The following is a 72,089-nucleotide window of genomic DNA, read 5'->3' as shown; positions in this document are numbered from 1 at the left end:
AAGCAATACTACTAAAATCAGTGACTAGACAAGGCTGCCCCCTCTCTTCCTACCTATTCAATATAGTACTCAAAGTCCTACCCAGAGCAATCAGACAATGAAAGAAAGTCAAGGGGATACAAGTTGGAAAGTAAGAAGTCAAAATGTCACTAATTGCAAATGTTATGATAATATACTTAAGTGATCCCAATAGTTCCACCAGAGAACTCCTACAGCTGATAAACAACTTCAACAAAGTGACTGAATATAAAATTAACACAGACAAATCAGTAGCCTTTGTCTATGCAAAGGATAAATAGGATGAGAAGAAAATTAGGGAAAGACACCCTTCACAACAGTCACAAATAATATAAAATACCTTGGTGTGACTCTAACCAGGCAAGTGAAAGATATCTGTATGACAAGAACTTCAAGTCTCAATTTCTTTCAAGAAGAAAGAAATCGAAGAAGATCTCAGAAGTTAGAAGGATCTCCCATGCTCATGAATTGGCAGGATTAATATTTTAAAAATGGCTGCCTTCCTGAAAGCAATCTACATATTCAACTCAAATCACATAAAAATTCCAACTCAATTCTTTATAGAGTTAGAAAGAGCAATTTGCAAATTTATTTGGAATAATAAAAAACCCAGGATATCAAAAACTATCCAAAACAATAAAAGAATTTATGGCAGAATCATCATGCCTGACCTCAAGCTTATCACAGAACAATAGTGATAAACACTGTATGGTTTTGGTACAGAGACAGTCAGGTAGATCAATGGAATGGAATTGAAGTTCCAGAAATGAACTCACACACCTATGGTCACTTGATCTTTGACAAAGGAGATAAAACCATACAGTGGAAGAAAGATAGCATTTTCAACAAATGGTGCTGGTTCAACTGGAGGTCAGCATGTAGAAGAATGCAAATCGATCCATGCTTATCACCCTGTACAAAGCTCAAGTCGAAGTTGATCAAGGACCTTCACATCAAACCAGATACACTCAAACTAATAGAAGGAAAGTGGGGAAGATTCTTAAACACATGGGCACTGGGGAAAATTTCCTCAACAGAACACCAATGGCTTATGCTCTAATATCAAGTATCGACAAATGGGACTTTATAAAGTTGCAAAGCTTCTGTAAGTCAAAGAACACTGTCATTAGGAGAAAATGGCAACCTGCAGATTGGGAAAAGTTCTTTACCAAATCTACATCTGATACAGGACTAATATCCAATATATACAAAGAACTCAAGAAGTTAGACTCTCGAGAATCAAATAATCCTATTAAACGTGGCACAGGGCTAAGCAAAGAATTTTCAAATGAGGAATATCTTATGGTTGAGAAGCACCTAACGAGGGAATACCCTTACTCAAGAAGGGGGAGGCAGATGGGATAGGGGCTTATGGATGGGACACTGGGAAAGGGAATAGCATTTGAAATGTAAATAAAAAATACTCAATAAAAAATGTTCAACATCCTTAGTCATCTGGGAAATGCAAATGAAAACAAAGGTGAGATTCCACCTCACACCAGTCAGAATGGCTAAGATAAAAAACTCAGGTGATATTAGATGTTGGTGAGGATGTGGAGAAAGAGGAACACTCCTCCATTGTTGGTGGGATTGCAAGCTGGTACAACCACTCTGGGAATCAGTCTGGAGGTTCCTCAGAAAATTGAACATAGTACTATCTGAAGATCCAGCTATATCTCTTCTGGGAATATACCAAAAGATGCTCAAATATATTACAAGGACACGTGCTCCACTTTGTTTATAGCAGCCTTATTTATAATAGCCAGATGGTAGAAAGAACCCAGATGCCCATCAACAGAGGAATGGATACAGAAAATGTACATTTACACAATTGAGCACTACTCAGCTATTACCAACAATTACTATGTGAAATTCTTAGGCAAGTGGATAGAACTAGAAAATATCATTCTAAATGACATAAACCAGTCACCAAAGAACACAACTCATATGTACTCACTGTAAGTGAATATTCACCCAAAAGCTTGGAATACCTTAGAAAATATTCACAGATTATATAAAGCCCACAAAGAAGCAAGATCAGAATGTGATTGCTTCATTCCTTCTTAGAAGGGAGAATAAAATACTCAGGGGAGGAAATACAAGGACAAAGAGTGGAGAAGGTACTGAAGAAAAAGTCATCCAGAGATTGCCCCACCTGGTGATCCTTCCCATATGCAGCCACCAAACCCAGTCACTATTGCTGGTGCCAAGATGTGCTTGCTGACAGGAGCCAGATATCGGTGTCTCTTGAGAGATTCTATTAGAGCCCTATTGATACAGGTGAGGATGGTTGCAGCTAACCGTTGGGCTGAACAAAGGGACTCCAATGGAGGAGTTGGAGAAAAGACTGAAGGAGCTGAAGTTGTTTGCAACACCATAGGAAGAACAACAATATCAACTAACAAGACCCCTCCAGAGCTCCTAGGGACTAAACCACCAACCAATGAGTACACATGGAGGAATTCATGACTCCACCCACATTTGTAGCAGAAGATGGCATTGTCCAGCATCAATGGGAGGAAAAGCCCTTGGTCCTGTGAAGGCTTTTCCCCCAATGTAGGGTACTGCCATGGCGTTTAGGTTGGAGTGGGTGGGTGGGAGGGAGTGGGAGCATCCTCATAGAAGTAGGGTAAGTGGAGAGGGGATACGTGAGGGGGGGGGGAATAACATTTGAAATGTAAATACATAAATTAGCCAAGAAAAATAAAATAAAAAAAAACCAAACTTCTCACCCCCACTCCTGCAAGGAATCCCAATAAATCAGCTGTTTTGTCAAGTTGAACTTTGGTGTAATTTTTATTTTGGTGTGCCATCAGTTCCTTTTATGGGGTTAATAGGTGTTTTTTTTTTTTTTGCTTATGTTCCATATCCTCAAAAAAAAAAAAAACAAACCTGTCACACAACAAGGCTGCTTTGTGTGAGCACGCTGCCTTGAAGCTCTCGAAGCAATCTTTCGAATGACTTTAGATTTTATACCATGGAGCCTGTCTTGATGGGCGAGGCTCATGCCTGCTTGCAACTACAGTTCTAGGTACCCAGTGTGTTCTTCTGTCCTCAGCAGGTACCTATATATGGATGTGAAAGACACTCACCTCCAAGGTGACTGAAAATAAAGTAAAACCTAGAAAGAATCGATTTGCAATGTTTGTCTTTCTGAACCTGATTTATTTTACTTAATGTGGTGATCTCTGGTTCCATCCATTTTCCTCACAATGACAGGAATACAGGAAAGGATGTGTCAACAATCCTGTGCAGCCATACCTGATGTAGGAGAACAGCAGATAAGACATTTCCAGAGGCGTTAAGATTGACACATGAAGAAACCAATGATAGAAGGATGGAACCCCCTCATTCTTAGTTGCTGCCCAACTACTGTGAAGAGACACCATGGCCAAGGTAACTTATAAAAGAAAAGAAAATATTTAATTGGGAGCTTGCTTACAGTTTCAGAGAATGAGTCCATGGCCATCAGGTAGTCATGGCACTGGGGCAGTAGCTCAGATTTTCCATCTGATCCAAAGTCAAGAGAAAGACAAGTGGCAAGGGGGGAGAGAGAGAGAGAGAGAGAGAGAGAGAGAGAGAGAGAGAGAGAGAGAGAGAGAGAGAGAGAGAGAGAGAGAGAGAGAGAGAGAACTTGTAGTTGTGTAGGTTTTAGGCACCCTAAACTCCACTCTCTTGGCAAACCTCCTCTAATAAGGATATATACCTCCCAATCCTTCCCAAATAGTTTCAACTGTGGAATAAGCATTCAAACAGATGAGTCTACAGGGACCATTCTCATCTAAATCACCACATCCTTTGACCATGGGCTGCGTGCAACAAAACAGAATGTGAACACACACACACACACACACACACACACACACACACACACACACACGCACACCTCTACAAAAACCCAGAAAGCACCATGTAAATAATCTGTAAAGGAGGAGGACTTTAATGTCCCAGGGCCTTTGAGCCTTTGGCCCTTCCTTCCCAGCTCTCTGGGCCATTTTCATTCTTGACAGTCTTTTCCTTTCTTATCACACTGTCTATATTTTTTATCAGTACCTATGTGCCTGTAATCCAATTCCAGAACATAACAACCTGAAACTCTTGGAGAGTGCCCTTTGCTCTTTGATTCAAGCATATGACACACCCTCTGGTTTATGATAAAGGTGACAATAAAATTCACACTGAAGAATAGACAACCTTTTTAGTAAATGACGTTAGGAAAGAGTGAAAGGTTTTTTTTTTTCTGTTATTGTGGGATTTTTTTGGGGGGCAAATTTAATGCTTTAAAGTGTTTGCTATGAACATTTGTTATAAATAATACAGGGTCACACAAACATTCTAATATAAGTATATTATATTTTGAGTCCATCCCATCCCCTATTTCTACTTCTGTGCCGCCATCATTCCTATTAGTTCCCACTGTTCGTTTAGTTTGGCTTTCCACTTTGATGGGAAAGACTTGATCTTTGTCTCTTGTACAAAAATTAAAAAAAAAATGAACTGAAATTTCAGTTTCTAAATTAAGTATCTTTTTTTCTAATGAAAATTTTATCATAGAGAACTGGCAAATAAAAAATAATCCACACAGCCAAAATTAAACAGACCCAAAGTTTACATATCTAAGTGAACTTTTATATGGTTAGAAAAGCCATTCTGAAGCCCTGGAGTTTCACATTAGATTTTATACCATTGCTATAAAATATATTGTTATGTACATATCCACCCCCAAACCCTGGAAGATCAGTGACAGAGTTGAGATTAGAAAAACAACTAGCTTTTAATCTTCTTTCATGGTCTGAGGGTTCTGTACCTGTGTTCAGTCCTTATCCACCACTCAGTTCCTTCCTTACCACCTAGCATTCACCTTTTCTTGTTATACTTTCTATCCATGGTACCCACATCTACATTTGTTTACATACATATGTATTAGGATAGGATCTGTATATAAAGGAGAATATGTGGTTTATTATTCCCTCTGAAAGAATGTGTCCTCCCTACATTTTTTAAAGATTTATTTATTTATTTTTAACTTTTTTCTTTTTTTCTTTATTAACTTGAGTATTTCTTATTTACATTTCGATTGTTATTCCTTTTCCCGGTTTCCGGGTAAACATCCCCCTAACCCTTCCCCCTCCCCTTCTGTATGGGTGTTCCCCTCCCCATCCTCCCCACATTACCACCCTCCCCCCAACAATCATGTTCACTGCGGGTTCAGTCTTAGCAGGAACAAGGGCTTCCCCTTTCCCTGGTGCTCTTACTAGGCTATTCATTGCTACCTATCAGGTTGGAGCCCAGATCAGTCCATGTATAGTCTTTGGGTAGTGCCTTAGTCCCTGGAAGCTCTGGTTGGTTGGCATTGTTGTTCATATGGGGTCTCAAGCCCCTTCAACTCTTTCAGTCCTTTCTCTGATTCCTTCAACGGGGGTCCCATTCTCAATTCAGTGGTTTGCTGCTGGCATTTGCCTATGTATTTGCTGTATTCTGGGTGTGTCTCTCAGGAGAGATCTACATCCGGTTCCTGTCAGCCTGCACTTCTTTGCTTCATCCATCTTGTCTAATTGGGTGGCTGTATATGTATGGGCCACATGTGGGGCAGGCTCTGAATGGGTGTTCCTTCTGCCTCTGTTTTAAACTTTGCCTCCCTATTCCCTGCCAAGGGTATTCTTGTTCCCCTTTTAAAGAAGGAGTGCAGCATTCGCATTTTGATCATCCTTCTTGAGTTTCATGTGTTCTGTGCATCTAGGGCAATTCAAGCATTTGGGCTAATATCCACTTATCAATGAGTGCATACCATGTGTGTTTTTCTGTGATTGGGTTACCTCACTCAGGATGATATTTTCCAGTTCCCTCCATTTGCCTATGAATTTCATAAAGTCATTGTTTTTGATAGCTGAGTAATATTCCATTGTGTAGATGTACCACATTTTCTGTATCCATTCCTCTGTTGAAGGGCATCTGGGTTCTTTCCAGCTTCTGGCTACTATAAATAAGGTTGCTGTGAACATAGTGGAGCATGTGTCTTTGCTATATGTTGGGGCATCTTTTGGGTATATGCCCAAGAGAGGTATAGCTAGGTCCTCAGGTAGTTCAATGTCCAATTTTCTGAGGAACCTCCAGACTGATTTCTAGAATGGTTGTACCAGTCTGCAATCCCACCAACAATGGAGGAGTGTTCCTCTTTCTCAACATCCTCACCAGTATTTGCTGTCACCTGAGTTTTTGATGTTAGCTATTCTCACTGGTGTGAGGTGCAATCTCTGGGTTGTTTTGATTTGCATTTCCCTTATGACTAAAGATGTTGAACATTTCTTTAGGTGTTTCTCAGCCATTCGGCATTCCTCAGCTGTGAATTCTTTGTTTAGCTCTGAACCCCAGTTTTTAATAGCATTATTTGTCTCCCTGCAGTCTAACTTCGTGAGTTCTTTGTATATTTTGGATATAAGCCCTCTATCTGTTGTAGGATTGGTTAAGATCTTTTCCCAATCTGTTGGTTGTCGTTGTGTCCTAACAACAGTGTCCTTTGCCTTACAGAAGCTTTGCAGTTTTATGAGATCCCATTTGTTGATTCTTGATCTTAGAGCATAACCCACTGGTGTTTTGTTCAGGAAATGTGTTTGAGACTCTTCCCTAGTTTTTCTTCTATTAGTTTGAGTGTATCTGGTTTGATGTGGAGGTCCTTGATCACTTGGACTTAAGCTTTGTACAGGGTGATAAGAATGGATCGATCTGCATTCTTCTACATGCTGACCTCCAATTGAACAAGCACCATTTGCTGAAAATGCTATCTTTTTTTCCATTGGATGGTTTTGGCTCCTTTGTCAAAAATCAAGTGATCATAGGTGTGTGGGTTCTTTTCTGGGTCTTTAATTCTATTCCACTGATCTATCTGCCTGTCTCTGTACCAATACCATGCAGTTTTTATCACTATTGCTTTGTAATACTGCTTGAGTTCAGGGATAGTGATTCCACTGGAAGTTCTTTTATTGTTGAGGATAGTTTTAGCTATCCTGGGTTTTTTATTATTCCAGATGAATTTGCAAGTTGTTCTGTCTAACTCTCTGAAGAATTGGATTGGTATTTTGATGGGGATTGCATTGAATCTGTAGGTCACTTTTGGTAAAATGGCCATTTTTACTATATTAATCCTGCCAATCCATGAGCATGGGAGATCTTTCTATCTTCTGAGATCTTCTTCAATTTCTTTCTTCAGAGGCTTGAAGTTCTTACCGTACAGATCTTTTACTTGCTTCGTTAAAGTCACACCGAGGTATTTTATATTTTTGGGGACTATTATGAAGGGTGTCGTTTCCCTAATTTCTTTCTCAGCTTGTTTCTCTTTTGTGTAGAGGAAGGGTACTGATTTATCTAAGTTAATTTTATACCCAGCCACTTTGCAGAAGTGTTTATCAGCTTTAGTAGTTCTCTGGTGGAACTTTTGGGATCACTTAAATATACTATCATATCATCTGCAAATAGTGATATTTTCAATCTGTATCCCTTTGATCTCCTTTTGTTGTTTGATTGCTCTGGCTAGGACTTCGAGAACCATATTGAATAAGTAGGGAGAGAGTGGGCAGCCTTGTCTAGTCCCTGATTTTAGTGGGATTGCTTCCCATTTCTCTCCATTTAGTTTAATGTTAGCTACTTGTTTGCTGTATATGGCTTTTACTGTGTTTAGGTATGGGCCTTGTATTCCTGTTCTGTCCAGGACTTTTATCATGAAGGGGTGTTGACTTTTGTCAAATGCTTTCTCAGCATCTAATGAAATGATCATGTGGTTTTTATCTTTCAGTTTGTTTATATAGTGGATTACGTTGATGGTTTTCCACATACTAACCTTTCCTGCATCCCTGGAATGAAGCCTACTTGATTGTTATGGATAATTGTTTTGATGTGCTCTTGGATTCGGTTTGCAAGAATTTTAATGAGTATCTTTACGTCAATATTCATAAGGGAAATTGGTCTGAAGTTCTCATTCTTTGTTGGGTCTTTGTGTGGTTTAGGTATAAGAGTAATTGTGGCTTTATAGAAGGAATTCGGTAGTGCTCCATCTGTTTCAATTTTGTGGAATAGTTTGGATAGTATTAGCATGAGGTCTTCTATGAAAGTCTGATAGAATTCTGCACTGAACCCGTCTGGACCTGGGCTCTTTTTGGGTGGTAGACTTTTAATGACTGCTTCTATTTCTTTAGGAGTTATGGAGTTGTTTAAATGGCTTATGTGTTCCTGATTTAACTTCGGTACCTGGTATCTGTCTAGGAAATTGTCCATTTCCTGCAGATTTTCAAGTTTTGTTGAATATAGGCTTTTGTAGTAGGATCTGATAATTTTTTGAATTTCCTCTGATTTTGTAGTTATGTCTCCCTTTTCATTTCTGATTTTGTTAATTTGGACATACTCTCTGTGTCCTCTTGTTAGTCTGGCTAAGGGTTTATCTATCTTGTTGATTTTCTCAAAGAACCAACTTCTGGTTCTGTTGATTCTTTGTATAGTCCTTTTTGTTTCTACTTGGTTGATTTCAGCTCTGAGTTTGATTATTTCCTGCCTTCTACTCCTCCTGGTTGTATATGCTTCTTTTTGTTCTAGAGCTTTTAGGTGTGCTGTCAAGCTGCTGATGTATGCTCTCTCCTGTTTCTTTCTGTGGGCACTCAGAGCTTATGAGTTTACCTCTTATCACAGCTTTCACTGTGTCCCATAAGTTTGGGTATGCTGTATCTTCATTTTCATTAAATACTAAGAAGTGTATAATTTCTTTCTTTATTTCTTCCTTGACCAGGTTATCATTGTGTAGAGCATTGTTCAATTTCCATGTATATGTGGGCTTTCTTTCCTTATTGTTATTGAAGACCAGCTTTAGCCCATGGTGGTCTGATAGGATGCATGGCATTATTTCTATCTTTCTGTATGTGTTGAGGCCTGTTTTATGACCTATTATATGGTCAATTTTGGACAAAGTACCATGAGGTGGTGAGAAGAGGAATATCCTTTTGTTTTAGGAGAGAATGTTCTATAAATATCTGTTAAGTCCATTTGGTTCATAACTTCTGTTAGTCTGTCTATGTCTCTGTTTAATTTCTGTTTCCATGATCTGTCCATTGATGAGAGTGAGGTGTTGAAATCTCCTACTATTATTATGTGAGGTGCAATGTGTGCTTTGAACTTTTGTAAGGTTTCTTTTATGTATGTAGGTGCCCTTGTATTTGGAGCATAGATATTTAGGATTGAAAGTTCATCTTGGTGGATTTTTCCTCTGATGAATAAGAATTGACATTCCTTATCTTTTCTGATGACTTTTGATTGAAAACCGAATTTATTCGATATTAGAATGGCTACTCCAGCTTGCTTCTTCTGACCATTTGCTTGGAAAGTTGTTTTCCAGCCTTTTGCTCTGAAGTAATGTCTGTCTTTGTCTCTGAGGTGTGTTTCCTGTAGGCAGCAAAATGCTGGATCCTCATTACGTATCCAGTTTGTTAATCTGTATCTTTTTATTGGGGAATTGAGTCCATTGATGTTGAGAGATATTAAGGAATAGTGATTGTTGCTTCCTGTTATATTCGTATTTGGATGTGAGATTATGTTTGTGTGCTTGTCTTCTCTTTGTTTTATTGTATAAGGATTAGTTTCTTGCTTTTTCTAGGGTGTAGCTTGCCTCTTTGTGTTGGTCTTTACCATTTATTGTCCTTTGTAGGGCTGGATTTTTAGAAAGATATTGTGTAAATTTGGTTTTGTCATGAAATATCTTGGTCTCTCCATCTATTTTATTTGATTGTTTTGCTGGATACAGTACCCTGGGCTGGTGTTTGTGTTCTCTTAGGGTCTGTATGACATCTGTCCAGGAACTTCTGGCTTTCATAGTCTCTGGCGAGAAGTCTGGTGTAATTCTGATAGGTCTGCCTTTATATGTTACTTGACCTTTTCCCTTTATGCTTTTAATATTTTTCTTTGTTTTGTCCATTTGGTGTTTTGACTATTATGTGACGGGAGGAGTTTCTTTTCTGGTCCAATCTATTTGGAGTCCTGTAGGCTTCTTGTATATTTATGGGCATCTCTTCCTTCAGGTTTGTTTTCTTCTATGATTTTGTTGAAGATATTTACTGGTCCTTTCAGCCGGGAGTCTTCTCTCTCTTCTATACCTATTATCCTTAGGTTTGATATTCTCATTGAGTCCTGGATTTCCTGTAGGTTTTGGGCCAGTAGCCTTTTCCATTTTCCATTATCTTTAACAGTTGTGTCGATAATTTCTATGGAATCTTCTGCTCATGAGATTCTCTCTTCTATCTCTTGTATTCTGTTGGTGATGCTTGTATCTACAGCTCCTTGTCTCTTCCTTTGGGTTTCTATATCCAGGGTTATCTCCCTTTTTACTTTCTTTATTGCTTCTATTTCCTTTTTTAATTCCTTCAGCTGTTTGATTGTGTTTTCTTGTAATTCTTTCAGGGATTTTTGTGATTCCTCTTTATAGGCTTCTAATTTTTTTTATTATGTTTTCCTGAATTTCTCTAAGGGAGTTCTTTATGTCTTTCTTGAAGTCCTCCATCATCATGATCAAATGTGATTTAAAATCTAGATCTTGCTTTTCTGGTGTGTTTGGATATTCAGTGTTTGCTTTGGTGGTAGAATTGGGCTCCGATGATGCCATGTAGTCTTGGTTTATGTTGCTTGGGTTCCTGTGCTTGTTTCTCACCGTCAGGTTGTCTCTAGTGTTATCTTTTTCTGCTATTTCTGACAGTGGCTAGACTGTCCTATAGGCCTGTGTGTCAGGAGTGTTGTAGACCTGTTTTCCTGTTTCCTTTCAGCCAGTTATGGGAACATATTATTCTGCTTTCAGGTGTGTAGTCTTTCCTGTCTACTGCTCTTCAGCTGTTCTTGTGGGCGTGTGTCCTGAGTCCACCAGGCAGGTCACTTGGAGCACAGAAGTTGGTCTTACCTCTGGTCTCTGGCCTGAAGTCGATCCTTGGGGGACTGTGTTTCAGCTCTCTGTGAGGGCAGTAACCAGAAGGGCCTGCTCCGCCTTTTCTCGGGTCCCTGTTCACAGGGGGCCCAGATGGCGCTAGGCATTTTCCTCTAGAGTCAGAAATGTGGGCAGAGTGTAGTCTCTTCTGGCTTCCCAGTCGTGTCTGCCCCTCTGAAGGTTTAGCTCTCCCTCCCCCAGGATATAGGTGCAGGGAGCTGTTTGAACGTGTCCCTTCAGATCCAGGTGGTGTCTGGACCGCAGGGAACCTGCAGCTTGAGTGCCCCTATCTTCCTGTTCCCAGAGGCCCTATATAGTTTCCTTTTGGGTCAGGGATATGGGTAAGGGTGGGTATTACTGGTGGTCTCTCCTGTGATGGCAGGATTTTGCCATTTCATGGCTTGTAATGTATCTGGTGGATGATATCCATTAGAAATCCTTTTATTTCTTCTGGGTTATCCAGATTTTCTGAGTACAGTTTTTCCACTGCAATCCCCAATGAACTTTGGATTTCTTTGGTTTTGTCAGATTGCCTAAGGATTTCTCAATTTTATTTTATTTTATTTATTTATTTATTTATTTATTTATTTATTTATTTAAGAATCAGTTCCTTTTTGTTGATTTTGTGTGCTCATTTGGGTAGATTTCAAGATTTTCGGAATTGAAGCAGCTTGGGACAAAAGGACCAAAGGTCGCTTTTTTCAATTTGACACAAACCTAGTTATATCCAGGAAGAGGGAATCAGAGTTAAGAAATTGTTTCCACCAGAATGGCCTGTAGGTACCTCAGTGGGGGAATACTCTTGATTAATGATAAATGTGGGAGGGCCCAGACCACAGTGGATAGTGTTACCTCTAGGAAGGTACTTTTGGGTTTGATAAGAAAGGAAGCTGAAAGACTGCCGAGAAAGCTCAGTGGTTAAGAGAGAATGCTGCTCTTCCAGAGGACTTGAGTTAGTTCCAGGAAAAGAAAAGAAAGAAAAAGAAGAAAGAAGGCTGACAAAGCCTCAGTGTGGAAGAAGGAAACAATATTCAGCCAAGGGGTCTGCTTCAGTTTCTGTCTTCAGATACGTACCTTGACTTTCTGTCCTAACTTTCCTCCATGATGGACCAACTCTTAAGTTGTAATACAAATTGAACTTTCTCCCAAGTTGTTTTTGTTCACAGTGTTTTTTTTTTCTCCACAACGACAGAGAGAAAACTAGGACAGAAATGCACTAGGAGAGTTACAGTCAATGGTTTCCCCTGAGTTTCTGATAACAAGCAATACCTTTGTACTTCGTGAAAGTGATAACACTGGCCCCTTTTTACTCAATGTTTCTTACCAAATGAATTCAGAGATCAAAGTGGGTACGTCCATGATCCTTTGCCAACTGCTAGGTTAGAGAGTACACTTGACTCAGAACTGTAGGTGTTTCCATTGGCTACAAGTTCAGCCCCACCTCCTTTCCCTGTTCTTAAGCACTACAGGGTGGTTTCCTTGAGTCACACACAGCTGGGCAGGGAAGGGAGCTCAGCACGTTCAGCCCTGCAAAGGGCAGTACACAAAATTGAGAGTAAAGCTCGAAGAGAGACTTGTTTAAAGAAAACGGCAATGGATTTGATCCCAAACTTTTCCATGGAAACCTGGCTGCTCCTGGTTATCAGCCTGGTGCTCCTCTACCTGTGAGTAAACTGCCCAGGCTCTTCTCCTCAGTGATCAGGATTTGGGGCCTTTGAATCAGATAATTCTTCCCTTTACTGGCTTGGAAAATCCAAAGAGAAAATGAAGGGGACATTGTTTGAGCCTGGGATGTGCAAAGACTTAAGGTGTTGCTTTTGATCTTATGCAAATCCCTCCTCTTCTACTAAACTCCACCTTTTGGGTATAGGAGGATGGAGGTGACCTCAATTAGATCTGGGTTATCCCCAAAATGAGTCTCAGATTTTCCCCCAAATTAACCAGCCAGGGCTCAGTGTGCATATTATAAAAGGATAGTCATTGTGTTTGATGGGAGGCCTCTTCTGCATGGTCTCAGGATTGTGGGTATTGTGAGGACAGGAAGAACTTTTGTGTTGTCTTAACCTCTGTTTTCTCTGATGCTGGAGATGTGGAGTGTTGCCCCATGTATACATGCCTAGATTCTGCTTCCTTGTTCCACTTCTAGGACCATTTATACAACGTCCCTAGTATATTACATTTGATCATTTTATTTTTGTGAGTGTTTTGCCTGCATATATGCATGTATGTGCACTATCTGAGTGCTTTGTGCCCATGGATGTCAGCAGAGGACATTGTATGCCTTGGAACTGGAGTTACACATGGCTGTGAGCCACCATGTGGGCACTGGGAATTGAACCCTGGTCCTCTGAAGAGCAGGAAGTGCTCTTAACCACAGAGCCACCTCTCTAGCTCCCATAAATGATGAATCTTTAGAGAAAAGAAGACCTGACTTTGATTCTTTCCCTTCATCATTTTCTGTCAAATTCCCTACCAGCAGTAGAGGGAATTCCTCCTTCCTATGAAATCTACTGGCATCCACAAAGGGCAGAACTCTGAAACAGTTAGGATGTTAAATATTTTTTTTCTACGTTCCACTGGGAGCATCAGTGAATATGTTCATCTCAGGACTGCCTTTCAATAAATAGATTACTGTAATAGTACAGTGAGGGGAGGAGAAAGGTTATCTTGAGTTCCAGAATTAAAAGCATATGTAGCCACCCCACCCATTCTGTCACAGTGGTTCTCAACCTGTGAGGTCTTAATCCTTTGGGTCAACAGAGCCTTTCACAGGAGTCACATATCTGACATCCTGCATATTAAATTTTTACATCATGATTCATAACTGTAGCAACATTACGACTATGAAATAGCAATGAAATAATTTATGGTTGTAGATCATAACAACAGGACTAAAGGGTCATAACATTAGAAATGTTGAGAACCACTGTTCTAATCACCCCTACATGAGTGTGTGTGTGTGTGTGTGTGTGTGTGTGTGTGTGTGTGTGTGTGTACCTATGAATCTGTGGGTGGTAGATGCTCTCCCTTCACACATACATACCTCATATTTGACTTCTTTTATCATTAGGCTTTAAGAAAAGGTACACACTCACAGTAATGTGAAAATGTAAAATTTAATTTTGGTTTTATTTTTAAAGGAATAGTAAGTATTTAACGTATTATGGTAATACCTTTTCCATCTTATGATATTTTATAATTAACTGAAATCTTTCATTTCTTTCTATTCAGCATTAGAATTTCTTTAAGATAATCCCAGGACCTTCTTTTAAAAGGTTAAAGTGGGTCTGTTGCTTTCAATATTTGTGACAGTTTTACAATAACTTCATCTGTTTATAATAGTGTCAAGAGTATGAGCATAATGCATAAACAGATACATGGCATGGATTGCATGCATGCTTTGAAATAAACTTGGTTATCAGGTTTTAAAAAATTCACCATTGTTTGATATACCAGTTTGTCAGGTCATTCAAATCCCTTAATAGAGGTGGGTAAGGAAGAGGATGAGTCAGTGACGAAATAGAATACCTTCAGGTATGAGTTGGCAGGAAGTGGAGAATACACATCTTCTCTCAGGAGAGACCTCTCAAAAACACTTGTGGGGTGTGGCTTCTACTGGAGATCACTAGGACAGATGAATCACATCCAATCAATTTCCTAAATAAAAGCAAGTGAAAGAGACGACAGAAAAGAATTCATATGACCACCACACTCAAGTTACAAGCACTTATTAATGATTAACTTTAGGATTTAGAGCACAAATGTTTTACTCGCCTATTAAGATAGCCTTTGTGGTCTTTGGGAGTCCCACAGAGAACTCAAGAGAAGTAAAGACCAAAAATAGTAATTGCTGTTGGAGATTTTATTGTTATTTGTTGGTTACACGTGGCCTCCTCTGCTTGAATTTTATAGTGCCTGTATCCACGATTGGTGAGCCTCTACAATAAGCAATCCCAACATACTAGCTTTCTCTTTTGCTTCACAGATATGGAACTCATTCACATGGAATTTTTAAAAAGTTGGGAATTCCTGGGCCCAAACCTTTGCCTTTCTTGGGGACGATTCTTGCTTACAGGAAGGTGAGTGGATTTTCCTTGAGCTCCCTAGCTTGCTTCTTGTGGTTGCCAAGACTGGCTTAGTTCCATCAATAAAAAGGCAAGCTCTTGAGTAGAAGCAGGTGGAATTTCAGAAACCATTATTTGGCTTCCACCTGAAGCAAGATCAATTTCCTCAAAGCTTTGCTGCTGGTCTTTGGAAAAAGTTGTTTGGCACAGTTGATCAGCTCAGCTCTCTGAAATGCCAATGCTTACGTTGAGGACTTGATGTTCAGATTTGTGACCTGTTAAAGGCAATATACTTTTATTCCATTCTTCCAATTTTCTCCTATGTGGACCCCTTTCATAATATACAGTAAGTCACTTGAGACTTTTAACATGTGTCTATATGTGCCTCATATTGATTTATTCACACTAGCAAGGGGGAAACTATGCTTTGGGAATTTTTATTCACATTTTTAAAATTTATGACTAAAACTTAGCAGGAGTTTTCTTTTTAAGTGTCAGAAATGACAACTTGAAGCAAGTGTCTAATTTCCAGTTATGTGTACAGGAGAAATATTATTCTTTGCTGCATTGCGTGTAGAGGTGGCATCTCCCTATCTTTCCGTGTTGACAGTGAGCCACGAAGGCAAATTCTTTTTTATTAAATTTTAAAAATATTCTTAACATGTATGGCCTGCATACATGTTTGTATATGAGTACCTGGTGCCCACAAAGGTGTCCCTCTGGAACTGGAATTACAGAGAGCTGCCATGTAGGTACTAGGATTTGAACCCTGGACCCCTGGAATAGGAGGCGGTGCTCTTCAACCCTGAGCCCCCTTTCTATCTTCCTTCTTGTCATTCTTATTCACTGGCCCTCTCACTCAGCAACTTACCCGAGACTAAATGCTCTAAATGAAAAGAGGCCAGTGGTTTCTTCAGTGTCTTAATGCTATTTATTAGTCTTCTAGGGATAGGTCATGAGATAAATGAAAAAGCGGCTGAATATGGAGTTACATGGATCTTATTGGCTTTCCCTCAGCTTCTGTTCCACCCTGTGCCTATGGAAGGAACAATTCAGAGAGTTGGAGGGTTTTAAGGTCAATGTGTAAAGAAGTAAGAGCTTTGGAGAGAGACAGGGTGCTAGCTTTTATTCATAATGAAGAGTAAGTGGCTGAGAATGTGCAATGCAGTTAGCAATTATCCACAAACAAGGGTGAGGGTTTTGTGCATGTGCTGTGTTGGGAGGAAATTCAGGAAACTTTAATAACTCCATTTCAAATGCCTCTAGAACTTAACCTCCCTTCTACTGAAACACTTATGTATAAGAATGTCTCACTGCCATTGAGGGATAGTAAGCCTGATTTTGTAAAAGTCAAACCATTTGTACTCCAATTAGAACAAGAACACTATATTTAAACTATTCATGGATTTTCATTTTCTTTACAGGGCTTCTGGGAATTTGACAAATACTGCCATAAAAAATATGGGAAATTATGGGGGTAAGTATTATAGCAAATTCCGCTGAGTAGATTTGAAACATTTACAAAAGTCCACAGGATGTTGAGTAGAAGTGATGTATTATAAAGATTCATGGAGGCTTTTCCTATCAAAGGCCCCATATAACTTCCAGCGTCATGATTCACAGTTGGAATTTGGTTAAAGAAGTTGTATGTTTTGATTTTCTCAGGACTTGATGACTCAGGAATGGTTCATCTGAGTTTTAGTTCAATATCTGGATATTCTACTCTTCCAATGTTCTACTCTGTGTACCTCTCAAATAACATATAATGATTCCCCTGAGACCTTTAAAGATGTGTATCTCTCTGTATTTCATATTTATTTATTTATTTATTTACAATTTGAATCTAGTTTATGCTTTCAAGAAAGACTGTGAGTAATCACAAAACATTGAAAACACATCTAGGTTTTAAGAATCCATCTTCTTAAAGATTTTTTTCACTTATTCAAAACCTTCATGATGGGAAGGCTGCTCAATAGAAATATGTATGATATGTATGAATATGTTCTCTGCTGATTCTTGCTGTCTTATTTGGAGTCAGATGTCCTATCTAACACAAGACAGTCTTGCTAGATCTTAGCTGCTTAAATATATTCTGGGGGTGGAGGGAAGATAATCTTTCTATATAGTTGAAGCTGGCCTTGAACTCCTAATCTTTCTGCCTCTACTCCTTGAATGCTAGACTTTTAATAGGCAAGCATACACCATCATGTTCAGCTCATGATACTGACTTTAAAATTTTATTTATTTTTATTTTATGTGTATGAGTATTTTACCTGCATGCATATACATTCACACACACATTGCCATAGAGGCCAAGTGTCAGATCCATTGGAACTGGAGTGACAGACAATTGTGAACCACCATGTGGGCTCTGGGAATCAAACCCAGGACCTCTGGAAGCACAACCATGATCTTAACCATTGAGTCATCTCCTCAGCCCCCTCATGATTTTTTACAGTAAGTGTGGGATATGGTCACAGCACCATGTTCCCTGCAGACTAATGAAGTTTTTGATCTTGGAACTTGGCTAGCACTTCTTTCTTCATCCATCTTATCTAGTTTGGTGGCTGTATATGTATGGGCCACATGTGGGGCAGGCTCTGAATGGGTGTTCCTTCTGCCTCTGTTCTACACTTTGCCTCCCTATTTCCTCCCAAGGGTATTCTTGTTCCCCTTTTAAAGGAGTGAAGCATTCGCATTTTGGTCATCCTTCTTGAGTTTCATGTGTTCTGTGCATCTAGGGTAATTTGAGCATTTGGGCTAATATCCACTTATCAATGAGTGCATACCATGTGTGTTTTTCTGTGATTGGGTTACCTCACTCAGGATGATATTTTCCAGTTCCATCCATTTGCCTATGAATTTCATAAAGTCATTGTTTTTGATAGCGGAACAGTATTAATTATTAATAGGAGACATTTAAGCTGTGCTATGTGACTACCTTCTTCTATTTTCTTTGCCTATCCTTCTAGAGAAACTGTTGTTCATACTTTACCAACGGGTTCTAATGAATTCTAATGAATTATTCCATTTCAGGGCCACTGGAGGTTGGTTGAGAACATTGCAAGAGGTGCCAGGCGCATTGTGCTCCGTGTTACACACAAGTGAGGAGGTGTAGCCTCTTCATACCTCTTTAACTTCTCTCACACACCTTCAGACAACTAAGGGCTGGCCACAGGGTCTGCTGAGTAAACACAGCCCATACAGACCTTGTGATCCTGCTCAGAGCACACTAACACTGGATACCCTCTGGATCATCCATTTGCACTTAAATTTCTCACCTTTGGTTTTCCACTGAATCAATATCCTTTCCGATGATATAATATTTTGATCACACAAGGTTATGAAAATCAGTGTGTATAGGCAATATTCATGTACGCACCATCCAAACTTAACAAATGTTCAAATTTAGTGCTAATTATCATCTCTTTGTAGAGCTATTTTGTGTTTGCCTCTTCCCAGCATAGGCTATATTACACTTCATTTCACGAGATGCCAGTGATCTAGGTGTTCACGCTGCTGTGTAACTAGGCATATTGTTGTGTAACTAAGGTGTGTATTATGTAATGTCTGGATCAGATTCTGTGTTTCTGGGCATGCCTCCAGCTATAAAATCCACCTGGCTGGGTTTAATCCTCTCTGCTTTGCCAATGCAGGTTGTACGATGGTCGACAGCCTGTGCTAGCGATCACGGATCCAGACATAATCAAAACAGTGCTGGTGAAGGAATGTTACTCTACCTTCACAAACCGACGGGTAGGCATCTTTGTAAAATACCTTAATCTCTGTTTGTTTATGTATTAGAGCCTTTTTGATGTGTGTTTACATGCATGTGGTGTATGCGCACATGCACACACACATACCTACACACATACAGGCCAGAGGAGAACGTTGACTGTCCTACTCTATCACTCTCTATATTGCCTTGAGACAGGGTCTGGACCTGGAGCTAAGATGTTAGTCAGCAAGTACTACCACTTTTCCTGTTTCTGCTCCTCAGAGAGCTGGGGTTACAGGTGCTCAGAGCCACATCAGCTTTCTTAAGGATGTGTTTTATATTAGAACTCAGGTCCTTATGTTTATACAGCAAGTATTCTTTCTTATTGAGCCATCCTTTCAGAGCCCCGTTTATGTTAGTTTTTCTTTTGCTATCGAATAATTATAATTTCATAGGGCATTGGCCCAAATGTACTACAAGCACCCATGGATCTTCATCTTCTTTGACTCAATGGTGATGTTCTACATAACTAAATTTAGTATGTTTCTATGACAGAAAATGTACCTAGCCCATATAGTTTATTCAGTATTAATTTTACATGCATGGATTTGGTAGTATGTGCATATAGGTGTGCAACTCCATGCATAGTTGTGCAACTATGTAAACCACAAAATTGTTCCTTCGCCACAGTCTATTTGACTGTGTGTAGGTGCTCAAAGAGGACAGAAGAGGGTGCAGGATCCCTTAGAGCTGTAGCTACTGGTGTTATGAGCTGAGGACCAAACTTCATTTCTCTGCAAGAAGAGAAAGTCTTCTTAATTGCGGAGCATTGTCTTCAATTCTTATAACGTTTTGTTATATGTATATAGTACAAATCTATTATCAATACTGATAGGTGATACTAGTGTTTCTGAATTTGTCTTCCTTTAACATGACGATTTCCAGTTCCATCTGTTTTCCTATAAATGATGTAATGATATAATTTTGTTCTTTATGGCTGAAACAACCCCCCTAGTGTGTGTGTGTGTGTGTGTGTGTGTGTGTGTGTGTGTGTGTGTATGTGTGTGTGTGTGTGTGTGTATGTGTGTGTGTGAGAGAGAGAATGTATGTGTGTATCACACATGTTTTTAGTATTTGGAGACTTGTGTTTGTGAGACTTATATATATATGTCTGTACATGTGTGTGCCTGTGTAAACCTGAGGGGCCAGAGGAGGATGTTAGATATCCGACTCTATTACTCTGCTGTTTGGCTAGTCTGGAGGGCCAGTGAGCTATTGGTATCTGCCCATCTCTGCTCCCCAACAGGGACTTATAGGTACCTATGGCCATGTTCCAAAATGTGGCTGTTGAAGATTCAAACCCAGGTTCTCATGTTTGGGTCTTACCTTGTGAGCCACCTCCCCAGTAGAAGGATTTGATCTGAGAATGCTTTGTGTTTCTTCATTCCTTCAAATTTCCGTTGACTTATCTTATGAGCATTTTTATTGCTTTTGTCAGATTCATACCTAAAATATTTAGTTTTCTTTGGTGTGATTGTGAAAGTCATTGTGCATTTAATGTGGTTTTGTATATTTTTCACATACTTTACTAGTATGCCTGAATTTTTGTGAATCGACTCATTTGTAAATTCCAGATGTTTGCTTGTTCACGGTGCTTTATGAATTCTCTAACTTGACATTATTTTAATGAAGATAAGGAGTTTTTTTTCTTTCTGATCTATATACATTTTATTTTATCTTTCTTAGCTTATTGTGCTAGCTGGGGCCTCTAATACAATGTTGAACTTTAAAGCATATAAACTTTAATTTTCCATACAATTCGACACAATTTTTTATTTTATTAAAGATTTTTAAAAATTTATTTATAAATCTACCCATTGCCCCCTTCATGGTCCCCCCTCCCACAGTTCCTCATCCCATTTCTCCTACCCTTTCCTTGAGAGGATGATCCCCCACTACAAGGCCTCCCCCTCCCTGGGACCTCCAGCCTTTCAAGGATTAAGCACATCTTCTTCCACTGAGGCTAGACCAGGCAGTCTTCTGCTATATATTTGTCTAGGGCCTCAGACCAGCTTGTGTATGCTGCTCGGTTGGGGCTCAGTGTCTGGGAGCTCCCAAGGGTCTGGGTTAGTTGAGTCTGCTGGTCTTCTCATGGGATTGCCCTCCTCCTCAGTTTCTTCCATTCTTCCTCTAATTCAACCATAAGGGTCCCCGACTTTAGTCCAATGGTTGGGTATAAGTATCCACATCTGTCTCAGTCAGCTGCTGGTTGGACCTCTCAGAGGACATCCCTACTAGGCTCCTGTCTGTAAGTACATCATAGCATCAATAATAGTGTCAGGCCTTGAGGTCTCCCCATGAGGTAGATCCCCAGTTCGGTGGGTAACTGGACTGCCTTTCCCTCAGTCTCTTCTCCAATTTTGTCCCTGTAGTTCTTTTATACAGTAACGATTCTGGGTCAAAGTTTGTGACTGTGGGTTGGTAACACCATTCCTCCTATTGAGGCCCTGTCTTTCTACTGGTGGTGGACTCTTCGAGGTTCCTCTACCCACCATTGAGCATATCATCCAAGGTCCCTCCCTTTGAGTCGTGAGAGTCTCTCACCTCCCAGGTCCCTGGTACTTTCTAGAGAGTTTCCCTATCTCCTCCCTTCTGAGGCTGTATATTTCCATTCATTCTGCTGTCCCTCTGGGCTTCTCTCTTGCTCCCCTCCATACCTGATCATGTTTCCCTTTTACCATCCCACCCCCTTCTTCCACCAAGATACCTCCCTCCCTTCCCCTTGCATGATCTTTCCCCTTCTTAGTGGGATTGAAGCATCCTTACTTGGCCTTTTTGCTTTTTAAATTCTTTTTTTTCGGAGCTGGGGACCAAACCCAGAGCCTTGCACTTGCTAGGCAGGCGCTCTACCACTGAGCTAAATCCCCAACCCCTGCTTTTTAAATTCTTAATTTCTGTGTATTGTATCCTAGGTATTCTGTACTTTTTGGCTAATATCCACTTATAAGTGAGTACATACCATGTACATCTTTTTGGGTCTAGGCTACCTCACCCAGGATGATATTTTCTAGTTCCATACGTTTACCTGCAAAATTCATGATGTCTTTGCTTTAAAAATAGCTGAATAGTATTCCATTGTGTAAGCGAACTACATTTTCTGTATCCATTCTTCCATTGTGGGACATCTGGGTTGTTTTCAGCTGTTGGCTATTACAAATAAGGTCACTATGACCATCAAGGACCATGTGTCCATCTGGTATGGTGGGGCATGTTTTAGGTATGTACCCATGAGTTGTATAGCTGGGTCTTCAGGTAGGTCTATTTACACTTTTCTGAGGAACTGCCAGATTGATTTCCAGAGTGGTTGTACCAGTTCTCCACATCCTCGCCAAAATGTGCTGCCACTTGAGTTTTCGATCTTAGTCATTCTGATTGGTGCAACGTGGAATCTCAAGGTGGATCCTCAGGGTCATTTTGATTTGCATGTACCTCCCTGATGACTAAGGACTTTGAACAATTTTAACTTCTGCTCCTAAGTTTTCGTAACTTTCTGTGCAACACACACACACACACACACACACACACACACACACACACTTCAAATTTTTCATTGAAAAATGTATTCTATTTCAATAGCATTGAACATACTAGCGGAGTTAGGCAGTATATTGAAATGCATGCATATTGATACATTGATCAACTCAAGCCAACTTTTATCAAACCTCCACAACTGAAACCACCCCCTTTATCTCCAGCCTTCTAGGGAGTGAGACATTTGAAACATACATTTTTTTTATCTGGGCCATTCAATGACATTATAATTCTAAATAATTTGTAAGCCACGCCTGTCAATATATATATATTTTCACAACTGTAGAGTTCTCCGAATCTATATATGGCAACATCTCTTTTTCTTTGAATTCTAGAACTTTGGTCCAGTGGGTATTTTGAAAAAAGCCATCTCCATCTCTGAGGATGAAGAATGGAAGAGAATTCGAGCCCTGCTGTCTCCAACCTTCACCAGTGGGAAGCTCAAGGAGGTAATGAAGTAGTAAGCTTTTCATTGGAGACATGAAGAACAGATCTGGAGGAGAATGGAGGATCACAGCCCTTTTCCAGTCCTAGTTCTCTGAGACAAAACCTTCTAACAGTGGTCTTTTGTGTTGATGCGACTTGTTGATTCATCCTTGGGAAGGCTGTGTCCACTGGGAATCGAGTCCCTCACTCACTGTACGTGGATTTTGTTTTGTGTGCAGATGTTCCCCATCATTAACCAGTATACAGATATGTTGGTGAGAAACATGAGGCAGGGATCGGAGGAAGGCAAGCCCACCAGCATGAAAGAGTAAGTACTAACACAGTTGTTGGGTGCTTGGTTGTTAAATTACTTTCCTGTTGCTGTGACAAAATAACAAAAGCAACTGAAGGAAGAAATATTTCGTTTTGGCTACAGTTCCAGGGAGATGCAGCGCATTATGACAAGAAGACTTGCAGCAGGAGTGGGAGGCTATCTGATCATACCGTATCTAGTCAGAAAGAAGAAAGAAAGGCCAGGCTATATCAAAACCTGTCGAAAGGGACCTGCTTCCAATGAGTCTCTACCTCCAAAAGTTGCCACACTTTCCCCAGACAGTGGCACTAGCTTGGGACTAAGGGTTCACATACACAGTCCTCTGGTGTGCAATCCTCTGCACATTCAAATCATATCAGTCGTGATAGAAGACTGGGGAGCTGAAGTTCCCATTGTTAAGTTGTTAATTGAAGTCACACCAGGACTAGTCAAAAGTGGGTGGTATGGTGTTACCACTGATTACAACAGCTCAGACTAGGAATGGAGTTGAGACCAGAGGAAATTGGAGACATCTTTGCAGTAGCATAAGGACTGTAATAGGCCACCCTTGAAAGGAATGTCTCCTATGAGAAAGTAGGGTGCCTGATAGAGAATGAGTTTCACCTCTGTATTCAGGATTCATTATTAACTTGTCTATTCCATTACCATTGTTGAAATTCTAGAAAAAAAAGATTGTTTAGAAAGAAGGAACATTATCTAAACAGTTGTTAGTGTAGATTCAAGAGAAAAGAGTGAAGAAAGTACTTGGCACATATTAGGATGCTGTCTGTATACCAGGAAAGTTAAAACATCAAACAACTTATATTCTGTCATAGACTTTTTGAGACTATCAGTGAAATAGTAAATACTTCTTTGGGTTGAAAAGATAGTTCTGTGCGTTAGGGCCAGCTGAATTGGATCTCTGGGAGTGGGAGAGAATTGATGTCTACAATGAAGAACAAAATAAAATGAGTACACACATGCTTAGAATTTAGCTTATCTTTCCCATACTTACACAGTGCAGAACCAAACCCAGGGAATGCTACCGCCCATAGTGGTGGATCATGTCTTTCCACATCAATTAACACATCAGTGTAACTCCTCACAGGCCTGTCCACCTTGGTAGAAACAATTTCTCTTTGAGACTTTTCCCCCAGGTGATTCTAGATTATGTCATTTCGATAATTAAAGCTAACAGTCATAGATAGAATCCCACAGCACAAAGACAGGCACAGCACTGCCATCTGACAGACATCTCACAAATGAGTGTGACAGAAGCAAGGGCACGGTAGACAGTTTCTGTATGATGCTGTGACTGTCTTGTCTGGACATAATGAATTTACTCCTGCTTCACACGGTGTGAAACTTAGCTGGACTAAGAAGATGCTTAATTGCTACTTTCTATCTCTCTTCAGCATCTTTGGGGCCTACAGCATGGATGTGATCACAGCCACCTCATTTGGAGTGAATGTTGATTCCCTTAACAACCCACAGGACCCTTTTGTGGAAAAAGTCAAGAAGCTCTTAAAATTTGATATCTTTGATCCATTGTTCCTCTCAGTGAGTACGTAACCTCATGTTTCATTCTGCCTTTTTAAGCAACAGTGTAGTGAAAGACAATCCACATACATTGTAAGTAGCCCACCTAAACAGGCCAGTATTTGGTTTTAAGTATATTTACAGTATTTTCCTGTCATTACTCTTGACAGCTGTGGAACATCTTTGTCATCCTAGAAACTCTGTACTTTTTAATGACCAATTCCTTACCTCCCTCATGCATAAGCAGTAAGTCTACTTCCTAACTGTATAGATTTGCATATTCTTAACACTTTATATGAAAAAAATGTACAAGCTCTCCCCTTTTGTGTCTGTCTTCCAAATTAGTATGATTTAAAAATTAGTGCATCTGGAAATGTGCATTAGTACTTATTTTTTTCCCTATGGCAGAATCTCATTTCATTGTAAGGACAAAACATGTTCTATTTATTTGTGACATTTCTATATTTGGAATGTTTTGACTTTTTGGCTGTTGGGAACAGTGCTGCTATGAATACTCATACAGGCACAAGTTTGGGTCTGAACATGTTTTAAGTTGTTTTGGATGTATACTTGAGAAGTGCTGAGTTGTACAGTAATGTCTAATACAGAGTGTTGAAGGAACTGTTTTGTCACAAAGGGTGTTGTCTATTCTCAAAAATTGTTTGCATCTATTCATTTATTTTGTTCATTTTTCATTTTTTCCTCCATCTTTATTAAATTGGGTATTTCTTATTTACATTTCAATTGTTATTCCCTTTCCCGGTTTTCAGGCCAACATCCCCCTTAACCCCTCCCCCTCCCTTTCTAAATGAGTGTTCCCCTCCCCATCTTCTCCCATTACCGCCCTCCCCCCAACAGTCACGTTCACTGGGGGTTCAGCCTTAGCAGGACCAAGGGCTTTCTCTTCCCCTGGTGCTCTTACTAGGATATTCATTGCTACCTATGAGGTCAGAGTCCAGGGTCAGTCCATGTATAGTCTTTAGGTAGTGGTTTAGTCCCTGGAAGCTCTGGTTGCTTGGCATTGTTGTACATATGGCGTCTCGAGCCCCTTCAAGCTCTTCCAGTTCTTTCTCTGATTCCTTCAACGGGGGTCCTATTCTCAGTTCAGTGGTTTCCTGCTGGCATTCGCCTCTGTGTTTGCTGTATTCTGGCTGTGTCTCTCAGGATCATTTTTCATTTTCATTTGCACTGATATGCTCAGTTGTACAGCAAAGCATCTTTGAGGTAGATCCTACCTAATTAGAGTAAGATAGCTTTTATAGTCACTTGGTTCAGTACACTCATACTGTGTTGAAAATCTTCTCTTGCCATATTTACAAGCGTTCTTTATTTGTAGTTTTCATGTGGGACTTCTGTCTGGTCGTAATACCAGGGCACAGCTTTTCTCGTGGAGAATTTTGGAGACGCTTTCATTCATGTCTTTCTATAATGTGGAAGTGGTTGGGAAGAAATGGCATATGCTTTTTTTAGACATTTGGTAAAATTCAGCATTGAAACCTTCTGGTCTTAGGTTTTTCTTGTGGACAGCATGTTTTTTTTTTTTTAAACCAGGGATACTTTTAAATCTGTACATAAGACAAGGTAGTAGGAGGTAAAGATTCAAAATGACCTAGGAACACATTTATAAGATAACCTTCTTTTATCATAGTTCTCCATTTACTCTAGACTGTGAGAGATGTTAGGAGTCTCTGGGTATTTGCTCTTCAACATATACTCTCTCACGCCACAGGTCCATTATGCATGGCATGCATGTCTTTTTGAGTCAGCTTCTATGGTTTGTGAACTTCTAGGAATCCGTTCATTTTAGCTAAGTTACATAATTGAGGCCATTGTTCCAGCCCTCCACTTATTAATGTAATTCCTTTATATGCCCTTATGTTTTCCATAAGATCATTCCCCTCCCACTTCACTGTGCATGCTAGTAATCTGAGTCATCATCCTATTTCTAGAACAATTCCAGCGAACACTTTGCTAACTCTGAAGATATTTCACAGAAGCATCCTTGTTTTCGTCGATTTCCTTCATCCTTTTTATTTCATTAGTTTTCGCTTTGGTTTGAAGTATCCACTCTCTCTGTCTAATTGTGTTTTCTCTTTTCTTTTAGTGGCACAGGCTAGAAAGTCTTGTTATGTGAAAGACCAGCTTTTCTTTTCAACCATAAACTCCTGTCTGACTATTGTTTGGCCTCCATCTTAAAAATCTTTGTTTTTGTGTTTTTGGTTAAAGTTATCATCATTATTGTCATTATTATCATTTTTGTGTGTATATATTCATGGGTGGGTAGGTTAAAGTTATCATCATTATTGTCATTACTATCATTTTTGTGTGTATATATTCATGGGTGGGTAGGTACTTGTATATATAGGTGCACATAAGTATACAGAGGTAAACCTCAGAAGAAAACCTCAGGCATCTGCCACCTTTTGTTTGAGGCAGGCTCTCTCACTGGCCTGGAACTTCTCCAGGTAGGCTGGCCGAAGCGGGCATCAAACTTCCTACCTCTCATGGTGCCATTCTGAGCCACTGCACTCACCCTTAACATGGGTTGTAGGAACTGAACACAGATTCTCACGTTTGCAAGGCAAGTACATTACCCACTGAGCCATCTCTCGCATGCCCAAAGCTCTTTTTTGATCACCTTGATTAGCTGCGGCACTGGGTAAAGCCTGATTTATCAAAAAAAAAAAAAAAAAAAAAAACAAAAACAAAAAAACCCAAACCAAACCAACAACAAAATTCACAACTCCAAAACCCTCTTAGTCTGACACATAAAAGGTGAGAAGCAAAGAAATTTAACCCTGAAACTATGCAGCAAGCGTGATTTATATCACTTGTATGTTGATTTCAGCAAGTGGTCTGGAACCTGAGCAAGAGGGAATAAGTCTCAGTGGAGATCCTGATGACTTACTCTTCTGATTGGCAGAATATGTGTAACTTCTCCAGGTAGATTTTTGTATTTTCACCATGGTTTCTCTTTTTTCCCTCTAGCACTTTTTCCATTCCTTACCCCACTATTTGAAGCACTAAATGTCTCCATGTTTCCAAGAGATGTCATTGACTTTTTTAAAACTTCAGTAGAACGAATGAAAGAGAATCGCATGAAAGAGAAAGAAAAGGTAATAACTGATCACATGAGGATCAATGTGTTTCCAATTCTCTTAATAAAACAAGTATGCAGGTACACACACACACACCACACACACACACACCACACACACACATACACACACACCACACACACCACACACACACACCACACACACACACCACACACACACCACACACACACACACACCACACACACCACACACACACACATACCACACACACATATATACACACCACACACACACACCACACACATACACACACATCACACACACCACACACATACACACCACACACACACATACATACACACCACACACACACACACACCACGCACACACACCACACACACACATACACACATCACACACACCACACACACACATACACACCACACACACATACACACACACCACACACACACATACACACCACACACACATGCACACACACCACACACACACCACACACACACACCACACACACACCACATACACACACACCACACACACACCACACACACACACCACACACACACACCACACACACATACACACACACACCACACACACATACACACCACACACACATACACACACACCACACACACACCACACACACACACCACACACACACACCACACACACACACCACACACACACACAAACACACACACACACACACACATGCTTCCTCTGTACTTTCAAAAGTTAGATGGAGGAGTGCAGTTTAAGGATAGGAAATTTGGATATTCTAAAAAGAATGAAGATTGTAGAGATTGGGAATTGAGAAATAAAATGAGCCAAAGAAAGCATTTACAATTAAATGATATGCCTGACATGAAATAAATATTTTTAAGGCAAGAACTTTACCATATGACAGAAAAAAGAGATTTCTTGCATACAATTTATGGGGAGTATTATGAAAACTCTATGACTCTATGTCAAAAATTAAAGTTTATTATTTTCTCGGTGCTGGGGATAAAACTAAGACCCTTGCACATGGTTAGCAAATGTGTCATCCTTGAACAATGGTCCAAGTTGCCCTTTGTATCACTTAATCTTATTCTAGAGTTCATATTGAGAACAGGGTTTATGACTTTGATGTTGGATCAGGAGATCCTCCTAACAGGCAACCATTATTAATGGCTTATTTTATCAAGAATTAAGTCTTCTGTGATCTTAGTTTACTCCAGAGGGAAAAGATGAGCAAAATGTTAAAAATAGAACTCCCATGTGACCCATCAGTCTTCCTGATAGTCATATAAAGGCATAAGCTTGTGTGAGAGACATTGGTACTCCAACACTTTTTAAATCCATTTAAAACATTCCAAAAGCTACAGAGAAATGGACTTTGAAAGTTCTTATCATGAATGACTTAATGGATGTTGAGAAAAATATGTTTAACCTGATTCAAGCAACATTTAGTATACACATGTATCAAATTTTCAGTTCATTCAGTTGTCATGCACATTTCAAAAATATGTCGGTAAATGTAAATTTAAAAAAATAGACAAAATTCACCACTTCCCTTTGTAAAAGGACAATGATTTTGTTTAAACATCTCTTTCCTGATACTTTAATTCCCTGGACCTCACACTGTTGAGAAATCATTTCATTTCCAAGTTTATCATTTTACACATTTTCAGCAAAGTCATTTTTTCCTACCTGTCCCAGTTTAGTCTGCTTTATTTGTAATTTTTATTGTTTTGAGACACAGTCTTGCTATGGAGCCTAGGTTTGCTTCTCTAAGTTACTATGCTTTTGGAGTTGTGATTATAGGCATATGCTGATACATCTGGCTGGTCTGGATTAAGTTAGAGCCCCTCCTGACCTGGAGTGGCATAGCGCTTGTCTTGGTAGTCAGGCTTTGCTCCATACAAACATATTAAGGAGTAAGGAAGGGGAGCAAGACTGGGTACCCCCACTATTGCTGAGAATCATAGCACTCTTGCTTGGTGGGTAGGACATTTAAAGATATTCTCCCCCAAACTACTTATGGGATCTGGAAATAGGATGAGTTTCATCTATAAGGACAATGGTTTGAGACTGAGATAGAAGGATACAAGATTGAAGCCCACTTCTTCCTGTGTAAGCATACATGTGAAGAGAAGGGGCTAACTAAGACTGTTCAGAATCCAGAGAACTCAGGTTCTATCAAGGGTAGGAAGGACCAAAGTCTTGGGACACACAGCCAGTGTTCACTCAGGAAATCGTTCTGTTCCTCAAAATGTACCTACGTATATTTTTGTTTATCTTTGACTTTGGGAACTCTAGCCAGACTTCTGGACTTTAAATAAGGATTGTTCTCAGAATGGTTGCTAGTTCTAAACTTGTGACTTACTCTGACCTCTCAGCTAACCTTGCATCTCTCAAAATTGTTTTTTTTTTCAGCAAAGAATGGACTTTCTTCAGCTGATGATAAACTCCCAGAATTCCAAAGTCAAAGACTCTCATAAAGGTAAACAAGGATGTTGCATGTTTAGTGATGGGAGTTTGTTCTAGAAATATGCAGGAGGCTTTTCAAGTAGATGACTATGTCTCCAAATTGAAAACAAACAATTACAACTTTTGCAACCAAATCTAACCCAAACCATAGATGTAGACAGTATATTCAGCAGCAGCAGAAGAACTTTATAGAAGCCCAGGATTATTACTGTGTTCAAAGCCTGAGGGGCATGTGCTTCAGGCCTGTAGGTTATCCGAGGTCTCTGGATCTTGAATCACAGAACAAATACCATCTCAGCTTCATCTAGACCCACTGGGTCAGAAGTTGTGCCTGAAGATTTGCATCTAGACATCCAGTGAGTAGGCACAGACACACAGTGGTGATGGCCACTGGAAATGCAGGGTGCAAGTCTACCCAGCACTGGATTTACAGTCAAGCTTTGTTTTTTCTTGTCTAGTTGATAAGGAATGTGTGGAGAAAGACTTTGTACTAAGCACATATCCACTCCTCTTCACAATTTTTCACCTACTCATTTTCCATCATGGATGGCTTTTGAGGAAACCATTGCTGTGATAGTTGAAGCAAGATGGCTTTCTAACTCCATTATGTCCCATGAAGCTTTGAGTTATGTTCCATGTAAGAAAGGGACAAGCTGCCCTCTTTTGGTTTCACTTCAAAAGTAGTTAAAAGGGTTAGAGAAATTATAAGCATATAGCCAATTTCAGCTGAATATATATAGACTTTTATATATTCCCACCCTGTGTCATTTTCCCATCTTTATAAATCATTTTCCTTCTTTTTGTTGCAAGGTATTTCTGGTTTCTGCTAAATTTCTCCATATAGGTCTCATATCAGATATGTTCAAACTTTCCAATTTCAGTGTGAAATGAAATTTCAACTCCCAATGTGGGACATGGGACCTAGATGTAATTATTCTCCTTTGGACTTAGAATTCTTTCTGTGAACAGAATTATGAAAGTGAAGTATGATTCTATGGAACATAGAAAAACATTTGTTTAAAATTTTTTATGTGTGTGTTGTATGTGTGTGCATGTGTATATGTATATTTGTTGTCTGTGTATGTGTATGATATCAATGTGTGTATACATGTTTGCTGGTATATAGGCCCACAGATGTGTGCATGTTTATGGAGGCCCAGGGTTGATGTCAGGGATCACACTTGATTGTTCTTCTATCCTAATCCTGGAAGGGTCTCTCAACAAAGCTCAAGAATTAACAGATTTGGCTATTCTCACTAGCCAGCTTGTTTTTGTAATTATGTATCTCTGCCTTCTAAGGCTGGAATTGCATGCAAGGCCTCTGTGCCTATCTGATATTTATGTGGGCTATGGAATTGGAAGAATCATTTCTGTATCCACATTCAATGATATAATCTCCTATATTCATTCTCTCTCTGACTCTCTGTCTCTCTCTGTCTCTCTCTGTCTCTCTGTCTCTCTGTCTCTGTCTCTCTCTTTCTCTGTCAATGGTAATGAGAACAGAATTAGGAGGGAATGAATTCACCATTTGGACCAAACAGGAAGAATAGTTTATTGAGTGAATTGTAAGGGGGTAAGAGGAACTGTGAATTAACTAGACTACTGTCTGAAGCACAGGCTAATGTTCTGAGAGAGCCTCCATTCTAAAGAACTTGGACAATGCGTGCCATTGTATGTGGCTTCATTGCATGTGATTCATACTTTATGATTGTGGGCAAGTTTATACTTGACTGGGTAGTTTATAATTTATAAGAAGTTAACATGAGTCATCGCGTGTGTAATTTTTGTTGTCATCCCTGTCTTGTAAAGAAGAGTCATGCAAATAAGGAGCAAACACATTCTTGCTTGGTCCAAGTTCAGCATTAGTCAAAAGCTTTGGCTTTGTGGAACAGAGCTCCAGTTCACAGTGTCAGGGTACAGCACCCCACAGCTACAGTTTAGTTGCTGGCGAGGTTACTTCCACTTGAGCTTTCTTCTAACGAGGATAAAGTTATTAAAATATTAGTCATTACCCTTTAAATTCAAGAATTATTTTCTAATTTGTATCAGTGTATGTCTATATGTCTGTGAGAAGGTATGGATTTAGGTGCCTGGGAGGTGAGAGGAGGGTATCAGATCCCCTGGAGCTGGGGTTACAGGTGGTTTGAGCTGTCCATAACTGAACTCAGGTCCTTTGCAAGAACAGCCTACTCTCTCTCTCTCTTTTTTTTTTTATTAACTTGAATATTTCTTATTTACATTTCGAGTGTTATTCCCTTTCCCGGTTTACGGGCCAACATTCCCCTAACCCTTCCCCTCCCCTTCGTTATGGGTGTTCCCCTCCCTATCCTCCCCCCATTGCCGCCCTCCCCCCAACAATCACGTTCACTGGGGATTCAGTCATAGCAGGACCAACGGCTTCCCCTTCCACTGGTGCTCTTACTAGGCTATTCAATGCTACCTATGAGGTTGGAGCCCAGGGTCAGTCCATGTATAGTCTTTAGGTAGTCAGCCTACTCTCTTAATAGGCTGACCATTTCTCCAGCCTACTACTCAATACTCCATGTCTATTCCCTTTCCTTTGTAGCTCCTCTAATTTCTGAATTGCAAATTTTAAAGACTGGCATTTCTTGTTTGTCCAATAGATTACACATATAAATGCTATAGCTCCTGAAAATTTAGATTCTGACCAGGGCGATATGGGGTGCTTTTGAGACTACTAAGGACCTCCCAGCTGTTGCTACTGGTCCATACACCATACTTTGAGTCCTACTGCCACAGGTTCCTTAAGACAGGTATAGTTCATGGGTATGCTCATGTTCTGTACACTCAAGCTTTTATACTGCATACTCATTCAAAACATTTCAGGGTTTTGATGTGGGTGCCGAGGAATCAAACTAAAACCCCCATGCTTACAAAACAAATTCTTTTACCTAATGAACTATTTCCCTCACCCTGGGAAAGAGTCTTCATCTAAGTAAAATAGATGATAATATTTTCCTTTAAGAAAATTGAAGTTATTCTGTCTAAAACTTAGCTTGAGGTCATGGCTACATGTGCCTATATATCCACAAAATTGGAGAATGGAGACAGAAGGACCCAGAGCTCAGTGGTCAGACAAACTAGCTAAAATGATGAGATTTTACTTCATCGAGAAACCCTGTCCTAAAGTAATGGTACAGAGAATGATGAAGGAAGACACCAGAAGTTCTGTTCTGGGTCTGTCCACATGCACCTGCATTTGGGTCCTACACATATACACTATGTGTATGAGTGTACATATGCATGCACACACATGCAAATAAAACTTAAAAAATTAAAATTGGAGCAGACTGAAAGTTAAAAAATGCTGTTACCAGCCTGTTAGTAATTGAGCAGTTATTATTTCAATTCTTACAAAGAGACAATGTTAAAATTGAACAAAACAAGGTATATTTCTAGTTATCCATACAGCATCATGAAGAAACCATGTACATTACACAGAAATGCTTCCTCTTGCAATTTCTCAGGTGGGGAGATCTTGAGGATGCCAGAATGCAGAGATGGTTAAGGGGAGTGCAGACCTTAGGGAAGCCAGACAAAATAGCTTTTCCATTTCAATCCATTGTCAGACCAGTATGAGAATGAAGTCCCCTGCAGTGTGACTCTGAACTTCTTTTTCATGATCTTTTTAGGGATTTGGAATATTAGTTGGATTGTTTTTTATCCAAACAATTTTTCAAATACTGATCTCCTTTACTTAAATCGTATCTAAAATTGGGCCAGAAATATTAGCAAGCCATATTGGTAAGATAAAGGCGCTTGCTGCCAAGCCAAAGACCTGAGTTCAGACTCTAGGACCTAAAAGTTACAAGAAGAGAACTCACTCATTTTTTTTTGAGAACAAGCAAAGCTATTTATTCGGAGATTGCAGTAATGAAGTCGGACACTGTCAGCTGCCTTGCGACAGATAGATAGTCAAAGGCACGCAAGGGGCAGCGAAGCTTCTTAGCAGAAAGAGAAAGCGAACTGATTGCTTTCTGGAGGCTGCCAGTCAGGAAAGCTAGAGGAAGACCCTTAGAAGAGAACCTTCTGTATCGTTCAGAGAAACATTCAACATTGCCAGTTAGGTCTTAAGTGGGAAGTGCAAACAAATTTGGGGAAGCTCTCAGCTATTAATTAAGGCCTGACCAAAGGAGATGACTGTTACAGAAGTTATCGTTTATGTCCTAGACTGTCACTAGAGATAGCAACCCAGGCCTCCCACAGGTCTGATTTACAGCAGGCTGTGTTTATTGGAGATGAGGGGTTGGCTTCTTGAGCAGGGGGCTACACTCTGTGGGGTCAGGGTTCTGCTTTTTTATATAGTCCGGCTGCTGTCCAGCTAAGGATTAGGTCTCGTTCTCTTTGCCCATGCTCATGCTTGCCTTGTGATCCAGACACTGCGGCAGGAGAAAAAGGGAAAACAGAAAAAATGAGGGGTAAGATGGAATGGCTTCATAAGCTTCAGGGAGCTGGTCCTAGGATGATGCCATACAGCAAGTCCCTGTTATCCACAGACAGGAGCCTACAGAAGTAGCTGTCTCTCCAGAGTCAATCCAAGCCTCACCGCTTCTCCATACCTAAAAGGAGTGCAGTACACACTGTGTGGACACAGCAAACCAGTTATTCGCATACCAGGAAGGATGCGCTTAAATGAACTGTTTTTTAAATTTCCACTGTGGATGACTATAAGTAACTGAAATAATAAAAGACAAGGCTTCAGACGAGGGGAACAGCTAGATATTATTCTTCAATCCCCCCCCCCCCCAAATAAGGAAATGTTCCGCCCATGTGCCTTTCTTTTTTTTTTTTTTTACATTTTATTTTTTTTATTAACTTGAGTATTTCTTATATACATTTCGAGTGTTATTCCCTTTCCCGGTTTCCGGGCAAACATCCCCCTCCCCCCTCCCCTTCCTTATGGGTGTTCCCCTCCCAACCCTCCCCCCATTGCCGCCCTCCCCCCACCAATCTAGTTCACTGGGGGTTCAGTCTTAGCAGGACCCAGGGCTTCCCCTTCCACTGGTGCTCTTACTAGGATATTCATTGCTACCTATGAGGTCAGAGTCCAGGGTCAGTCCATGTATAGTCTTTAGGTAGTGGCTTAGTCCCTGGAAGCTCTGGTTGCTTGGCATTGTTGTACATATGGGGTCTCGAGCCCCTTCAAGCTCTTCCAGTTCTTTCTCTGATTCCTTCAACGGGGGTCCTATTCTCAGTTCAGTGGTTTGCTGCTGGCATTCGCCTCTGTATTTGCTGTATTCTGGCTGTGTCTCTCAGGAGTGATCTACATCCGGCTCCTGTCGGTCTGCACTTCTTTGCTTCATCCATCTTGTCTAATTGGGTGGCTGTATATGTATGGGCCACATGTGGGGCAGGCTCTGAATGGGTGTTCCTTCAGTCTCTGTTTTAATCTTTGCCTCTCTCTTCCCTGCCAAGGGTATTCTTGTTCCCCTTTTAAAGAAGGAGTGAAGCATTCACATTTTGATCATCCGTCTTGAGTTTCATTTGTTCTAGGCATCTAGGGTAATTCAAGCATTTGGGCTAATAGCCACTTATCAATGAGTGCATACCATGTATGTCTTTCTGTGATTGGGTTAGCTCACTCAGGATGATATTTTCCAGTTCCAACCATTTGCCTACAAATTTCATAAAGTCGTTGTTTTTGATAGCTGAGTAATATTCCATTGTGTAGATGTACCACATTTTCTGTATCCATTCCTCTGTTGAAGGGCATCTGGGTTCTTTCCATTTTCTGGCTATTATAAATAAGGCTGCTAGGAACATAGTGGAGCACGTGTATTTGTTGTATGTTGGGGCATCTTTTGGGTATATGCCCAAGAGAGGTATAGCTGGGTCCTCAGGTAGTTCAATGTCCAATTTTCTGAGGAACCTCCAGACTGATTTCCAGAATGGTTGTACCAGTATGCAATCCCACCAACAATGGAGGAGTGTTCCTCTTTCTCCACATCCTCGCCAGCATCTGTTGTCCCCTGAGTTTTTGATCTTAGCCATTCTCACTGGTGTGAGGTGAAATCTCAGGGTTGTTTTGATTTGCATTTCCCTTATGACTAAAGATGTTGAACATTTCTTTAGGTGTTTCTCAGCCATTCGGCATTCCTCAGCTGTGAATTCTTTGTTTAGCTCTGAACCCCATTTTTTAATAGGGTTATTTGTTTCCCTGCGGTCTAACTTCTTGAGTTCTTTGTATATTTTGGATATAAGGCCTCTATCTGTTGTAGGATTGGTAAAGATCTTTTCCCAATCTGTTGGTTGCCGTTTTGTCCTAACCACAGTGTCCTTTGCCTTACAGAAGCTTTGCAGTTTTATGAGATCCCATTTGTCGATTCTTGATCTTAGAGCGTAAGCCATTGGTGTTTTGTTTAGGAAATTTTTTCCAGTGCCCATGTGTTCCAGATGCTTCCCTAGTTTTTCTTCTATTAGTTTGAGTGTGTCTGGTTTGATGTGGAGGTCCTTGATCCACTTGGACTTAAGCTTTGTACAGGGTGATAAGCATGGATCGATCTGCATTCTTCTACATGTTGCCCCCCAGTTGAACCAGCACCATTTGCTGAAAATGCTATCTTTTTTCCATTGGATGGTTTTGGCTCCTTTGTCAAAAATCAAGTGACTATAGGTGTGTGGGTTCATTTCGAGAACTCACTCTTAAAAGTTGTCTTCTGACTCCCACAAGAATGTTATAGCGTTCTCTCTCCTCTCTCTCTCTCTCTCTCTCTCACACACACATACACACACACACACACAAACCCCACAAATATAATATAATAAATATAATAAATATAATAAATATAATAAATATAATAAATATAATAAATATAATAAATATAATAAATATAATAAATATAATATAATATAATATGAGTTCTCTTTCCCATTAGCATTATCCGATGTGGAGATTGTGGCCCAGTCAGTTATCTTCATTTTTGCCGGCTATGAGACCACTAGCAGTGCTCTTTCCTTTGTTTTGTATTTGCTGGCCATTCACCCTGATATACAGAAGAAACTGCAGGATGAAATTGATGCAGCTCTCCCCAATAAGGTAAGGGGATGCGATCTAGGGAGGGAGGAAGGGAAGAGAAGGAACACTGGCACAAATGGCTACTTAACCCATGCAGTGAGAAATTTTCAACAAAATTATAAGCCTTTATTTAAGAAGGTTTCTGAAAAGGGAAATTAGTGGGAATCAGACATTGGATGATGCTTTTCATGAAAATAACAATAGAAAAATGTTGGAATAGATTGTCATGAAAAACTACCTAGAAACATCTACAAAATCACAGTGATATGGAAGTGGGAGCATATCATGTGTCTAGACATTCTGTTGATGTCACACATTATACTGTTTGCTGCCTGAGTGTGACTGGCCTTGGCTGGGCCAGGGTAGGCAGATTGATTTAGTGCTGCCCTACACATCTCTCTCAACTCATAGGTGACCCCCCAAGTCATACACTTAACCCTATACTATGGGCTATCAAAAAACTTCATATAGTAATAGTCACAAGTTTCCCACATTGTTCTTTATAATTCTGCTCAAACTGTGGGGGTATGAGTTTACCTCATTTATGGGGTTGTCTATCTGGCTTATCATTCTCTTCAGAGCCCATAGGCAAGTCCTGAATGAACAACCAGCAGGCTGAAACAGCAACAGAGAATGGGATTGAGTAGTGGATCCTATTCTTATTTTGACTTTTACCAGGGATGAAATTAAGCACCGTGGTGGTAGAAATGTCTTTTGTGACCTTTTATACAGAAGAGACCAGTATCTCCTCAGACCATCTAAAATCTTCTCCTATCAATGTTTCCAAACTTTATATATAACCAAAAGAATAGCCATATAGGATTTTTCAAATAAATACATTAGGGATTTGTTCTCTTTCTACGTTGTATATAATATTTTCAAGTACACATGTTTGGCCTCTGTGGAATTGTAACCATGTGTGTTAAATTTTTGTTTACTGTAATTATCATGATATGTTAGTTGTGGTTACTCAAATTAAAAGAAAATGTAGTGTATAGTACGGGCTGATGTTTTCGGGTTCTGGGTTTGGGACTGTCATAAAGTCTTTTAGTTTTTCATAATTATCTTACATTTATTAAAGATTCATTGATCAGGTTGAAGGTTGTTTATTACTAAAATACTTTTTAAATGCTAAGATCGTTCATCAATGTGACTTTTCTTGGGTAGTGCAATAACTTAGTTCACCACAGATGAAAGTTAGTTTACTTAATTTATGAAAATCTCTGTGTCTCTTTGCAGGCACATGCCACCTATGATACCCTGCTACAAATGGAGTATCTAGATATGGTGGTGAATGAAACCCTCAGATTATATCCAATTGCTGGAAGGCTTGAGAGGGTCTGTAAGACAGATGTTGAAATCAATGGGGTGTTCATTCCCAAAGGGACTGTGGTGATGATACCAACCTTTGCTCTTCACAAAGACCCGCATTACTGGCCAGAGCCTGAGGAATTCCGCCCTGAAAGGTACAAGGATGTGGGAAAGAGAAACTATCCAGATCTAGTCTAGTCCACTCATGATGTGTTGTATCCCAGTGTTGTAGACACTTAAGTAACAATAACAGTCTGTCTGTGTGTCTGGTTATCATTTATCTACCTATTCAAAATTTAAGACAAAAGTATATATATATATATGATCCCCAGATGGCAGGCTCTAAAATGGCCATTCCTTCAGTCTCTGCTCCAAACTTTGCTCTATCTTTTAAGAAGGAGGGAAGCATCTGCACTTTGGTCATCCTTCTTGAGCTTCATGTGATCTGTAGATTGTATCTTGGGTAATTTGAGTTTTTGAGCTAATATCCACTCATCAGTGAGTGCATACCATGTGTGTTTTTTGTGATTGGTTACCTCACTCAGGATGATATATTCTAGTTCCATCCATTTGCCTATGAAGTCACTGTTTTTGATAGCTGAGTAGTATTCCATTGGGTAGATGTACCACATTTTCTGTATCCATTCCTCTGTTGAAGGGCATCTGGGTTCTTTCCAGCTTTTGGCTATTGTAAATAAGGCTGCTATGAACACAGTGGAGCATGTGTCTTTGTTATATGTTGGAACATCTTTTGGGTGTATACCCTTGGAGTGGTATAGCTGGATCCTCAGTTAACACTATGTCCAATTTTCTGGGGAATCACTAGATTTATTTCCAGAGTGGTTGTAGCAGCTTACAATCCCACCAACAATGGAGGAGTGTTTCTCTTTCTCCACATCCTCACCAGCATCTGCTGTCACCTGAGTTTTTGATCTTACACATTCTGACTAGTGTGAGGTGGAATCTCAGGGTTGTTTTGATTGACATTTCCATTAAGATTAAGACTTTAGAACATTTCTTTAGGTACTTCTCAGCCATTCAGTATTCCTCAGCTGAGAAATTCCCCAGTTTTAATAGGCTCTCTGGAGTCAAACTTCTTGAGTTCTTTGTATATATTGGATATTAGTCCTTGGATGTTGGATTGGTAAAGACCCTTTCTCAATCTGTTGGTTGCTGTTTTGTTCTAATGACAGTGTCCTTTGCCTTACAGAAGCTTTGCAATTTTATGGGGTCCCATTTGTTGATTCTTGATCTTATAGAAGAACACCATTGGCTTTTTTTTGGTTGGGAGATTTTTAATAACTGCTTCTATTTCTTTAGGAGTTATGGGACTGTTTAGATAATTTATCTGATCACGATTTAACTTTGGTATCTGGTATCTGTCTAGGAAATTGACATTTCATCAAAATTTTTCCAGTTTTGTTTAGTATAGGCTTTTGTAGTAGCATCTGTCTGACGAACTTTCAATTTCCTCAGATTCTGTTGTTATGTCTCCCTTTTCATTTTTGATTTTGTTAATTTACATACTGTCTTTGTGCCCTGTAGTTAGTCTGCCTAAGGGTTTATCTATCTTGTTGATTTTCTCAAAGGACTAGCTTCTGTTTTTGTTGTTTGTTTGTATAGGTCTTTTTGTTCTTACTTGGTTGATTTCCACCTTGAGTTTGATTATTTCCTGCAGTCTACTCCAACTGGGTGTATTTGTTTCTTTTTGTTCTAGAGCTTTTAGGTACGTTGTCAAGCTGCAAATGTATGCTCTCTCCAATTTCTTTTTGGAGATACTCATAGCTATAAGTTTTCCTCTTGGCACTGTTTTCATTGTATCTCATAAGTTTGGGTATATTGTGCCTTCATTTTCATTAAATTTTATAAGGTCTTTATTTCTTTTTTTTATTTTTTATTTTATTAACTTGAGTATTTCTTATATACATTTCAAGTGTTATTCCCTTTCCCGGTATCTGGGCAAACATCCCCCTCCCCCTCCCCTTCCTTATGGGTGTTCCCCTCCCAACCCTCCCCCCATTGCCGCCCTCCCCCCACCAGTCTAGTTCACTGGGGGTTCAGTCTTAGCAGGACCCAGGGCTTCCCCTTCCACTGGTGCTCTTACTAGGATATGCATTGCTACCTATGAGGTCAGAGTCCAGGGTCAGTCCATGTATAGTCTTTGGGTAGGGGCTTAGTCCCTGGAAGCTCTGGTTGCTTGGCATTGTTGTACATATGGAGTCTCGAGCCACTTCAAGCTCTTCCAGTTCTTTCTCTGATTCCTTCAACGGGGGTCCTATTCTCAGTTCAGTGGTTTGCTGCTGGCATTCGCCTCTGTATTTGCTGTATTCTGGCTGTGTCTCTTAGGAGTGATCTACATCCGGCTCCTGTCGGTCTGCACTTCTTTGCTTCATCCATCTTGTCTAATTGGGTGGCTGTATATGTATGGGCCACATGTGGGGCAGACTCTGAATGGGTGTTCCTTCAGTCTCTGTTTTAATCTTTGCCTCTCTCTTCCCTGCCAAGGGTATTCTTGTTCCCCTTTTAAAGAAGGAGTGAAGCATTCACATTTTGATCATCCGTCTTGAGTTTCATTTGCTCTAGGCATCTAGGGTAATTCAAGCATTTGGGCTAATAGCCACTTATCAATGAGTGCATACCATGTATGTCTTTCTGTGATTGGGTTAGCTCACTCAGGATGATGTTTTCAGTTCTGACCATTTGCCTACGAATTTCATAAAGTCGTTGTTTTTGATAGCTGAGTAATATTCCATTGTGTAGATGTACCACATTTTCTGTATCCATTCCTCTGTTGAAGGGCATCTGGGTTCTTTCCAGCTTCTGGCTATTATAAATAAGGCTGCAATGAACATAGTGGAGCACGTGTCTTTTTTATATGTTGGGGCATCTTTTGGGTATATGCCCAAGAGAGGTATAGCTGGATCCTCAGGCAGTTCAATGTCCAATTTTCTGAGGATTCTACAGACTGATTTCCAGAATGGTTGTACCAGTTTGCAATCCCACCAACAATGGAGGAGTGTTCCTCTTCCTCCACATCCTCGCCAGCATCTGTTGTCCCCTGAGTTTTTGATCTTAGCCATTCTCACTGGTGTGAGGTGAAATCTCAGGGTTGTTTTGATTTGCATTTCCCTTATGACTAAAGATGTTGAACATTTCTTTAGGTGTTTCTCAGTCATTCGGCATTCCTCAGCTGTGAATTCTTTGTTTAGCTCTGAACCCCATTTTTTAATAGGGTTATTTGTTTCCCTGCGGTCTAACTTCTTGAGTTCTTTGTATATTTTGGATATAAGGCCTCTATCTGTTGTAGGATTGGTAAAGATCTTTTCCCAATCTGTTGGTTGCCGTTTTGTCCTAACCACCGTGTCCTTTGCCTTACAGAAGCTTTGCAGTTTTATGAGATCCCATTTGTCGGTTCTTGATCTTAGAGCGTAAGCCATTGGTGTTTTGTTTAGGAAATTTTTTCCAGTGCCCATGTGTTCCAGATGCTTCCCTAGTTTTTCTTCTATTAGTTTGAGTGTGTCTGGTTTGATGTGGAGGTCCTTGATCCACTTGGACTTAAGCTTTGTACAGGGTGATAAGCATGGATCGATCTGCATTCTTCTACATGTTGCCCTCCAATTGAACCAGCACCATTTGCTGAAAATGCTATCTTTTTTCCATTGGATGGTTTTGGCTCCTTTGTCAAAAATCAAGTGAGCATAGGTGTGTGGGTTCATTTCTGGGTCTTCAATTCTATTCCATTGGTCTATCTGTCTGTCTCTGTACCAATACCATGCAGTTTTTATCACTATTGCTCTGTAATACTGCTTGAGTTCAGGGATAGTGATTCCCCCTGAAGTCCTTTTATTGTTGAGGATAGCTTTAGCTATCCTGGGTTTTTTGTTATTCCAGATGAATTTGCAAATTGTTCTGTCTAACTCTTTGAAGAATTGGATTGGTATTTTGATGGGGATTGCATTGAATCTGTAGATTGCTTTTGGTAAAATGGCCATTTTTACTATATTAATCCTGCCAATCCATGAGCATGGGAGATCTTTCCATCTTCTGAGGTCTTCTTCAATTTCCTTCTTCAGTGTCTTGAAGTTCTTATTGTACAGATCTTTTACTTGCTTGGTTAAAGTCACACCGAGGTACTTTATATTATTTGGGTCTATTATGAAGGGTGTCGTTTCCCTAATTTCTTTCTCGGCTTGTTTCTCTTTTGTGTAGAGGAAGGCTACTGATTTATTTGAGTTAATTTTATACCCAGCCACTTTGCTGAAGTTGTTTATCAGCTTTAGTAGTTCTCTGGTGGAACTTTTGGGATCACTTAGATACACTATCATATCATCTGCAAACAGTGATATTTTGACTTCTTCTTTTCCGATCTGTATCCCCTTGACCTCCTTTTGTTGTCTGATTGCTCTGGCTAGAACTTCAAGAACTATATTGAATAAGTAGGGAGAGAGTGGGCAGCCTTGTCTAGTCCCTGATTTTAGTGGGGTTGCTTCGAGTTTCTCTCCATTTAGTTTAATGTTAGCAATTGGTTTGCTGTATATGGCTTTTACTATGTTCAGGTATGGGCCTTGAATTCCTATTCTTTCCAGGACTTTTATCATGAAGGGGTGTTGAGTTTTGTCAAATGCTTTCTCAGCGTCTAATGAAATGATCATGTGGTTTTGTTCTTTCAGTTTGTTTATATAATGGATCACGTTGATGGTTTTCCGTATATTAAACCATCCCTGCATGCCTGGGATGAAGCCTACTTGGTCATGGTGGATGATTGTTTTGATGTGCTCTTGGATTCGGTTTGCCAGAATTTTGTTGAGTATTTTTGCATCGATATTCATAAGGGAAATTGGTCTGAAGTTCTCTTTCTTTGTTGTGTCTTTGTGTGGTTTAGGTATAAGAGTAATTGTGGCTTCGTAGAAGGTATTCGGTAGTGATCCATCTGTTTCAATTTTGTGGAATAGTTTGGATAATATTGGTATGAGGTCTTCTATGAAGGTTTGGTAGAATTTTGCACTAAACCCATCTGGACCTGGGCTGTTTTTGGTTGGGAGACCTTTAATGACTGCTTCTATTTCCTTAGGAGTTATGGGGTTGTTTAACTGGTTTATCTGTTCCTGATTTAACTTCGGTACCTGGTATCTGTCTAGGAAATTATCCATTTCCTGAAGATTTTCAAGTTTTGTTGAATATAGGTTTTTATAGTAAGATCTTATGATTTTTTGAATTTCCTCTGAATCTGTTGTTATGTCTCCCTTTTCATTTCTGATTTTGTTATTTTGGATGCACTCTCTGTGTCCTCTCGTTAGTCTGGCTAAGGGTTTATCTATCTTGTTGATTTTCTCAAAGAACCAACTTTTGGTTCTGTTGATTCTTTCTATGGTCCTTTTTGTTTCTACGTGGTTGATTTCCGCTCTGAGTTTGATTATTTCCTGCCTTCTACTCCTCCTGGGTGTATGTGCTTCTTTTTGTTCTAGAGCTTTTAGGTGTGCTGTCAAGCTGCTGACATATGCTCTTTCCTGTTTCTTTCTGCAGGCACTCAGCGCTATGAGTTTTCCTCTTAGCACAGCTTTCATTGTGTCCCATAAGTTTGGGTATGTTGTACCTTCATTTTCATTAAATTCTAAAAAGTTTTTAATTTCTTTCTTTATTTCTTCCTTGACCAGGTTATCATTGAGTAGAGCATTGTTCAATTTCCAAGTGTATGTGGGCATTCTTCCTTGATTGTTATTGAAGACCAGTTTTAGGCCGTGGTGGTCCGATAGCACGCATGGGATTATTTCTATCTTTCTGTACCTGTTGAGGCCCGTTTTTTGACCAATTATATGGTCAATTTTGGAGAAAGTACCACGAGGAGCTGAGAAGAAGGTATATCCTTTTGCTTTAGGATAGAATGTTCTATAAATATCCGTTAAGTCCATTTGGCTCATGACTTCTCTTAGTCTGTCTACATCTCTGTTCAATTTCTGTTTCAATGATCTGTCCATTGATGAGAGTGGGGTGTTGAAATCTCCCACTATTATTGTGTGAGGTGCAATGTGTGTTTTGAGCTTTAGTAAGGTTTCTTTTATGTATGTAGGTGCCCTTGTATTTGGGGCATAGATATTTAGGATTGAGAGTTCATCTTGGTGGATTTTTCTTTGATGAATATGAAGTTTCCTTCCTTATCTTTTTTGATGACTTTTAATTGAAAATTGATTTTATTTGATATTAGAATGGCTACTCCAGCTTGCTTCTTCTGACCATTTGCTTGGAAAATTGTTTTCCAGCCTTTCACTCTGAGGTAATGTCTGTCTTTGTCTCTGAGGTGTGTTTCCTGTAGGCAGCAGAATGCAGGGTCCTCGTTGCGTATCCAGTTTGTTAATCTATGTCTTTTTATTGGGGAGTTGAGGCCATTGATGTTGAGAGATATTAAGGAATAGTGATTATTGCTTCCCGTTATATTCATATTTGGATGTGAGGTTATGTTTGTGTGCCATTCTCTTTGTTTTGTTGCCAAGACGATTAGTTTCTTGCTTCTTCTAGGTTATAGCTTGTCTCCTTATGTTGGGCTTTACCATTTATTATCATTTGTAGTGCTGGATTTGTAGAAAGATATTGTGTAAATTTGGTTTTGTCATGGAATATCTTGGTTTCTCCATCTATGTTAATTGAGAGTTTTGCAGGATACAGTAACCTGGGCTGGCATTTGTGTTCTCTTAGGGTCTGTATGACATCAGTCCAGGATCTTCTGGCCTTCATAGTTTCTGGCGAGAAGTCTGGTGTGATTCTGATAGGTCTGCCTTTATTTGTTACTTGACCTTTTTCCCTTACTGCTTTTAATATTCTTTCTTTATTTTGTGCGTTTGGTGTTTTGACTATTATGTGACGGGAGGTGTTTCTTTTCTGGTCCAATCTATTTGGAGTTCTGTAGGCTTCTTGTATGCCTATGGGTATCTCTTTTTTTTAGATTAGGGAAGTTTCCTTCTATGATTTTGTTGAAGATATTTACTGGTCCTTTGAGCTGGGAGTCTTCACTCTCTTCTATACCTATTATCCTTAGGTTTGATCTTCTCATTGAGTCCTGGATTTCCTGTATGTTTTGGACCAGTAGCTTTTCCTGCTTTACATTATCTTTGACAGTTGAGTCAATGATTTCTATGGAATCTTCTGCTCCTGAGATTCTCTCTTCCATCTCTTGTATTCTGTTGGTGAAGCTTGTATCTACAGCTCCTTGTCTCTTCTTTTGGTTTTCTATATCCAGGGTTGTTTCCATGTGTTCTTTCTTGATTGCTTCTATTTCCATTTTTAATTCCGTCAACTGTTTGATTGTGTTTTCCTGGAATTCTTTCAGGGATTTTTGTGACTCCTCTCTATGGGCTTCTACTTGTTTATTTATGATTTCCTGATATTCTTTCAGGGATTTTTGTGTTTCCTCTCTATGGGCTTCTACTTGTTTATTTATGTTTCCTGGAATTCTTTCAGGCATTTTTGCGATTCCTCTTTGTAGGCTTCTACTTGTTTATTAATGTTTTCCTGTGTTTCTCTAAGGGAGTTCTTCTCATCTTTCTTGAAGTCCTCCAGCATCATGATCAAATATGATTTTGAAACTAGATCTTGCTTTTGTGGTGTGTTTGGACATTCCATGTTTGTTTTGGTGGGAGAATTGGGCTCCAATGATGCCATGTAGTCTTGGTTTCTGTTGCTTGGGTTCCTGCGCTTGCCTCTCGCCATCAGATTATCTCTAGTGTTACTTTCTTCTGCTATTTCTGACAGTGGCTAGACTGTCCCTATAAGCCTGTGTGTCAGGAGTGCTGTAGACCTGTTTTACTGTTTTCTTTCAGCCAGTTATGGGGACAGAGTGTTCTGCTTTCGTGCGTGTAGTTTTTCCTCTGTACAGGTCTTCAGCTGTTCCTGTGGGCCTGTGTCTTGAGTTCACCAGGCAGGTCACTTGCAGCAGAAAAGTTGGTCTTACCTGTGGTCCCGAGGCTCAAGTTCGCTCGTGTGGTGCTGCCCACGGGCTCTCTGCAGTGGCAGCAACCAGGAAGACCTGTGCCGCCCCTTCTGGGACCAGGGTTCCAGATGGCCTTTGGTGTTTTCCTCTGGCGTCCGAGATGTGTGTGCAGAGAGCAGTCTCTTCTGGTTTCCCAGGCTTGTCTGCCTCTCTGAAGGTTTAGCTCTCCCTCCCACGGGATTTGGGTGCAGAGAACTGTTTATCTGGTCTGTTTCCTTCAGGTTCCTGTGGTGTCTCAGGCAGGGGTCCTGCCGTTCCTGGGCCCTCCCCCACGGGAACCCAGAGGCCTTATACAGTTTCCTCTTGGGCCAGGGATGTGGGCAGGGGTGGGCAGTGTTGGTGGTCTCTTCCGCTCTGCAGTCTCAGGAGAGCCCACCTGACCAGGCGGTGAGGTCTCTTTCCCACGGGGTCTGGGAGCAGAGAGTTGCTGCAGGCAGGCATCCGCGGGTGTGGGACTTTCGGTAAACACAGGACGTGCCTGGTCCTAGAGGAATTCTGCCTCTGTGTGTCCCGATTTCACCAGGCAGCTTTCTTGCAACAGACAAGTTGGTCTTACCTGTGGTCCCAAGGCTCAAGTTTGCTCGCCGGGTGCTGCCCACGGGCTCTCTGCGGTGGCAGCAACCAGGAAGACCTATGCCGCCCCTTCCGGGAGCTTCAGTGCACCAGGGTTCCAGATGGCCTTTGGTGTTTTCCTCTGGCGTTCGAGATGTATGTACAGAGAGCAGTCTCTTCTGGTTTCCCAGGCTTGTTTGCCTCTCTGAAGGTTTAGCTCTCCATCCCACGGGATTTGGGTGCAGAGAACTGTTTATCTGGTCTGTTTCCTTCAGGTTCCTGTGGTGTCTCAGGCAAGGGTCCTGCCGCTCCTGGGCCCTCCGCCACGGGAACCCAGAGGCCTTATACAGTTTCCTCTTGGGCCAGGGATGTGGGCAGGGGTGGGCAGTGTTGGTGGTCTCTTCCGCTCTGCAGCCTCAGGAGTGCCCACCTGACCAGGCGGTGAGGTCTCTTTCCCACGGGGTCTGGGAGCAGAGAGCTGCTGCCGACCTTTTTCTCTTACTGCTTTTAATATTCTTTCTTTCTTTTGTGCATTTGGTGTTTTGACTATTATGTGACAGGAGGAATTTCTTTTCTGGTGCAATCTATTTGGAGTTCTGTAGGCTTCTTGTATGTTTATGTGCATCTCTCTTTTTAGGTTAGGGATATTTTCTTCTATAATTTTGTTGAAGATATTTACTGGCCCTTTAAGTTGGGAATCTTTGTTCTCTTCCTTAGGTTTAATATTCTCACTGTGTCCTGGATTTCCTTAATGTTTTGGGTCAGGAGCTTTTTACATTTTACATTTTCTGTGATGGTTACGTCAATATTTTCTATGGTATCTTCTGCCCTTGAGATTCTCTCTTCTATCTCTTGTATTCTGTTTGTGTTGCTTGCGTCTATGACCCCTGATCTCTTTCCTGGGTTTTCTATCTCCAGGGTTGTCTCCCTTTGTGCTTTCTTTATTGTTTTTAAATCCTGCATGGTTTTGTTTAATTCCTTCACCTGTTTGGTTCTAATTCTTTAAAGGATTTTTTTGTGTTTCCACCTTAAGGACTTCTACTTGTTTACCTATGTTGTCCTCTATTTCTTTAATGGAGGTTTTTTAATGTCCTTCTTAAAGTCCTTTATAATTATCATGACATGTGATTTTTAAATCCAAATATTGCTTTTCCATTGTGTTTGGATATTTAGTATTTGCTTTGCTGGAAGAACTGGGCTCTAATGATTCCAAGTAGTCTTGATTTCTGTTGCTTAGTTTCCTGTGCTTGCCTCTTGACATCAGTTTGTCTCTGGTGTTAGCTTGTCTTGCTATTTCTGACAGAGACTTGATCCTCCTGTAAGCCTGTGTGTCAGCACTCCTGGAGACTGACTTTCTCTCAGTGGGATCTGGGTAGAGAGAGCTGTGTCACAGGGTCTGTTCCAGGTTCATTCAAAACCTGAAATGGTTCTGTTCCAGATTGCTCCTAGGTTTGTGTCCTGAGGGCTTCAGGTGGGTTGCTCAGAGCAGAAAAGTTAGTCTTACCTCTGTTATCAGGTGTGTCAACCATCCTGGCTACTGGCTTCCAGCTCTGGGAGCAGGCAGAAACTCCACTAAGTGTCCTGCCTCTAATTACTCCTAGGTTCTTATGACCAGAAGGCACAGAGTACATTAGACAGGGTTTTCTTGGGGGGGAGGGGGTCAGGAATGCAAGCAGAAGTAGTTGTCTCCTCTGAGCTCTTAGGATTGTCTGCAGTTCTTAGAGTCCAACTTTCTCTTTCTCAGGATTTGGGTACAGACAGCTGTGGGAGCCATTCAGCTTCAGGTGCCGTATTAGACTTTTCATTCCTAGACTTTCCTTGCTCTTCCTTTAGCTGCTCCTATTACCTTTGAAGAACATTTACATTTTCTTTTTGACTAGACTGCCTCTTGGGTCCTCCAGTGTCAGTAATGGTGTTACCTAAGGGCCTGGTTTGAACAGCTTGATTGAGGACAGAAGAGACCATGAGTCCTTCCATTAATCCCTCTGTTGCTGTCCTGGACAGCTATCTTTCCCTATATGACTTTTCCAAAGCCATGTCTCTTGCTGTCTAGAAGTCTGAGGCATCCTTCTTTGGAGATAGTTCAAGAGGACTCTTCTGGAAAACTGGAGCCAAGATCAGGCTTCAGTCACAGTTTTACAGTCTAGTTGTTTTCTTGGCAAGCGAAATAAAGAATGGTGTTTTTAGGGCAGAGGCTGGGAAGCCTAAAGGCCCAGGATCTAAACAGTCATTGCTTCTAACTATGCATCTCTATTTCTGGTAGCTTATGTTGTTAGTCACAATGTGTAATTTGGACACACACACACACACACACACACGCACACACACATATGCTGAAGAAGTTCTTCTGTCTTTTTTGTTTTCAGAGCTGGGGACCAAACCCAGGGCCTTGCGCTTGCTAGGCAAGCGCTCTACCACTGAGCTAAATCCCCAACCTGTTCCTCTGTCTTCTAGTTCTAGACCAGGTGGCTTCTGTGTTCCCTCCAGTTTCAGCAGTTCTACCTCCTATATTTTTGTGACACCATATGATTGACTGTACTTCTGTTACTTTCACTTAATAATGAAACAACATAACAAGAGTTTATTGTGCATGAGAGACTACTCCAAACACTTATAAATCATTATTTTGATAAATTTCTACAACAGAGAATGTTTGAGAAAGTAACAAATCAGTACCTAGAGCACTTCTAATGGAATTCTATGTGACCAGCAACCATTCACCTATGCATGGTGTTTATTCACATACAACCCTCATTATGTTTTTGAAACTATAATACCCTAATATACATCACAATAAAACACTTAAAATACATAGTCATATTACAATTGCCACTTTCCTATAAAGTAGTATTTTTTTCTCTTAAGTATTATTTACATGTATCTAGTTTGAATAAAAATTTTCTGCCCATTCAGATTTTTATACCCAAGAGAGAGATAAATTAATGACTATATTGTATTAGAGTAAGAAAAAAAGGGAGAGAAGGAAGGAAGAAAGGAAAAGGATGAGGAAAAAAGAAAGAAGGAAGAGAGGTAATGAAGAGAAGGGTGGAGGAAGGGAAGATTGGAAGTTGGAAGGAACAAAATGAGAGATGTAAAGAAGTCGAGAGAAAGGAAAGGTAAGCACCATGGGAAAGAAATAAGAAGAAGAAAATAGAAAACAGAATAACAGAGAAAAAGAGAATAACAGAGAGAAGAGAAAGGAAAACAATTTTAGTATTGGAACCAAATCCTCCGACTTTGTCCTCTGACTTCAGTGAGTCAGAGTTCAGCCAATCCCATACTTTTCTTCAATTGGTCTCATTTCTTATGTTTCACAGAACAAACATATCACACTACGTGCAATGACTGTGTTTTAAAGATAAACGTTTTTTTGAACAGTAGGCACCTCACCTAAACATGACTAAAAATCTCTGTCATGGGAAGTAAGTGGAAGACTTATATAATTCCCATGGCATATCACCCATTCTGTGTCCCAGGGAACACCATGAATGAAAGGATAGAAAAACTGTGGGACCTAAAGAATTAGGGAGGTGTGCTAATATTGTCTTCTAGCTAGAACATGGCCATCACCATCATGGACACACAAAATTTGTGATCACCAGGGAACAACTCATACAAAATGGACATGAAAATAGGGAGGGAAGTTGTGAAGAAGAGAATGTTGGTGAGGGCATATGAGAAATCAATATGGGAGGAGGAAATGGCGACATTGCATTGTATAGAAGCAAGAAACTGTATTTATATCAGGATTTTCAAAACCAGTCCATGCAATTGTCCTGTCTACTACTGCTTATAGTTATCTAAGAGATATCAAACAAGTGGCTGTTGTGGGTTTTATGCTTCATTAATGCTTCATTAATGTGCCTTCATCTACTCCTGTGGCACAAGGTTCAGCAAGAAGAATCAGGATAACATCAATCCTTATATGTACCTGCCCTTTGGGAATGGACCCAGGAACTGTATTGGCATGAGGTTTGCTCTCATGAACATGAAAGTTGCTCTTGTCAGAGTCCTGCAGAACTTCTCCTTCCAACCTTGTAAGGAAACTCAGGTGAGTGGAAATTTTCAGTAAATTATGTTTTTATGTGAGTTTTGCTTTTTAAACTGGGGCATTGGTTTGCAGAAAAGCATTTTGAGTTAAGGAATTTTTTTGCAACACCTATTGGAGAGTTTAAGTAGTTCCATTTTAGAGTCGTATGTTTTGCTTTAAAAAGGCTTAAGTATAAAAATTCTCTAAACTTGTACCCAGGGGACCCTCCACCCTCTCAGACCAGAAAAGGAGGACAGATGGGAGGAGGAATTCTGTTAGGTGGTGACTGGAAGGGGTGGGCTGCTATTGGGATGTAAAATGAATAAATAAATAAATAAATGAATGAATGAATGAATGAATGAATGGAAAACTTGTCTAAATTAAGGGACTTTAGAGGACAGGTCAGTCAGTAATGTTTTTGCCTTGAAAGCACATGGGCTTGAGTTTAATCACCATAACCCATGCAAACCAAAGCAAGCAAGCGGCAAGCAAGCAAGTAAGCGAGCAAGCAAGCAAGCAAGCAAGCAAGCAAGCAAGCGAGCGAGCGAGTGAGCGAGCAAGCGAGCAAGCAAGCAAGCAAGCGAGCAAGCGAGCAAGCAAGCAAGCAAGCGAGCAAGCAAGCAAGCGAGCAAGCAAGCAAGCAAGTGAGCAAGCAAGCAAGCGAGCAAGTGAGCAAGCAAGCAAGCAAGCGAGCAAGCAAGCAAGCGAGCAAGCAAGCAAGCAAGCGAGCAAGTGAGCAAGCAAGCAACAAACCAAACAACCAACCAACCCATCTACCACAATAAACACAACTACCAACCAACCAATCCACTTAATATCTACCAGTTGTTGGTGTGCACTTGTAATCCCAACTCCCAGCACTGCAAAGGCAGAGATTAGATTTCTGGGGCTCACTAAGCAGTCAGCCTAGTATAGTATCTAAATTCCAGGCCAGTGAGAATCCCTGTCCACCAAAAAGTAGATAGCACCTAAGGAAGGACCCTGGCAGTAAACGTAGTTTTTATGCACTTGTAAGTGTGCACTTTTGGCGTTTATGAGTCTCTTCTTTGCATTTGTAGTCGTTGTCATTTCATCCATTGCTTCTTGTGCTTGCTTAATTGCCACAGATCCCTTTAAAATTGAGCAAACAAGGACTTCTTCAACCAGAAAAGCCACTGCTTCTAAAAGTTGTGTCCAGAGATGAGACTGTGAATGGAGCTTGATGTAGAATGGCCTATAGTGGTGTTGTATCACATGGACCAGAAACCAGTTCATATTGTGAATGAATCCAGAGATGAAGATTGCAGTAATTTTGTTCACTCCTGGGGGTTTTGGGTGTTCTTTGAGCTTTCTCAGCCTCTGTGCAAGTTGTTTTCTGTGGAACATAAGGATCTAATGACATAAATCCAAGATAAATATATTCAACTCGTGGTTCTTGTGGGATGGCCTATGTTACCTTCATTGTTACCACCAAATACTCTGATTTCTGATGAGAAAATAAATAAACATCAATTACTAGTTCTATCACCATTATTACTGAAAATGTGCATTTTATACTCATGCTAGTGACCAAATTTTTACCAAACTTTTTATTTGCAGCACACTACAATGAAGTACTAAGCCGAGAAGTCAATAAACATCGTGGTAGTGAGTTTTCCTAGAGCATTGTGAAAGAACAGCTATTTATTTAAGATATGGCACTAATGAGAGATCAGAGGAATAATTCTACCCAAGCTTAGTGAGCCATTGCCTTTCAAGGCGTACTTACAGTTCATGGGTGAGGAGTTGCTTACATATGTATGGGTGATCAAACCCGAAGTCCCTGAAATTGTTACTGCTTATGTAACCTGGGAATTGGGAGCTGAGGACTCTTGTATTTTTCAGGAACTTCATAAGACTTGTGAACTTTGTTTTCATCCTAAATCTGGTTAAGGTTCATTTACTTCTGATTTTTTTTTTTACATTTCTCTCTTACATTACATCCTGACCAGTTCCCTCTCTACATTCTTCCCTGTTACTCCACCTTACTTGCTTTATCCAGTCCTCTTCTTCTTCCCTTTAGAAAAGAACAGACCTCCTAGGAATATCAACCAAGTACAGCACAACAAGTTACAAAAGCCTAGGCACACACCCTTATATCAAGGCTAATTGAGGCAGCCCAGAAGGAGGAAAAGAACAGCCAAAAGAGTCAGAGATTCTCCAACTCCCACTGTTAGCAGTCCCACAAAAACACCCCACAAGAATAACCATAACATTTATGCAGAGGACCTAGTGCAGTCTTATGCAGACGCTCTGAATGTCAGCTTACTCCTTATAAGCGCCTACTAGCCCTGCTTAGTTGATTCTAAATCTTAATGTGTTCCCCCCTAAATGATATTCTCACTTTTACGAAGAAAGCTGTACAACAGGATGGGTTAATAAACTCAACTAGAACCTGTTATTTTTGTTGTTCAGTTAATTTATTTATGTATTTATTACAACATATTTATTATACATAATAATGGCTTTCATTATGTCACCTTATGTACATGTTTAACATATTTTGATTGTATTTACCTCCATTACCCTCCTTTGCCATTGTCCCACTAATCTCTTTTCTTAACCAGCCCCTATGTCTTTGTGTGTATGTGAGCTTAATTAATGTTGTTTATAGGTAGTGTAGGTAATGGGTCATTTACAGCAACATGGGATACCTATCAGTGGGCTACACCACTGAAGAAAACATCTTTCCGTGAACTATTGCTAGCTCCATGTAGATTATAAGGGGGTGGGGCCTCACATCTTTATCAGCCTTTCCTTCCTTCCCTGACTTGTTTTTCTCACACATATGCTCCCGAGAGTCCTCTCAAGAGTCCATCTTGAGTCCTCACCAGAGTCCTCATCTCAGGCTGTAATGGTTTGAATGAAGACTGTCTCCCATGGTCATGGGCTTTTGAACATGTGGTTACCAGTTGGTGGTGTTGTTTGAGGAGATGTAGTTGTTATTGCTTTGCTTGAGGAAGTATGTCCCTACAGGTGAACTTTGAGAGAATAAGCTTCACATCATTCTCAGTTCCCTCACTGTGCTTCATGTTTGCTCCTACAGCTTGCTTCTCTTCTTCCCTGACACATGCACTCTAATCCACCAAATACCAGAAACCCAAATAAACTCTTCTAAAAGTTTACTTGGCTTGTTTATCACAGGAACAGAAAACTGACTAGTAGGCCCTTGTTTTAAAGACCCCAACTTGTTTTCATGTGCTTGTGAAATATTTTTTGGTACAGACTTTTTTTTTTTTTGCAGCTACAAGGCAAATAACAGAAAACTATTAATACAACTGGTTTGTAGGAATGTAAGAGCTTATAAATACCATTTTGGCAATTTAGCCTCAGACGATTCAGGAAAAATAGCTCCTGGAACAAACTTTTCATTTGGTTTGCTATTATTTATGGAAGAAACAGACATAAGTGCTTGTTGCCTTAAACAGCTGTTTCCTAACTCACATATAACTCCACTGGTTCTGTTCATGTACTATAGCAGAACAGTATCACACAGCAATTGAGAACATGCGTTCTGCTACTAGAGCTCCTGAAAAAAAAAAGAAAAAGGAAAATGGTGGGAGGAATGTCTTACATTTTATTTATTTACTTTATGTGCACTTTGCACGTGAGTTAGTGCTTCTGTCTGTCTGTCTGTCTCTGTCTGTCTCTTTATCTTCCCACTCTTTATGGGTATGTGTGCTTACATGGGTACACTTGTATTGCAGTGGATATGCAGAAGTCAGAGGACAACTTGTGGCAGCCAGTTCTCAATTTCTACCACTTGGTTCCTGGGGATCAAACTCAATTCCTCCGGCTTGGTGGCAAGCTTCTTTACCCATTGAGCTATCTCATTAATCTTAGGGGAGATTAATTGCTTCACTGATTTTCTTAGTAAGCCCATGATGAAATATAAATAATTTTGACATACATTTTAATTTCCCTGGTGTGCACACAATGTCCTAATATGTGCACAGCACTTTCTCTGCTGTCTGTTTTCTATGGAATCTATGCTAACAAATGTGTTTACATCATGTTCCCTCTTTGTAAACTTTTTGTTTTCTAGACTGTTCAAAAAGACAGCTAAACAGGGAAATTAATTACGGCTTCCATGTAAAGAAGTTCCCAGCATATTCATGAGACAGCTCACAATTATGTGTAACTTCAGTTCTTTGTGAGCAAAGTAAAAAGTAGAAGAATTCTGCACATTGGACTTTTGCTGAATCAGATCACGTCTTTTACCCTTGATGCCCAGTGTGTTGATCGGTCAACTATTTTTTCATTCAAAGTGTATTGTATTAATATATATGTGAGTTGAAAATGTTATAAATAGGTATATGAATACATGTTTCTTGCCTTCTAAAACTGTAAATGGAGCTAGATATAGAGATAATCCAAGTTCTCAGCACAGAGATTTATTTGCCCCAGAGGGACAAAGGTCATGTAATAAGACAAAAATACAGGAGATGGAGGATGAAGGAGAAGGGGAAGGAAACAAGGGAAAGAGGTCAGGACTATTTATCCCAGATGGACAAAGTACTCCATTGGGATAGAGAGGAGACAGATGTGGCACATAGGAAAATGGCAGTTATAAAGGTACAAGGGGAAACCTTATGTTAAGATGAGGTGTTTAATTGATGAATAAACATTCCAAAGCCCTCCTCATGGTTTTCCTCTTACAGAGTCCCTCCGCCATCCTCCTTCCCCTGATCCTCTGAGAGGGCGAGGCTCCCTGAATATTTCCTCACTTTGGCACATCAAGTCTCCACATTGTTAGGCACATTCTCTTCATTGAGGCAGCTCTGTTGAGGAATGGATACCACAGTCAGGCTACATCTTTAGGGGAGAACCTCTGCTCTCCAGAACTGCTGGGAGAACTTTGGGTAGTAAGCCACTACCCAAAGACTATACATGAATGGATCCTGGGCTCCAACTTCATATATAGCAGTGAATAGCCTTGTTGGGGCACCAGTGGAAGGGGAAGCCCTTGGTCCTGCCACATGTAGACTGAGTTACATATCTGCTACATATGTACCTCGGCCTTGGTCTAATCCATGTATGCTCTTGGTTGGTGGCTCAGTCTCTGAGAGCTCCCAAGGGTCCAGGTTAGTTGACATTGTTGGTCTTCCTGTGGGGTTCCTATTCTCTCCAGGGCCTTCAATGCTTCCCCCAACTCTTTTAAGGGTCTCTGACCTCTATCCAGAGCCTCTTAGAGAACAGTTATGCTAGGTTTCTATCTGAAATCATAATGGAATATCATCAATAGTGTCAGAGGTTGGTGTTTGCCCATGGAATGGGTCTGAAGTTGAGATAGCTATTGGTTGGCCATTCTTTCAATCTCTACTCCATGTTTGTCCCTGCATTTTTTTTTTTAGAGTTTATATTTCTTGTTCATTTTTTCCTTCCATTTTTATTAAATTGGGTATTTCTTATTTACATTTCAAATGTTATTCCCTTTCCCGGTTTCCTGTCCATCAACCCCTAACCTCCCCTCTCCCCTTCTATATGTGTGTTTCCCTCCCCACCTCCCCTTAACTCCCCCTTTACCAACAATCCCCTATACTGGGTGTCCAACCTTGGCAGGACCAAGGGCTTCCCCTTCCACTGGTGCCCCAACAAGGTTATTCACTGCTACATATGAAGTTGGAGCCCAGGGTCAGTCCATGTATAGTCTTTGGGTAGTGGATTAGTCCCCGGCAGCTCTGGTTGGTTGGCATTGTTGTTCTTACTGGGTCGCAAGCCCCTTCAGCTCCTTTAGACATTCCTCTAATTCCTCCAACGAGGGTCCTGTTCTCAGTTCAGTGGTTTGCTGCTGGCATTCGCCTCTGTATTTGACATGTTCTGGTTGCATCTCTCAGGAGAGATCTACATCCGGTTTTTGTCAGCATGCACTTTTTAGCTTCATCCATCTTATCTAGTTTGGTGGATATTATATATATATATATATATATATATATATATATATATATATATATATATATATATATATATATATCAAATGTGGGGCAGATTCTGAATGGCCATTCCTTCAGTCTCTGCTCCAAACTTTGGCTTCCTATATCCTCCTATGGATATTTTTGTTCCGTTCCCCTTTTAAAGAAGGAGTGAAGCATCCTCATTTTGGTCATCCTTCTTGAGTTTCATGTGGTCTGTGTATCTTGGGTAATTCAAGCATTTGGGCTAATATCCACTTATCAATGAGGGCATACCATGTGTGTTTTTCTGTGATTGGGTTACCTCACTCAGGATGATATTTTCTAGTTCCATCCATTTGCTTATGATTTTCATGAAGTCATCGTTTTTGATAGCTGAGTAATATTCCATTGTGTAGATGTACCACATTTTCTGTATCCATTCCTCTTTTGAAGGGCATGTGGGTTCTTTCTAGCTTCTGGCTATTACAAATAAGGTTGCTATGAACATAGTAAAGCAAGTGTCTTTGTTGTATTTTGGAGCATCTTTTGTGTATATACCCTTGGAATGGTATAGCTGGGTGCTCAGGTATTGCAATGTCCAATTTTCTGAGGAACCTCCAGTCTGATTTCCAGAATGGTTGTACCAGTTTGCAATCCCACCAACAATGGAAGAGTGTTCCTCTTTCTCTACATCCTTGCCAGCATCTTCTGTCCTGTGAGTTTTTGATCTTAGCCATTCTGATTTGTGTGAGGTGGAATCTCAGGGTTGTTTTGATTTGCATTTCCCTGATGACTAAGGATGTTGAACATTTCTTTAGGTGCTTCTCAGCCATTCAATATTCCCCAGCTGCGAATTCTTTGTTTGAGGATTATTGGCATTAGCTCTTCTTCGAAAATCTGATAGAATTCTGCACTAAACCCATCTGGTCCTGGGCTTTTTTGCTTAGGAGGCTTTTGGTGACTGCTTCTATTCCATTAGGGGTTATCAAACTGTTTAGATATTTTACATGATCTTGATTTAACTTTGGTAGCTGATATCTGTTTAGAAAGCCATCTGTTTTGTTTAAATTTCCAGTTTTGTGTAGTACAGGCTTTAGACATAAGATCTAATGATTTTTGGAATTTCTTCAGCTTCTGTTGTTCTTTCTCCCCTTTCATTTCTGATTTTGTTAATTTGGATACTGTCTCTGTCTCTTTTAGTTAGTTTGGATAATGGTTTGTCTATCTTGTTGATTTTATCTAAGAACCTGCTCTTGGTTTTGTTGATTCTTTGTATTGTTCTCTTTGTTTCAGCTGTTTGTTAAGTTGCTAATAAGAGATCTCTCCAATTACTGTACAAAGGCACATAGTGTCATAACTTTCTTCTTAGCACTGGCTTCACTGTGTTCCATATGTTTGGGTATGTTGTGCCTTTATTTTCATGGAATTCTGCAAAGTCATTAATTCATTCATTTTTTTCTCTCCTTCCTAAATTCTTCCCCCTTCTTCCCTCCCTCTCTTTCCTTTCTCTTTTTCTTTCCTTTCTTTCTTTCCTTCTCTCTTTCTTTCTTTGTTCCTTTCTTTCTATCTTCCCTGACAAAGTGATCATTGAGCAGAGATGCTCAGTTTCCATCAGTATGGTGGCCTTTTCTTCTTTCTGTTTTTATTGAAGTCCAGCCTTAATCTGTGGTGATCTGACAGAATGCAAGGGGTTATTTCAACCTTCTTGTATCTGTTGAGAATTGCTTTGTGACCAATTATATGGTCAGTTTTGGAGAATGTTCTGTGAGATGCTGAGAAAAAGGTATATTCTTTTGTTTTTGGATGAAAGATTTTGTAGGTCTCTGTTAAGTCCATGAGGCTCATAACATCTGTTAGTTTCATTGTTTCTCTGTTAAGTTTCTGTTTCAATAATCAGTCCATTGGTGAGAGTGGGGTGTTGAAGTCCTCCTCTATTATTGTATGGAGTTCAGTGTGTGATTTGGTGTAGTGAAGATTCTTTTACAAATGTGGGGGCCCTTGCATTTGAAGTATAGATGTTTAGAATTGAGAGTTCATTCTGGTGGATTTTTCCTTTGATGAGTATGAGGTGTACTTTTCCATCTCTTTTGATTACTTTTGGTTAAAAGTCTACTTTATTAGCTATTAGAATGGGTTTGTTTCTTGGGTCCATTTGATTGGAAAATATTTTTTTCAGCCCTGAGATAGTTTTTTTTAATCTTTGTTGCTATGGTTTTCTGTGTGCCTCTCTCTCTCTCTCTCTCTCTCTCTCTCTCTCTCGCTCTCTCGCTCTCTCGCTCTCTCGCTCTCTCGCTCTCTCTCTCTCTCTCTCGCAGTAAAATGATAGATCCTGTTTACATATCCAGTTTTTTAGCCTGTGTCTTTTATTGGTGAACTGAATCAATTGATATTGAGAGGTATTAATGACCAATGATTGTTAGTTCCTGATTTTTGGTTTTTGTTCTTTTTTTTTTTTTTGATTGGAGGTGATATTGTGTGTGTGCCTTTCTTCTTTTGATTTTTGCTGTGAGATGATTAATTTCATGTGCTTTCTTGGGTGTAGTTACTCTCTTTATGTTGGAGTTTTCCTTCTAGTATCCTGTGTATGGCTGGATTAGTAAAAAGATACTGGTCATAAGTGCAGACAATCCTGAGAGCAGGGGAGACCACCATTTCTGCTCACATTCCTGGTCCAAGAGGAACCCACTTAGAGCTCTCTGGACACAGGAACCTAGGAGAAGTCGGGGACAGGATCCTTCTGATCTCTGCCTGCACCCAGACCTGGAATCCAGTCTTCAGGAGCTCTTACAAACCTGACAGTAAAGTTAAGACAACCACTTCTACTCTGAGGGACGTGCATGGGTCCCTCAAGACACAGGAACCCAGGAGCAGTCTGGGACAGGATCCTTCTGTTTTCCACCTGCACATAGAGCTGACCCTGTGACACAGCTCTCTGTACCCAGATCCCAATGGGAGAAAGCTGGTCTCCAGGAGGGCCAACACACAGGTTTAGAAGTAGGCCAAGTCAGTGTCAGAGACAGCAAGACCAGCTAACACCAGAGAAAACGAGATAGCTAGAGGCAAGCACAGGAACCTAACCAACAGAAACCAAGACTATTTTGCATCATAAGAGCCCAAAAAGAATTTCTGGGGAAATCATCATCCCTGACTTCAAGCTCTATCACAGAGCAATAGTGATAAAATCTTTATGGTATCGGTAAAGAGACTGGCAGGTAGACTAGTGGAATAGAATTGAAGACCCAGAAATGAACCCACACACCTATGGTCACTTGATCTTTGACAAAGGAGCTAAAACTATCCAGTGGAAAAAGAAGATAGCCTTTTCAACAAATGGTGCTGGTTCAACTGGAGGTCAGCATGTAGAAGAATGCAGATCAATCCATTCTTATTGCCTGTATAAATCTTAATCCAAGTGGATCAAGTACCTTCACATAAAACCAGATACATTCAAAGTAATAGAAGAAAAAGTGGGGAAGATCCTTGATCACATGGGCACTGAGGAAAATTTCCCAAAGCACCAGTGGCTTATACTTAAAATCAAGAATTGACAAATGGGACCTGATAAAACTGCAAAGCTTCTGTATGTCAAAGGACACTGTCATTAGAACAAAACGGCAACCAACAGACTGGGAAAAGGTCTTCACCAATCCTACATCTGACAGAGGGCTAATATACAATATATACAAAGAACTCAAGAAGTTAGACTCCATTGAATCAAATAACCCTATTAAAAATGAGGTGCAGGCCTGTGCCTGAGCTGATCCACTCCCACAGTACTCTGTACCCAAATCCCAAGGGTGAGAAAGCTGGACTCTCAGAAGTATGGACAATCCTGAGAGCTCAGGGGAGACTGCCATTTCTGCACACATTCCTGGCCCAAGAGGAACCTGCTAGTGCCCCCTGGATATGGGAATCTAGGAGCAATCAGGGGCAGGACCCTTCTGATTTCTGCCTGTGCTAAGAGTTGAAAGCCAGTCACCTGAAGCACTGACACACCTGAGAGCAGAGGTAAGACCAACTCTTCTGCTCCAAGAGACCTGCCTGGAGGCTTCAGGATACACAAACTCAGAAGCAGCTCTCTGTTCCCAGAATCAGGGGAAGGAAAAATATTCTATAGGAGTGCTGACACACAGGCTTACAGAAGGGTCAAGCTACTGTCAGAGGCATCAAGACAAGCTAACACCAGAGACAACCCATTGCAGGAACCTAAAAAACAGAAACTAAGACTACTTGGCATCATCAGAGCCCAGTTCTCCCACCAAAGCAAATACTGGATATCCCAACACACTGGAAAAGCAAGATTTGGATTTAAAATCACATCTCATGATGATGATAGAGGACTTTAAAAAGGACATAAATAGCTCCCTTAAAGATATACAGGGCAACACAACTAAACAAGTAGAAGCCCTTAAAGAGGAAACACAAAAATCTCTTAAAGAATTAGTAGAAAACACAACCAAACAGGTGAAGGAATTGAACAGCTATCCAGGATCTAAAAATAAAAATAGAAACAATAAAGAAATCACAAAGGGAGACAACACTGAAGATAAAAAACCTAGGAAAAAGATCAGAAGTCATAGATGCAAGCATCACCAACAGAATATAAGAGATAGAGAGAATCTCAGGGGCAGAAGATACCATAGAAAACATTGACACAACTGTCATAGAAAATGTAAAATGCAAAAAGGTCCTAACCCAAAACATTCAGGAAATCCAGGACACAATGAGAAGATCAAACCTAAAGGATAATAGTTATAGAAAAGAACAAAGATTTCCAACTTAAAGGGCCAGTAAATAACTTCAACGAAATTATAGAAGAAAATTTCCTAATCAAAAGAGAGAGATGCCCATAAACATAAAAGAAGCCTACAGAACTCCAAATAGATTGGACCATAAAAGAAATTCCTCCCATCACATAATAGTCAAAACACCAAATGCACAACACAAAGAAAGAATAGTAAAATCAGTAAGGGAAAAAGGTCAAGCAACATATAAAGGCAGCTTATCAGAATTACACCAGACCTCTCACCAGACTATGAAAGCCAGAATATCCTAAGCAGATGTCATACAGACCCTAAGAGAACACAAATACCAGCCCAGGCTTCTATACCCAGCAAAACTCTCAATGATCATAGATGAAGAAACCAGAATTCCACGACAAAACCAAATTTACACAATATCTTTCCACAAATCCAGCCCTACAAAGGATAATAGATGGAAAACTCCAACACAAGGAGGGAAACTACACCCAAGAAGAAGCAAGAAAGTACGGGCCTTGAATTTCTTTTTTTTCTTTCTTTCTTTCTTTTATTTTATTTTTTTTTTCGGAGCTGGGGACCGAACCCAGGGCCTTGTGCTTGCTAGGCAAGTGCTCTACCACTGAGCTAAATCCCCAACCCCGGGCCTAGAATTTCTGATCATTCTAAGAATAATAACATGAAAAAATCCCATGAAAATCAGGGGCTAGATAAAGCTTCCCCCTCTCTCTGTACCTATTCAATATAATACTTGAAGTCAACCAGACCAAGTAAACAAACAAACAAACAAACAAACAAACAAACAAACGGAGGTCAAATGGATACAAATTGGAAAGGAAGAAGTCTAAATAAGCCAAATATTTGCAGATGAGATAGGATAGTTTACTTAAGTGATGCCAAACGTTTCACCAGAGAACTTCTAAGCCTGATAAACAACTTCAACAAAGTGGCTGTATATAAAATTGACTCAAACAAATCAATAGCCTTCCCCTACTCAAGGGATAAACAAGCTGAGAAAGAAATTAGGTAAATGACACCCTTCACAATAGTCACAAATAACATAAAATACCTCAGAGTGACTAACCAAGCAAGTGAAAGATATGTATGACAAAAACTTCAAGTTTCTGAAGAAAGAAATTGAAGAAGATCTCAGAAGATGAAACGATCTCCCATGCTCATGGGTTGGCAGGATTAATATTGTAAAAATGAACATCTTGCCAAAAGCAATATACAGATTCAATGCAATTCCCATTAAAATTCCAACTCAATTACTCATACAGTTAGAAAACAATTAGCAAGCCCGGCCCGCAGCAGCTCTCTGCTCCCAGACCCGGTGAGAGAGAGACCCAACCGCCTGGTCAGGTGGGCACTCCTGAGGCTGCAGAGCAGAAGAGACCACCAACACTGCTCACCCCTGCCCACATCTTTGGCCCAAGAGGAAACTGTATAAGGCCTCTGGGCTCCCGTGGGGGAGGGCCCAGGAGCGGCAGGACACCTGCCTGAGACACCGCCGGAACCTGAAAGAAACAGACCGGATAAACAGTTCTCTGCACCCAAATCCCGTGGGAGGGAGAGCTAAACCTTCAGAGAGGCAGACAAGCCTGGGAAACCAGAAGAGACTGCTCCCTACACACACATCTCAGACGCCAGAGGAAAAAGCCAAAGACCATCTGGAACCCTGGTGCACTGAAGCTCCCGGAAGGGGCGGCACAGGTCTTCCTGGTTGCTGCCGCTGCAGAGAGCCCCTGGGCAGCACCCCACGAGCGAACTTGAGCCTCGGGACCACAGGTAAGACCAAATTTTCTGCTGCAAGAAAGTTGCCTGGTGAACTCAAGACACAGGCCCACAGGAACAGCTGAAGACCTGTAGAGAGGAAAAACTACACGCCCCAAAGCAGAACACTCTGTCCCCATAACTGACTGAAAGAGAGGAAAACAGGTCTACAGCACTCCTGACACACAGGCTTATACGACAGTCTAGCCACTGTCAGAAATAGCAGAACAAAGTAACACTAGAGATAATCTGATGGCGAGAGGCAAGCGCCGGAACCCAAGCAACAGAAACCAAGACTACATGCCATCATCGGAGCCCAATTCTCCCACCAAAACAAACATGGAATATCCAAACACATCAGAAAAGCAAGATCTCGTTTCAAAATCATATTTGACCATGATGCTGGAGGACTTCAAGAAAGACATGAACACACTTAGGGAAACACAGGAAAACATTAATAAACAAGTAGAAGCCTACAGAGAGGAATCGCAAAAATCCCTGAAAGAGTTCCAGGAAAACACAATCAAACAGTTGAAGGAATTAAAAATGGAAATAGAAGCAATCAAGAAAGAACACATGGAAACAACCCTGGATATAGAAAACCAAAAGAAGAGACAAGGAGCTGTAGATACAAGCTTCACCAACAGAATACAAGAGATGGAAGAGAGAATCTCAGGAGCAGAAGATTCCATAGAAATCATTGACTCAACTGTCAAAGATAATGTAAAGCAGAAAAAGCTACTGGTCCAAAACATACAGGAAATCCAGGACTCAATGAGAAGATCAAACCTAAGGATAATAGGTATAGAAGAGAGTGAAGACTCCCAGCTCAAAGGACCAGTAAATATCTTCAACAAAATCATAGAAGAAAACTTCCCTAACCTAAAAAAAGAGATACCCATAGACATACAAGAAGCCTACAGAACTCCAAATAGATTGGACCAGAAAAGAAACACCTCCCGTCACATAATAGTCAAAACACCAAACACACAAAATAAAGAAAGAATATTAAAAGCAGTAAGGGAAAAAAGTCAAGTAACATATAAAGGGAGACCTATCAGAATCACACCAGACTTCTCGCCAGAAACTATGAAGGCCAGAAGATCCTGGACTGATGTCATACAGACCCTAAGAGAACACAAATGCCAGCCCAGGTTACTGTATCCTGCAAAACTCTCAATTAACATAGATGGAGAAACCAAGATATTCCATGACAAAACCAAATTTACACAATATCTTTCTACAAATCCAGCACTACAAAGGATAATAAATGGTAAAGCCCAACATAAGGAGGCAAGCTATACCCTAGAAGAAGGAAGAAACTAATCGTCTTGGCAACAAAACAAAGAGAATGAAAGCACACAAACATAACCTCACATCCAAATATGAATATAAAGGGAAACAATAATCACTATTCCTTAATATCTCTCAATATCAATGGCCTCAACTCCCCAATAAAAAGACATAGATTAAGAAACTGGATAAGCAACGAGGACCCTGCATTCTGCTGCCTACAGGAAACACACCTCAGAGACAAAGACAGACACTACCTCAGAGTGAAAGGCTGGAAAACAACTTTCCAAGCAAATGGTCAGAAGAAGCAAGCTGGAGTAGCCATTCTAATATCAAATAAAATCAATTTCCAACTAAAAGTCATCAAAAAAGATAAGGAAGGAAACTTCATATTCATCAAAGGAAAAATCCACCAAGATGAACTCTCAATCCTAAATATCTATGCCCCAAATACAAGGGTACCTACATACGTAAAAGAAACCTTACTAAAGCTCAAAACACACATTGCACCTCACACAATAATAGTGGGAGATTTCAACACCCCACTCTCATCAATGGACAGATCATGGAAACAGAAATTAAACAGTGATGTCGACAGACTAAGAGAAGTCATGAGCCAAAAGGACTTAACGGATATTTATAGAACATTCTATCCTAAAGCAAAAGGATATACCTTCTTCTCAGCTCCTCATGGTACTTTCTCCAAAATTGACCATATAATTGGTCAAAAAACGGGCCTCAACAGGTACAGAAAGATAGAAATAAGCCCATGCGTGCTATCGGACCACCACGGCCTAAAACTGGTCTTCAATAACAGTAAGGGAAGAATGCCCACATATACGTGGAAATTGAACAATGCTCTACTCAATGATAACCTGGTCAAGGAAGAAATAAAGAAAGAAATTAAAAACTTTTTAGAATTTAATGAAAATGAAGATACAACATACTCAAACTTATGGGACACAATGAAAGCTGTGCTAAGAGGAAAACTCATAGCGCTGAGTGCCTGCAGAAAGAAACAGGAAAGAGCATATGTCAGCAGCTTGACAGCACACCTAAAAGCTCTAGAACAAAAAGAAGCAAATACACCCAGGAGGAGTAGAAGGCAGGAAATAATCAAACTCAGAGCGGAAATCAACCAAGTAGAAAAAAAAGGACCATAGAAAGAATCAACAGAACCAAAAGTTGGTTCTTTGAGAAAATCAACAAGATAGATAAACCCTTAGCCAGACTAATGAGAGGACACAGAGAGTGCGTCCAAATTAACAAAATCAGAAATGAAAAGGGAGACATAACTACAGATTCAGAGGAAATTCAAAAAATCATCAGATCTTACTATAAAAACCTATATTCAACAAAACTTGAAAATCTTCAGGAAATGGACAATTTCCTAGACAGATACCAGGTATCGAAGTTAAATCAGGAACAGATAAACCAGTTAAACAACCCCATAACTCCTAAGGAAATAGAAGCAGTCATTAAAGGTCTCCCAACCAAAAACAGCCCAGGTCCAGACGGGTTTAGTGCAGAATTCTATCAAACCTTCATAGAAGACCTCATACCAATATTATCCAAACTATTCCACAAAATTGAAACAGATGGAGCCCTACCGAATACCTTCTACAAAGCCACAGTTACTCTTATACCTAAACCACACAAAGACACAACAAAGAAAGAGAACTTCAGACCAATTTCCCTTATGAATATCGACGCAAAAATACTCAATAAAATTCTGGCAAACCGAATCCAAGAGCACATCAAAACAATCATCCACCATGATCAAGTAGGCTTCATCCCAGGCATGCAGGGATGGTTTAATATACGGAAAACCATCAACGTGATCCATTATATAAACAAACTGAAAGAACAGAACCACATGATCATTTCATTAGACGCTGAGAAAGCATTTGACAAAATTCAACACCCCTTCATGATAAAAGTCCTGGAAAGAATAGGAATTCAAGGCCCATACCTAAACATAGTAAAAGCCATATACAGCAAACCAGTTGCTAACATTAAACTAAATGGAGAGAAACTTGAAGCAATCCCACTAAAATCAGGGACTAGACAAGGCTGCCCACTCTCTCCCTACTTATTCAATATAGTTCTTGAAGTTCTAGCCAGAGCAATCAGACAACAAAAGGAGATCAAAGGGATACAGATCGGAAAAGAAGAGGTCAAAATATCACTATTTGCAGATGACATGATAGTATATTTAAGTGATCCCAAAAGTTCCACCAGAGAACTACTAAAGCTGATAAACAACTTCAGCAAAGTGGCTGGGTATAAAATTAACTCAAATAAATCAGTTGCCTTCCTCTATACAAAAGAGAAACAAGCCGAGAAAGAAATTAGGGAAACGACACCCTTCATAATAGACCCAAATAATATAAAGTACCTCGGTGTGACTTTAACCAAGCAAGTAAAAGATCTGTACAATAAGAACTTCAAGACACTGAAGAAGGAAATTGAAGAAGACCTCAGAAGATGGAAAGATCTCCCATGCTCATGGATTGGCAGGATTAATATAGTAAAAATGGCCATTTTACCAAAAGCAATCTACAGATTCAATGCAATCCCCATCAAAATACCAATCCAATTCTTCAAAGAGTTAGACAGAACAATTTGCAAATTCATCTGGAATAACAAAAAACCCAGGATAGCTAAAGCTATCCTCAACAATAAAAGGACTTCAGGGGGAATCACTATCCCTGAACTCAAGCAGTATTACAGAGCAATAGTGATAAAAACTGCATGGTATTGGTACAGAGACAGACAGATAGACCAATGGAATAGAATTGAAGACCCAGAAATGAACCCACACACCTATGCTCACTTGATTTTTGACAAAGGAGCCAAAACCATCCAATGGAAAAAAGATAGCATTTTCAGCAAATGGTGCTGGTTCAACTGGAGGGCAACATGTAGAAGAATGCAGATCGATCCATGCTTATCACCCTGTACAAAGCTTAAGTCCAAGTGGATCAAGGACCTCCACATCAAACCAGACACACTCAAACTAATAGAAGAAAAACTAGGGAAGCATCTGGAACACATGGGCACTGGAAAAAATTTCCTAAACAAAACACCAATGGCTTATGCTCTAAGATCAAGAATCGACAAATGGGATCTCATAAAACTGCAAAGCTTCTGTAAGGCAAAGGACACTGTGGTTAGGACAAAACGGCAACCAACAGATTGGGAAAAGATCTTTACCAATCCTACAACAGATAGAGGCCTTATATCCAAAATATACAAAGAACTCAAGAAGTTAGACCGCAGGGAAACAAATAACCCTATTAAAAAATGGGGTTCAGAGCTAAACAAAGAATTCACAGCTGAGGAATGCCGAATGGCTGAGAAACACCTAAAGAAATGTTCAACATCTTTAGTCATAAGGGAAATGCAAATCAAAACAACCCTGAGATTTCACCTCACACCAGTGCGATTGGCTAAGATAAAAAACTCAGGTGACAGCAGATGCTGGCGAGGATGTGGAGAAAGAGCAACACTCCTCCATTGTTGGTGGGATTGCAGACTGGTACAACCATTCTGGAAATCAGTCTGGAGGATCCTCAGAGAATTGGACATTGAACTGCCTGAGGATCCAGCTATACCTCTCTTGGGCATATACCCAAAAGATGCCTCAACATATAAAAGAGACACGTGGTCCACTATGTTCATCGCAGCCTTATTTATAATAGCCAGAAAATGGAAAGAACCCAGATGCCCTTCAACAGAGGAATGGATACAGAAAATGTGGTACATCTACACAATGGAATATTACTCAGCTATCAAAAACAACGAGTTTATGAAATTCGTAGGCAAATGGTTGGAACTGGAAAATATCATCCTGAGTGAGCTAACCCAATCACAGAAAGACATACATGGTATGCACTCATTGATAAGTGGCTATTAGCCCAAATGCTTGAATTACCCTAGATCCCTAGAACAAACGAAACTCAAGAGGGATGATCAAAATGTGAATGCTTCACTCCTTCTTTACATGAGGAAAAAGAATATCCTTGGCAGGGAAGGGAGAGGCAAAGATTAAAACAGAGACTTAAGGAACACCCATTCAGAGCCTGCCCCACATGTGGCCCATACATATACAGCCACCCAATTAGACAAGATGGATGAAGCAAAGAAGTGCAGACCGACAGGAGCCGGATGTAGATCGCTCCTGAGAGACACAGCCAGAATACAGCAAATACAGAGGCGAATGCCAGCAGCAAACCACTGAACTAAGAATAGGTCCCCTATTGAAGGAATCAGAGAAAGAACTGGAAGAGCTTGAAGGGGCTCGAGACCCCATATGTACAACAATGCCAAGCAACCAGAGCTTCCAGGGACTAAGCCACTACCTAAAGACTATACATGGACTGACCCTGGACTCTGTCCCCATAGGTAGCAATGAATATCCTAGTAAGAGCACCAGTGGAAGGGGAAGCCCTGGGTCCTGCTAAGACTGAACCCCCAGTGAACTAGTCTATGGGGGGAGGGCAGCAATGGGGGGAGGGTTGGGAGGGGAACACCCATAAGGAAGGGGAGGGGGGAGGGGGGAGGGGGATGTTTGCCCGGAAACCGGGAAAGGGAATAACACTCGAAATGTATATAAGAAATACTCAAGTTAATAAAAGAAAAGAAAACAATTAGCAAATTAATTTTGAATAACAAAAAACCCAAAATAGGGAAAACTATCCTCAATAATGAAAGAACTTCTGAGGGAGTCACCATCCCTGACCTCAAGCTGTAATACAGAACAATAGTGATTAAAAACCGTATGTTATTGGTACAGAGACAGACAGATAGATCAATGGAATAGAACTAAAGACCCAGAAATGAACCCTCACACCTATGGTCACTTGATCTTTGGCAAAGGAGCTAAAACCATTCAGTGGAAAAATGTAGGGAGCGGCACATATAGATAAAATATGGTGCTGACATCTGGTGGTCGTTTGTGGTTAACACCCACAAAGCGCATGTCCTTGGCATTTCTCCAGCAGCTTCAAGCTGGAGTGATATTCATGCTAATGAGGTATTTCATGCTCCACCAATCCCTAGAGGACAAGTATATAGCCATAGCCTGTTTTGTATATAAGGCTGGTGCCTTTGTTCCTTGGGGTCCCCCGTATCAACAATGAGGTGTTCCTGCAATAAAGGCTGTTAAGAAGAATCCAACGGTGTTGCGTCTTCCTTGCTGGACGAGGTGGGCGTTACAACTGTTGGCCTTTACGGGGATCCGAGGACATCCTCGTGGATTCAGAACTCTTTAAACTCAGGACAGCGACGAAGGTAAGTTCCCGGGTGGGACAATAAAGCCCCTGGATAAGGGACAATAAAGCCCCTGGATAAGGGACAATAAAGCTCCTGGATAAGGGACTATAAAGCTCCCAGGTAAAGGGAATATAAAGTTCCCTAATAGGGACAATAAGGTTCTCTGGAGTAAGCAGAGAGGATGAAAGCCTTGGTTTAGAGGCAAAAAAGTTTGTGGAACACAGCAATGTTGTTTTCCCCAATTGATCTTCTGTGGGTTGGACTAGCACTTTTGCCTTTTACCCTTTTTGTGTGGTGGTGTTGTTACTGTTTGAATTGCCACCATCCGGGGCATGAATGCATTTGCTGGGAAGAGCCCACTAATGATGAGCTACAAGAACTTGTGTAAATAAACACATCAGCCCGCCCTGCTCGTAAATCGATCATAAATAATCTCGTAAAGCATGGGAAACTCACACTCCACCTTGCTCCTGTTAGCTCTTCAGGAGCTTCTTGGTCAGCGTAAGCTTAAAATCGAAAAAAAAAATCCTGTTGAGTTTTCTTGATGAATGTGACTGTTGTGCTCCGTGGTTTATAGTGTCAGGATCTCTTACTTTGAGAGCACGGGACAAGTTAGGAAAAGATCTGGATAGGGAAACAACAGAGGGCAAGCTTAAACCAGGGACAAAGCTGCTTTGGCGAATGGTCCGTGCCTGCTTAGAAGATAAGTGATGTGAAGAAGCTGTTAGGACAAGTCAGAAAATCCTTATAGAGCAGCAAGAAAGTATGTCAGAGGGAGAGAAAGTTTTGAAGGAAGGAAAGAAAAGAAAGGGTGGAAAGGGAGTAAAAGAAAAGACAGAAAAAACCAAGGAGAGGATAGAGAAAGACAGGAGTGATAGTCCAGACCTAGAGACAAAGAAAATATATCCCTCTTTAAAGGCATTGACCTTGGGAATGTCTAGTGACTCAGAGCTTAGTGAAAATGATTTGGCAGACCTTGAGGAAGAAACCGCTCGTAAATAAAAGTTCCCCAGATAAGGCCTCCGGGTATGGAGCAAGTGTAGTGAGTAGGAAATTTAATTTTATGGACCCCGCTCTAGTGGCGGTGTGTTGGTTGATAGCCAACTTTTTTTTTTGAAGCATAGTGTTTTATCTGTGCTTGTGCTCACAGCCCACACAGTAGGGGGGAGCGAAACTAGCTGCGGAGGTGCTGCAGCGAGCATGGAGACTTCTCAGTCTCACCCAATTTTTCTGGCTCTTCAAGAGCTGTTTGAAAGAAAAAGGCTTAGGATGAAAAGAAGCACTATAGAGAGATTTCCTAGTGAATGTGATGCCATTGCACCTTGGTTCACTGTTTCTGGGAATCTCACGGTGGACAGCTGAGATAAGCTGGGGAAGGATTTAGATTTTGCTTGGGAGCAAGGAATCTTAAAGGCGGAGGTTCGGCCGGTATGGCACTTAGTGCGTAGCTGTCTAGAAGATCAGAAATGCTGTCAGCAGGCTATAAAAAAGGGACAGGCTGTGTTAGAAATGCTATAAGAGGAACGATCTGAAAAGGCTGAGAGTGAGGCAGGGGAAGACTCTAAGGAAAACAAGAACTAGAAAGGAATTTATCCGTCCCTCAAAGAACAAGGTCAGAGAAAAAAAATCTTCCAGTTGCTGCCTTTAGTGGCCTGACCTTCAACACTTGCTCACAGAAGGAGAGCGTTCATTAAGAGAAGTTTTTTAAGGGAGCCTGCCTTATCTGCTGGCCTTATTCCAAGAGAGGAGTTGATCTCCAACATTAAGTTACCTTTCCTGTTAGTCATCATTAACATGGAGAGTGCCTTTGATCCTATCCCCTCAGCAGCCAGTTTCTGCCCCTATGGTCAAAATGCCCCAGGTTTTGGGACAGGGGAGCCCCTGAAGTAATTTCAGAAAGAGTCTGCAGCAGACTGTGAGTAACTTTGTTTTGCCAGACAGAACAGGCTTTACTCTAGGATGATAAGAGGAGAAAGTCTTGGCACTGGCTCTTCA

At 40.4% G+C, this 72,089-nt stretch overlaps 1 protein-coding gene across 1 annotated transcript; it reads left to right on the top strand.

The window, feature by feature from the left end:
* Positions 1–12,467: 12,467 nt before the first annotated feature.
* Cyp3a9 (cytochrome P450, family 3, subfamily a, polypeptide 9) lies at positions 12,468–52,579 on the top strand. Its single transcript, NM_147206.2, is given in 13 exon segments — positions 12,468–12,630; positions 14,952–15,045; positions 16,455–16,507; positions 18,687–18,786; positions 22,675–22,788; positions 23,005–23,093; positions 24,494–24,642; positions 27,606–27,733; positions 30,119–30,185; positions 37,069–37,229; positions 38,448–38,674; positions 50,941–51,103; positions 52,189–52,579. Coding segments are annotated over 13 exon segments (1,512 nt in total). The 5' UTR covers positions 12,468–12,559; the 3' UTR covers positions 52,285–52,579.
* The last annotated feature ends 19,510 nt before the right edge of the window (positions 52,580–72,089 follow it).

Source organism: Rattus norvegicus, chromosome 12, assembly GCF_021556685.1.
Source record: "Rattus norvegicus strain SHRSP/BbbUtx chromosome 12, alternate assembly SHRSP_T2T, whole genome shotgun sequence".
NCBI lineage: Eukaryota > Metazoa > Chordata > Mammalia > Rodentia > Muridae > Rattus > Rattus norvegicus.
This window is presented reverse-complemented; position numbering and strand designations above follow the sequence as displayed.